This window comes from Pecten maximus, chromosome 8 (assembly GCF_902652985.1).
Source record: "Pecten maximus chromosome 8, xPecMax1.1, whole genome shotgun sequence".
NCBI lineage: Eukaryota > Metazoa > Mollusca > Bivalvia > Pectinida > Pectinidae > Pecten > Pecten maximus.
The window spans coordinates 825,570-886,517 of NC_047022.1; the positions used below are offsets into that span (position 1 = coordinate 825,570).

The 60,948-nt window shown below is 35.4% G+C and overlaps 1 protein-coding gene across 1 annotated transcript; it reads right to left on the minus strand.

Moving 5' to 3' along the window:
- Window positions 1-21,907: 21,907 nt before the first annotated feature.
- LOC117333151 (visual pigment-like receptor peropsin) lies at window positions 21,908-49,678 on the minus strand. The gene is made up of 3 exons (XM_033892295.1): window positions 48,948-49,678; window positions 23,106-23,211; window positions 21,908-22,753 (listed from the first exon to the last, which is right to left on the minus strand). Exons 1-3 carry the CDS (start codon window positions 49,602-49,604, stop codon window positions 22,353-22,355), a joined length of 1,164 nt encoding a protein of 387 aa, XP_033748186.1. The 5' UTR covers window positions 49,605-49,678; the 3' UTR covers window positions 21,908-22,352.
- Between the last annotated feature and the right edge of the window lie 11,270 nt (window positions 49,679-60,948).

Consider the following 60,948-nt stretch of genomic DNA (forward strand, 5'->3'; position numbering starts at 1 on the left):
TTTATTTTTGAATGTTCGCATGTAAGTATATGTATCATATTTTATACATGACATGGAATCACAATGTACTACCAATCATCTCACATACTCATTCATTCTATCATCACTCCTATTACAGTTGTTAAATATCATGTACAAGTCTCTTTGCGTTGTTATTGCTATGTAACCTTACAGATTTTGGTTGTAATCAAATCTTGTTAAGAAAAATATTGATGTTGAAATACATCTTCAAATTCAACTACAAAAGAAATAGACTGTATTATGTTTATATCAAGTTAATCAATGTTCAGTGCTGTGCTGATAACATCCCACTTGGCTATTACTCGATCAGCTTTTGCACGGGAATGTGACATGATACTTTGGTTTTCAATTAATTTATAGTATGATATTGCAGAGTGGGCCCCATCAACTGTTGACATTGTATGTTTGTTTCTACAAGAATAAATATATTTCTTTATGATAATGATACACAAATTTACACTTTCATTTTCTGGAGTATCATCAATTCCGCAAATAAATGAGACACTTGACATTGGAAAATCTATATTACAATTAGATATGAACTGTTCTCTTAAGAATGACCATAATACACGTGTATGTGGACAATCCCATAATAAATGAGTCAGTGTTTCCCTATTTACTGTACAAAAATTACAAAGTTCTGTTTCTGTAATGTTCATTCTCATTAGTCTGGAGTTTGTATAGAGTATTCTATATAACAACTTAAATTGAAAAGCTTGTAATGTTGTATCATCTGTTATATTGAAGGGTAGTTTAAAGTACATCTTCCAATTGTCAACTCTTATATCTGATCCCATTTTTTCTTGCCATTTTTGCATAGATTTTTTTGGAAGATCTTGATATATATTGACTAGAATTGTATAAAATTCTGTAGTTATCTTTTCCTTCCCGTTTAATATTGATATATATTTATTATCAGGTACATTTATGTTTTTCTTAAACGTCTTAATTACATTTTTCCATGACTTGGGTATAGAAGCTAGTATACCGTAGTATTCCACAAAGTTGGTTTGGATACCATATTGATTTTTAAATTGATTTATATCCAAAAATTCACCCATGTCATTCATCAAGTCTTTAATGTAGAACACATTTTTATCAATCCACTTATGATACAATACTGACTGTTTATTTATTTTAATGTTATTGTTAAGCCATAGTGGTTGTGATAGTATTTCTGACGGGGCTGTGGGGGGAGCACGTTCTATCAAAGCCCATATCTTAATTATATTACACCAGAAATGATTGAAGTGATCTGCTATATTGTTTAGACCCTCACTATTCATGTACCAAATTGCTTCACCCCCATATTTTTGAAGTTTATCAGAGATTAAATTTTTCCATGGTGAGTTATTATTTGGGTCAAGTATTTTCTTTATCCATGACATTTTTAAAGCTTGGCAGTATGATTTCACATGAGTAAGTCCTCCATTCTCGTAAGAGTTTATTATTACATTTCTTTTAATTTTATCAATTTTCCCTGACCATAAAAAGTTTTAAAAAAAAATAGATTTTGTAAGTTGTTAAAGAACATTTCAGACGGGTCTGGAAGTACTGTAAAAATATGGGTAAATATAGGCAGCGCTAGCGTTTTGATGACTGTAACTTTCCCTATGTAACTAAGATTTCTGAACGACCAGTCATTTAATAGTTTTCTTACCGATTCAATTTTTTCTTCAAAGTTTTGTATAGTGACATCTGCTTTGCTCAGATCATATGAGATACCAAGTAACTTAAATTTTCCACTGTGGTTCCAAAATAAATTCCTTTCTTGCAAGTATTCTTCCCCACAACCCCGTTTTGCCCCTAGCCAAATAGCATGGGTGTTTTTTCTAAATTTATGCTTAAACCTGAACATTCAGCAAACATATCTAAAGTTATAAAAGTTTGTTCTAGAGATTGTTCATCATCCTTTAGACAAAGTGTCGAATCATCTGCATATTGACTTAATAGATACTCCGAGTGATCAATGTTTAGCCCTTTAATATCAGGGTTAAATTTTAAAGAACTGCTAAGTAATTCCACAGATAAGATAAATAGATATGGGGAAAGAGGGTCCCCTTGTCGAACTCCTCTTTTGATATCAAAAAAAGATGAAATGTTACCGTTATTATAGATACAACTTGAAATATTCTTATAAAAAGTTTGGATCCACTTTCTAATGTTTGGGCCAAATCCTTGAAAAGTTAAAGCTTTTTGTATAAATTCCCATTCTAAAGAGTCGAAAGCTTTTTCGAAATCTAATAAAATAAGCAGACCCGGAATATCTTTTTCATTAGTTTTTTCGATAAGATCAAGAATAATTCTTGTACATTCACCTATATATCTACCTTTAATAAATCCTTTTTGAGTGTCAGTGATTAAATCTTGTAAAACTGGTTTTATTCTATTTGCAATACTTGCTGCTGCAATTTTATAGTCCACATTTAAAAGAGATATTGGTCGCCAATTTTTTAAATATAGTTTTGACTTTCCTTCTTTTGGAATACAGTTAATTATACCTTGTCGCTGAGAAACAGAAAGTTGACCTACGTCTAAAGCTTTATTTAAAGAATTTATAAGTGGTTCCTGTATATCATTAAAGAAAAATTTATAAAATTCAACTGTAAAACCATCTAGACCTGGTGATTTAGAATTTCCCATCTTTTTTAACGAATCTAAACATTCCAATCTACTTAATAGCCCTTCCATCTTGTTAACCTGGTCTATAGTTAGTTTTTTATTGTATGGATTTTCTTCATTAAAAAATAAGTCTGTGTGAGAATCTTCAATATTTACTTCTCGACTGCTGTATAACTTTCCATAAAAATTAGTCTGTTCAGTTAAAATATCTTTAATAGCTGTAATCATCTTATTGTCATCTGTTACTAGTCTAGGTATAAGCTTATCTGTGTAATGACGTTTTTCTAAGTTACAGAAATATTTTGAACTCTTTTCCCCTTCTACTTTCCATTTTGCCTTTGACCTTAAAATCATCCCTTTGATTTTTTCCTCCCTAATATTCTTAAGTTCCAGTTCTGCGTTTTCTATCTCTGAGCTAAAGTCACTTTGCCCTTCATTTAAATATAACCTATTTAACTTTTCTTCCAATTTTTTCTCTGTCTGGTTTTTCATTCTCTTAAGATGTGAGCAATATTTTATAGTTATACCTCTTACCATTAACTTAATTGTTTCCCATAAAAGTTGATCGTCAATAGAATATACAGGAGTATTTTGTTCATCTTCAGGTAATCTATACTGGTTTAATGTTTCTGCAATACAGTCTTTTACTTGTTGTACATAATTAGCATCCCGAAGTAAAGTATTGTTAAATTTCCAGGTACCATGTCCTCTTTGCTGTTCAATAAATTTAAGTGTAATAGAAACAGGTGCATGATCAGATCTATAACTAACTCCGATATCTGTGTTTGAAACATATGGAACTAAATCCGATGAAATTAGAAAATAATTCAGACGTGCCTGTTTTTTATGTGGACCCCGCCATGTATATCGTCTTGTATCGGGATAAGTTTCTCTCCATATATCTAAAATGCCTAATGTTGTCATCATATTAGAAATCATTACTTGACTTTTTGTATTATTTTTATTTTTATAGTTTTTAGTGTCTAGATTATAGTTTTGAGGAACGTTCCAATCCCCACATATAATAATAGAGTTATTATCAAAAGTTTCAAGTTTTTGTTGTATATTTTCAAAAAAAGATGGATTGTCTTCATTTGGGCCATATATAGCTGCTAAAATTATATTCTGGCTTGCTAATTTAATTTCAAGCATTAGAAAGTTACCACAAGAGCCCTTAACTTCCTTAAGTATGTTAAATTGGAATGTGTTTTTGAAGAGGATTGCTATGCCCCTACTGCTACTGGAAAAGGAACAGAATTTTGCTGTATAGCCCCACTCATTTAGCCATTTTTGTTCAACACTTTCAGTTGAGTGTGTGTCAATTAGGACAGATATATCATAATTGTTTCTATACCTATCAAAATAGTCAAATCTTTTGATACTATTTGATGCTAATCCCCGGCAATTAAAGCAGCCAATTTTTATACTACCCATGATCGTTAGAGCCGAAAAATAGCTTGGTAATTTTTTTAAAGATGTTATCAGACAGCACTAAACTTATAGAATAAAATTGAAACGCAGAAATGAACATTTTTCCCAAAACAATCCCCCAAAAACCCACCCGCTTTTCCCCTATACAAACCATTCTTCCATTCATAATATTTTCAAACGAGGTCTGTCTAACCTCCATGCTATTTTTTTCTTTTTAAAGTAACTTTCATTTACAAAAAAATCAAGTTGCATTTTTTCACTATGAAACAACAAACCTACAGTGTTCATATAGTATATACAATGTATAAATCTATATCAACGAGACCAATCAAACTTCCGGGAAGCCAAAAAAGAAAACAAATTGCCTAGATGGAATGATCAGTAATAAAGTTGAAAATCAACAATGTGTTTTCATTTACTATATTTTATATACATTGTTTAGTAACAAATTTATCATTAAAAATGTTTATACACTTTCATAATGTTGCTGTGGAGATGTGAAGTCAGAATGAAATCCACCACCAGGCTTCCGACAAAAAGTCTCTGTGTTTTCACACGAAGTCATTCACCTGAGGTCGATTTGAACACTGTCCCACAACACTGTCCCACAACTCCACAGCCACATATGCCGCAAAAGTTCTTGTTTTCATGGCCTCCGGAAGTGAATTTGTAGCGACAAATAACAATCACTAATCAGATCTACACATGTATACAAATGACTATTTCACCGTGGCATTGACGTTAACGCTTTGTCTTACTGATTTTTCACATCCACACACCTTACTTTACTGTTTCCGACACTTTATACTCACATCGTACACTCCATGGCCACTTTGCTGTCCGATCTCTCCACATTACATCACATGTACACTTGCATCACACTTGTGGTACCGGTCTCGGCCTCGTGTCGACCTCACAATGGAATATTCTATTTTATTTTACCTGTCTACATCAACCCATATCCCGTGTTAATATTACGTATACTCTATGACCTCTTTTTTTAACTGGCATAACATAATATTGTCTCAAAATACCCCTAATATCTCCCTTGGGTGAATTTAGTAAATCCTTGTGTGAAAAATGCATGAGGAGTACTACGTACTGTAACCTTCGCTACCCTCATAATTATATAAAATGGAACCTTCCCCGAACGACCTTCACCGCGTACATATACACATGTGACCCGAAACACTCGCACTACCCATTTCTGAATATAAACAGAACCATCTGAACCTCGGTATGTTTTTTAATAACTCTACCGACATTATAATTATATAAATGGATACGATCATGATTTGACAAATTATTGAGAGGTGATGGTCAGTGGCCCCCCTGCCTGTTTGTTATACTAGATCTTTTGACAGCTGTCTCCACACACATCCCTATTAGGGTGCATATGTGTGCCTACAGGTACATGACACCAGAGACATATATTACATCTGACTAAACATAGATCAATCGTTATTTTATATTAATTTATCGTGTAGTTTAATAATCTATTATTACATACCGTCTCCCTGACAATACATAATGCAATGTTAGCTTTTATTTGTTTTTTTTATATATATAGTAAAAATAACAATATAATTTTTCACTTGTTTTTTAAAGGCATTGCTATACATGTATCTTAAAATCGTTCAGGGAGTATAATAGACTATCTTTTACATTGTACTTGATTTTTGAAACACAAACAAGTATGTCATGTATATGCAATACAGGTCTCTGTATAAACTTATAACTTCTACAACTTAGTTTAAAAAAAACATGTGTTTGTTATTTTAGTCATAGAGAGAATGAGTACTAGTCCTCATATTTTAAACACCACCATAACATCTGCTCTCATGCTCATTCAAGGATTTTGTATCATCCTATGCTGTACGCCTTGTACAGGCGTCATGTACGTACTGTTATATGTTGGAGTGCGCGACTGACCTCCTCTGACCTTGTACTGGTGAAATGAAGAAACTGCACCTGCACATGTGTATATGCCTGCTGTAGATGAGGATTAATTATTTCTACTGTGCAGACGTTGAAATCATTTTTACTATCACCTGAACAGGCGAAGTACGACTTAAACATTGTACATAATTGTGAATTAGCCTCAAATTGCAAAATTAGTACGCTACATATTGTACATATATACATATTATTGCACATGTTTTACAGGTCAAGATTAGTCAGCCACTCTTCCCAAACATAAAGATGGTAATGAATTTTACTTATTTTAATATGAGTACACTTTGCAATTTACGCTCTTTTAGATATTTTGTGAGAAATGAAATAATCTAAATTTGAACACATTAAAAGTCACAGATTAATCATATCTATAGCAGCAGATCAGCATATAATGTAAAATATTTCGATAAAAAGCTATCCTATAAAGACTGTCAAATTTGACAATAAGAAATCACCAACTTACAAACATGTATCATACATACATATACTTAAATTGTGTTGTTTTTGAAAACATATTAAATTAAGATAGAACTTTACGGAGTATTGTACTATATGTAAACACACATGATATGCATGTATATCCTGTACTTGTATTTGTACAACATCAAGAGTCAATATAGTAATATGCAAAAGAATATCATCGGGGGTATGAATGTTCACTCGTCATCACTCTTCATGAAGGTAAGGCAAGAGTCTGGTTTTTGATATATGTATACATCTGTACGCGCGCGGTTTCTATTTGGTTACCAGTTCCAGGAATGGGGCCTCTTTCAGATATACCAGTTTAGTCTTTGCTTTTAAGGAGGGGACCATTTCCCTACGTTTTTTTTAAGAGAGTTCCACGCAGTTTTGATAATTCGGGAGTAAGGTCGGTCATGACTGCCTTACCACATCCAGCCTTTAGGTTCTCCATAACTTTCTTCATAACGGTGTCCCTATCCATCAGAGACAAAAAACGAACAATAAAGTTCCTGGTGTGGGTATCTCCTGACGGGAGCCTGTGTATCGCCTGGAGAAGAATGGAATCAACATACTCTCCGGGAAGTTTTAGGTCCGACTTAAGAAACAAACGGAACTTTTCCTCGGTGTCCTTGGGGGTCTCCGAGGATGAGCCCGGCACTCCCTTTACGACTAGGTTCCATTTCCTACCCCAAAGTTCCAGCTTCACCCTTTCATTACTTTCTTCTTTCATTTTGGTGACAAATTCAGGGAGGTGTTGGTTGTGGAGGGTCTTCATTTCGTCAGTTGTCCACTGGGCCGCTGCTTCCAGTGTTTCCACTCGTTTAGTTACTTGGGTCACCTGTTCGTTAACTTTCGCAATTTCCAGTTGAAATGAGTAGTGTAAATTTTTGAAACACTGAGCAATGTTTTAATGGCGCCAGGAGCAAGTCACGTGATCACCAAAAACCGATCGATAATTGTACCGTGAATAAATTCGAGTTGTCTCCCTTTAGACGCTTAATGCTGCACATAACCAAAAAATATAGGGGTACACCAGAAATAATTATTAACATAATTTCTGACTATAACACCCCCCCCCCCCCCCCCCCCCCCCCCCCCCCCCCCCTAAATTGTTACATCAATGTTCGACAATAGTGCATTACATGATGACAGCGATTACAATGATCACTGGTTTTTCTTTTAGATGGCCACTCTACAGAAGAAGTATCAAAATACTTGTAAATCCATCAACACTAAATATCGTTACACAAAGCTTAATAACAATTGACAGTTGAAACTATCAACAAACCTCACATCAAATGTTTCAAATGTACATTTTTGTTCTCTAACAACATAAAATTATTTTAAACAGGAATTAATACTAATTAAACTTCAGTTCTCAACATTTTAAAGCTATGGAGCGGATATCACGTCAATTACTGGTTTGTAAATGGGTTTACCCATTTCGTTGTATGTCAATGTACGTGGTGCGCGACGTTCACGTTGCGGTCGACGCTGAATGTCCTCATCATCAGAGTCTCCCTCACTATTGTCTTCGTCGCCAGTTATAAATTCTTCGCTAGTGATATTCCCGTCTCCCACAATTGTCTCTTCATCGCTGTGAATAGACTCATCACTCAACTCCTGGTTAATAGAAGTGTCTGAATTCCTCTCCTCCAGTTTCTCATCTGTATGATCGGGGCTATCCTCAGATTCCTCACATTCTGTTGTTGCGGTATCCTCCTCAACATCTGCTCCAATACCTTCAATGTCCTTGACCAAGGTTTCCTCATCGTTGATAGCGCTGCTGTGCTCTTCTGACCTATCCAGTAAAGAATTATCCAAATGACTATCATCTGGGTTAGAATTGGTAGGTATGAACTCATTGGCTTTGGGATTAAGTTGGGAGACTCCCTGTTTTAAAAGAGTTTCCTCATCTGAAGAATCCTCAGAAGTTAGATCTTTAGGTCTGGATTTCCTCTGCTTCTTGAGACGAGCACTGTGTGGTCTGTGTTCCTGGCGAATACCCTCAAGTGGTAGACTATTACACTGTAATTGAAGATTGCGGTGCAGGCGGCGAATGCGGCCTTTTCCATCCTCGCGACACACATCATATACACTCGAATCATTAACACGTTTCCTAACAACATGAATGTGATCCTCCCAGAAGGATCGCAGCTTACCAGGTCCACCACGTTCACCTAAATTCTTCACCAAAACTCGATCTCCTGGTTCTAATGAAGCGCTGGTGATTCTCGAATCGTGGTTCATTTTCCCTCTAGCAGCTGATCGATGTGCGTTCTTGGTCGCAATGCTGTATGCTTCCTTCATACGATCTTTCCACTTACTGGCATAACCAGAGTATGATTCTTTACTCTCACCTTCAGGGTGTGCATGTTGGAACAGTAGATCAACTGGCAACCGAGGGTGCCTACCGAACAACAAGTAGAATGGTGAAAAGTTCGTAGCGTCTGATCTTGTACAATTGTATGCGTGCACGACCCCATTCAAATGCTGTTTCCAGTCCGCTTTACCTTCTTTAGTCAGCGTCCTCAACATCCCGAGTAAGGTCCTATTAAAACGCTCCACCTGTCCGTTTCCTTGTGGGTGGTAAGGTGTGGTGCGCGAGTGACCCACTCCCGACAGCTTCTCGAGATTTTTGAACAGTCTGTTTTCAAATTCGCGCCCCTGGTCATGATGTAAACGACAGGGATATCCAAACCGCGGGAAGAAGTCATTGAATAACTTTTCAGCGGCTGTTTTACTACTCTTATTAGTCGTTGCATAGGCCTGCGCGAATCTTGTATAGTGGTCCATTACCACAAGGATATATTCGTATCCTCCTTTACAACGTTCAAGATGAAGGAAGTCAATAGATACCAATTCAAAGGGAAATGAAGTCTCTATCGGTGTCAACGGAGCATCACGGCGTTGGTGTGGCCGCTTGTCTTTCATGCACAAACAAGATGCCCTCACAAACTGGTCGACATCAGCCCCCATGTGTGGCCAATAAAATCTGGCCCTTGCCAAGTCTAGTACCCGGTCAGCACCTAAATGTCCCATTTTAACATGTAACTCTTCCAACACTCTTGACCGGAATCTGTGAGGCAAAACTAACTGAATTCGTTGGCCATCGGTGCCTGCTGAGCGTCTTTTCAGGAGGTTGTTCTCGTCCACATATAACTTAGGCCATTCCCTCAAAAGTGCCTTAGTGTCACGCCTCAATTGACGAATTGTGTTCTGTGTGGGCTTTTTCTCCTCCTTCAGAAAACTAAACACAGGTCCAATGTCAGCGTCCTCCCTCTGAGCGGATTGGAGTTGATCAAGGGAAAATGGAATAATTGCTGAGCTTCCAAGTTTGCCGTTCTCAATGTCTAATGATTTCTCACTAAGGGAGGCAACCCAAACATTTTCTCCCTCTGACCGTGCTGTTGCTGAACATAGAGTGGTTTTCAGAGAATCTGGATCCACGACCTCAGTACAATACGACATTACACGAGAAATATCCAATGACATGCGGCTAAGACCATCAGCTGCCTGATTCTGGTGTCCTGGTTTGTAATAGATTTTAAATCTAAAGTCGGCTAGTTCAGAAACCCATCTTAACCGTGTGGCGTCTAGTTTTCTCGATGTGAAAATATACTGTAACGGGTTGTTATCGGAGTATACCGAGAACTCGCGTGCATAGTATAGATAGTCTCTGAAACGCTCCGCGACCGCCCACTTTAAGGCCAAAAACTCCAGCTTCCCTGAGTGGAGGTGGTAATTCTTTTCAGCTGGTGTCAATGTGCGCGAGGCATAGGCGACAGGAGAAAGACGACGTTTTGAATTCTCTTGATATAAGATCGCTCCCAATCCTTCCTGTGAGGCATCGACATGAACGATAAACGGTTTTTCAAAGTCTGGATAAATCATGACTTGACCCTCGGGTTTAATCAAGAGATCAATGAGTTCACTCAATAGTTTATGATGTCTGGGTGTCCATGTTACCTTCACACTCGACGCAAGTTGTCCACCTTTACCAACCTTTTTCCGCTTAGTATGACTATGACCTTTTGGATTGTTTCCCTCAGCCTCGCCAGAGTTGTCTTGTAGTAGATCGTATAGAGGTTTTGCTTTGCGCGAGAAATCTGGTATATAGCGACGATAGTACCCTATAAACCCTAACACTTGCCTCACTTCACCAACAGTACCTGGGTTTTTCTCTTTTAGGCTACGCACCGCCTCAGTGTCAGCCGGATCCATCTTATACCCATTCGGGGTAACAAGGTGACCTAAATACCGTACTTCACGCTTAAACAACTCACATTTGCGCGGTTTGAGCTTAATACCATTCTTCTTGAGTCTCTGTAGTACTGCACGTATGTGTTCTATATGTTCCTCAAACGATTTACTGTAGACCAAAATATCGTCAAGGTAGGGTAGACAGCATTGGTCTCTCAACCCATCTAGGCACTCATTCATAAACCGCTGGAATGTCCCTGGTGCTCCAGCCAATCCAAATGGAATACGGTTCCACTCATACAATCCCCAGGGGGTAATAAATGCTGTATAGGGTCTGCATTCTTCACGAATATATCCCTGATGATAAGCTTTACCCTGGTCTAATAATGTAAACCACTGACTACCACCGAGACTGTCGAGTGCATCCTGAATCCTAGGAAGGGGGTGACGATCATCAATGGTCTTCAGATTTAAACGACAATAGTCGCAGCACAGTCTCAAACTTTGATCTTTCTTCCTAACACAGACAACAGGACTCGAGTAGGATGACCTCGACTTTCTTATCCAACCCTTAGCTAATAAATCATGCAAGTAGTCCTTGACCTCCTGGTATAAGGGTTTGGGAATAGATGTATATGACTTCTGTACAGGGATATTGTCAACAAGTTTTATGTCCATTTCTAATCCTGGTGCATTGCCAATATCATCACCGGATCTCGAGAAAGCCTCCTTCTCCTCATGTAGTAGTTGCCTCACCGCTTTTCTTTGTTCTTCAGAAAGTTCTGAACTAGACAAATCTACTGGTTCCCACATATCATCTTCATGAGGTTTTGACTGATTGCTTAGCGACATGTCAGTAGTGTCCTCGACCCTGTCAGTAATGTCAACTGGTAAGTGAACAACTGATGCCACGGTCTGTAAAAGACCAATCTCCGTATGCCTGGGAATCATTATGTTATTTTGTGTATGATTTGCGACCACAACCTTCACCGTACTTGTTTTACCAGTTTTAACCTTAACCAATGTCTCTGTTAATGATAGGCCATATGTTTCGTTCACAGTGGGTACAAATAGTGCATTCAAGGGAAGCTCCTGGTTATCACCTCTCACAACTGCTCTTACTGTTTTTGAACTGTTTCCTTGAACAACAATGTTACTCCTACCAGTTCTTGCCACTCCTACATCTTCATTCTGACCTCGGTGAATCAAGGTACACAGGGAGACTAGATCGTCAGCCTTTAAGTCTGGAAATGCCGCTTGTGGCAACTGCGTGTCGGTAGTTTTTATCAACTGTTCAATCACATTATAACCCAGGATTGGGTGTTCCATTGAAGTGTCTGTGACAATAAAAGGCACTACTAGTGGCGTCTCTGATGTGTACAGTAGAACCTCAACCTGGACCCATCCACGGAATGGTACTGTGGTGCCATTAGCAGAAAATATGGACAAGTCTGGTACCAGTTCACTGACTGGCTGAACAGGAATGCTCGGTAAGTTCTTGCGCAGCCATTTGTAGTTTAGAAGTGACACTTGGGCACCTGTGTCCCAAAAAATACCAGTTTTTACCTTGTTTAGATCTGCTTGAACAATACACTTTGTCCCAACTATTTTGGTCATCTTAGTCTTTAACTTAGGTGGTAGACTCAACACACTGCCTTTTAATTCATGAACGGTCACTTTCCTTGACACTCCTGTCTCTAACTGTTGAACTTTCTGACATAACGCTTTGTGTGTAGGCCATGCTTTCGCACGACATGCTTGACAACAGTACATAGCTGAATTACAGCCTTTACATCGTAATGTTGGATTCGTCTTCCCACATTCTCCACAACAAATACCTGGCTGGGACGTTTGCTCCTTGGGTTCTTCTTGTCCCTCTAGAGGAACCCTCATTCGTTTCCCTGCTTTTTATCGACTTTTGCGCGACAACCCCGTCTGAAGTGCTCCAAACTACCGCAACGGAAGCAATGCTTACAATCAGTGTTCCCCGACTGTTGACAGGCGGTACAACCCCGGCGTTGTGGACGCGACTGTGGACGTGACTGTGAACTTGCCTGTAGAGCTTCGCGAAGGACAGCGACCTCGGCTTTGAGTTCCTTTAATTCAACGGAGAAAGTACCCTCCTTGGGCTCACGTTTTTGTTTACTCGAGCTCTGACTCACTTCTTAGGCCTGTGAGAACGGAACGTTCGAATAATGCCTGGACCAGGGCTGTATCATAACGGGGTGACGTAGGGTCACAGTCTTTTGATGCGAAGATGATGTTCTGTTTTAAATTTAGTGTTCTCATTAAGAATTCAGAGCAATCCTCTGAGGCATCTGTGCTGCTCTATTGAGTTCGTTGTATAATTCTGTTGCTGATTTTTCCCGATAATGGGCTCTGAGTAGACTTCTTAATGTAGACAAAGAAAGTTCATCTCTACCTTCAAGATAGCTACGTAAACCGGAATTAGCTGGTACCGCTTTCAGCACTGCGTCGACTATCTCATAGTCTGGGTAACCTTTCTTTTCCCCCATCTGCATCTGTCTCACTAATCCGACATAGGGTATTCCATTTTTCGCATCTACTTGCCCGGTGATCTTAAATTCACGACGATTGAGAGTTATTGGACCTTCCTATTGTGAAAAGAAAATGCTCTTCAAACTCCATGATCCCGGACGAGCCCCCAAAATGTTACACCAGGTATGGAGGGGAGGGGAGATACCAGGACCTGAAAAACAGGAGACACAAGATGTACTCTTCGAGATGTTTTAATGGCGCCAGGAGCAAGTCACGTGATCACCAAAAACCGATCGATAATTGTACCGTGAATAAATTCGAGTTGTCTCCCTTTAGACGCTTAATGCTGCACATAACCAAAAAATATAGGGGTACACCAGAAATAATTATTAACATAATTTCTGACTATAACATCAGCAAAATTTTCACACTTATATTCAGGGACCGCAGAGTTAGCAGAGTTCGTATCCATCATATACAGTCGTCACTGAGTACCAAAATATAAAAGTTCAGCACCAAAGATTATACGTCACATGTAGCAAAAGTATAAATTGACGTCTTCACGATGTTTCAAAGTTGAAAAAGTGTGATATAGGTTATAATATCAGTTCATGTATCGGAGGCGACACTCACCACGTCCGCACGCCTAGCTTGCCATACCGGAAGTTTTCATAAGTTTTATAAGTTATCAATTTTCATATATTAAACTGTTATTCGTCCTTTCCATAATTTGCGGTTATCTGCTAATATCTACCACTCTATGACAATGCCACTCTATGACCTTGAAGGTGGGCTTTATCAACTCATAACTGATAACTGGCGTATGAATACAACAGTAAAGAAATGGAGGTTATAATGATTGGAAAATAAATCCTCTGCCGTAAAAAAATAAATTTAACGAGTGTAATATGTATTATCCCCGTGTTTATACTATATTAAATATTAGTATCACATTGATTATTCTTGTCGTGTATTCTGTTGTTCCAAGTACTATTTTTAAGCGGAAGAACATAGGTAGGCAGTTGCAGGAGTCTTGAACGATAAAAGGCGGGATAATTTGAATTCTCTGATAAATAGAGAAATGGGATTTAAAATTACAAGTGATAAATAAAAGAATTGAACTGCTCTCAGTTGGCATTCATGAACTTATGAATGCCAACTGGACAAAGACAAATTCAACATGAAGAGATTTGTCCAGTTGGCATTCATAAGTCCATGAATGCCAGTTGAAAAAAGTTCAATGCTTTATTTGAAGCAGGTATTGATTGTTATGACATTAGTTTTTGAAAGTAACGTCATTATGTTTTGTGAGAAAACGACGTAATTTTATCATTCAAACTAATGGCGTAACTCACAATACTAGGTAACTCTGCATTACCAAAAGACAGTATTATAATACTTTGATAAAGCATGGCCTTTACATTTCCTAGTAGTTAATATCAACTAAGTTGAGTAATAATAGAAAAGACATGTATTTACACTATCAGAGTGTAGCTATGTGGTTATATACTCTCATCAGGTACTACTTTATAATATAGATATATTCCAATACCGATATGAATCTGACTAATAACATACATAAATCCAGTTATCAAAAACACTGATTCTATAGCTCAATATGTGAACATATACTATGCAATTATTTTACTAATTAGTATTATTATATTACTTACATGGTTGTACATTGAATGAGATACAGTGACTTACTTGTTATGTTAAGCTTGATTCATCTCTTTGCTAAGAACAGTCTTAATGGGTAATCTTATCTTTTCTTAACAAACATTTGAATAATTGTAAATATCTATCTTAAATCCTTATATTTTACCAATTTATATGCAGTCAGAAGATGCGTATTTGATCAACACATAAGTAGAAGACTACTAGTAGTTACCAGATGGACATTCCAGTCGGAAACTTTGTTGTTGATCGAACTCTTGTCTCTCCTGCGTAGTAGCTACTGAGTACTAATATGTATCTAATAATGAATTGTAAAAAATAAAATTAGACATCGTGAAAAAAGAAAACACATAGGATTATCATTAATATTTACAAATATTTTATAAACTCCCTATATATATTCTGAAGTTTCCATTCTTGACTTATAACCAGACATTCAGTATTTACTTTGTATGATAAATGTACTGGTAAGTAAATTACATTGATAAAGGATTAATACAATTGTTCAATACAATTGTTTCCAAATAAAATATGATGAAATGAGAAAATATGGCCTTTCCGACTATTAATATAATTTGATTTCACGCTTTTGCAGCAAATATTGATGTTTTACATGTATATGAGAATATTCTAGTGAAAAAAAATGTTATCTAAGGAATCATGATATTACAATCATACAGCTTACTGCTCAATAACCATCGTGTCTTCAGCCGTACAATTCGCTTGCTGTTTTGCCAGCTAACTTCAAAAGCACGTGGTTGTTTCGTGTATTGTGTTAATAGTCTAAGTATATGGTGTTATATACCGACATCGCAGAATACGACATACATTGTATTGGATTCCTTTTCGTCCTCGGTCAATATAATATTTTATTCTTCCAAGTCAGTATAACACAATTTGACCTTATCAAAAGTCTATAATAGATAATTATCTTATAGATTAAATAAAACAAGCTTTCATTAACGATGTGTCTGTAAAATGTCTTTTAAATAAGTGATTTTTTATAATCTATAACTATGATATACATAAATCAATTACGAGCTAAAGTGACCTTGAATTCTGACCTTCAAACCAGACAAGCATTTAAGTAATTGCAGTATAAAGGCACCTTATTATCTGTATTCAAAAAACTAACTGAACTTCTATTAGAATTAACAAACTGCAGCCTTTTTCTGACCTTCAAACTTGAAAGGTAAGAATACAAGCCAAAGCAAACACTTTGATGAATCACTGTATGAGAATCTAGTTTCATTTGCTCACAGAATCTACTGCTATTGTACATAAAATCATTGTTTTTAACAATGTACTAAACAATGCAATAGAATTGTCCCTGTCAATTTTTCAGGAAACTCAATAAGAGAATAAACAGTAAGTGATATCTATATTCTAGATGTAAAGATTGTTAACTTTCGTGATTGATGTTCTACATATTGTGATCAGTGTGGTTGTGGATTCAAGATGTAAGGCCAAACCAGACAAAATGTATGGTTACAAGGAATCGTCTATGCATGTCGGTTACAGCATCATGGAGATACCTAAATCGAAACAAGAGGTAATTTTACATAAATTAAGCTTATTTCTAAATGCTAAGCCTTCAATTTGGTTGATAGAGGTTCCCAAACGAGTGGAGATTGTTTATCATTTTTACTAATAGGTAGCTTATTTAAATGACTCCTCTCAAATATATTCGAAGACGTCACCGCTGAATAGTAGACTAATCATTGTCAGATTCAATTATCGGTCCTTTCCTGGATTTCGTAGGTATGATATTACTTGTTATTGTGATGTTAAATGTTCATTCTGAGATTTATTCATTCAAGATACCGTGCATTTCAACAAACATTTCGGAAGCAGAGCTGGAGTGCTGAGCAATATGTATTTCATGTTTGTCATTGTGTTTACACGAAATATCATCAGTTTATTGACACGAGACAAATGTTCCAAAATGATTTTTACATTTTCATGTTTGAGATATATATTCGTAATAAAGGTAAGTGGAATGATAAGAAAGTGTTTATTCGTTGATTTTTTTTCTGTCGGTACAATGTCCGTACCGAATGACACCGAACTATATAATGCTATTACTGTACCAGGAAAGGGGAAGCTCTAGGTTTGGGAATACGTTATATGCTGCTAACATTTCATTCAAATGACTACGATTAGGGACAGCGATTTAACCATTTGGTATTACATTTGTTCAATGTTTTGAAAATTCACTATCGGGGTCCACTGCATATCAAGAATCAATGGGGAGTCGGGGTGTCAGTTTTGGTTCGCTATAATCGATGCAATATCTCTATTTTACCATCATGAAATTATATTTCGTACGACTTATAGTTCACCTCACGACGGCAATAGGATTATAATTATAATTAATTACTTGATGTGCCTGTACAAACACCATGAAACTTGGATTCATTTGGAGTGATGTCCCCTATAGATTATAATAAACAAAACCAACAGAACAAGAAAACACAATATTCCGGTATGGTGGTCTGTGTAGTGGTGGTAAAGGGGAGGGGTAATTGGTACTTATTATTCCTTAAATTTTAGTGGGAATGAGTCGAAGTATACAGTACATTATTTAAAGTGTTGAATATATGATAAACAGCTTTAGAGAATGAGGAGGAATGCCGGGGTTGGGGAAACGTAAAGTTGTGATATAATCTGAACATGTCGGCATTCAATGGCAATAAGTTTAGTAAGATGTAGTCAAGTCGACATTACTTTTGTCGAGAAAGTGACGTTGATCACAACAAGTAGAGGTCCATATACGTTTCCGTACATTTCCGTAAAATTTGATACATAGAAACCATTTCATCGTCTTATTTAACAAGTTACGAGATATAACGCGACAGTTTTGCGAAACAAACATTCTATTACTCAGTAACAAAATATTATTTTCTCCTACAAAAATTATCCTAGTCGTATATCGTGATTACATGTTAAAGTTAAAAATAGTTACATGAGCTAAATAATATCTATGTAAAGTGTAGTATATAAAACAATCACAATTGCAATGAAAGTTTATGCATCGATTAAAATACGTTAACACGTAAGACAAAAAAAATACTAGTACTGTGAATTATTATCTCTGTGGACGCACAAATATCCGGACTCGTTTACCAGATAATTATAGAATTTTTACAAAACGGTATTGCGCGAAATGTGATAACCGCGAATCTGTTTTCATAACGACAACCACCCCGCGGGGTAATTTGACACCAATAAAATAAATAATGATGGTCCCCTACATTTGTTTACAATTCCTAACATCAGGATTAATATGTTGGTTTGCTGGTGGCTGTTGTTGTTGCTCTTCGTATAAGAAGGTGAACATGACTCCTCATCACTTGCAGGAGATTTATGTACGGAGATGGCCAATTAATCTGAACCTCGCCTGAAGTGGTGAAAGAGTGTGTGTGGGGGGGGGGGGGGGGGGGGGGGGGGGAGGAGGGGGGCTGTTGATATCATGACTTGCGAATTGGTTGGATGAACGTAAATGGTCATAAGTCTCACGCTCTCGCCTTTGTCTAGTAGAAAGACGAAATATCGAGATGTCCGGAAATGAGCCAGGATGCAATCGCTCATTGTCTTTCCCGTCTCACTGAGACCTAGCTAGTCCTGATCACTTTTTAAGATAAGTTAAACCTTTGTTTTACAACAATTGCGAAACAGGTTATATCAACTTATGTAAACTCAAGTAATATAAACAACTTATATACCAAGTTACATCAGCTTATATACAAAGTTACATCAGCTTATATACCAAGTTACATCAGCATATATACCAAGTTACATCAGCTTATATACCAAGTTACATCAGCTTATATACCAAGTTACATCAGCATATATACCAAGTTACATCAGCTTATATACAAACTTACATCAGCGTATATACAAACTTACATCATCCTATACAGATTATACGTCACAACGACCTTGACACCAAGTTGTTATATATCCTGCTGACAGAGGAAGTAGTTAGTGGTTTTCTATGGAATACGACAGACTTTCGGTAATAGGTGTATAAAAACACACAAGATGTTGAATTTTCAAAAACAAATTGACAGTTTGATACAGTAGGGCCGGAATAAATTAATATGCACCATGCAGCTGCTTAATCCTTCTAGATCTCGTCAGTGATGTTAGGGAAACCATCCTTTCGCTTCGTCCTTCTAGATCTCGTCAGTGATGTTAGGGACATCATACAGCTGCTTCGTCCTTCTAGATCACGTCAGTGATGTTAGGGAAACCATCCTCTCGCTTCGTCCTTCTAGATCATGTCAGCGATGTTAGGGGACCCATCCTCTCGCTTCGTCCTTCTAGATCTCGTCAGTGATGTTATGGAAACCATACTCTCGCTTCGTCTTTCTAGATCACGTCAGTGATGTTAGGGAAACCATACTCTCGCTTCGTCCTTCTAGATATCGTCAGTGACGTTAAGGAAACCATACTGTCGCTTCGTCCTTCTAGATCTTGTCAATGATCTTAGAGACATCATTAGCAGCTTAATTAGTTCTCATCAGTGTTGTTAGGGACACCATACAGCCGTATCGTCCTTCTAGGGGTCGTCAGTGATGTAAGGTGTGCGCATTTTGAGATGAAATTCTTTTCGATTCTTCATAGAAGTGTCGCAGATAATCAATATGTTTCATTTAAGTTTCCATAAAAGCACAAGAATGTTTTCGTGCCGAAGAATTATTGCAGATTCACTCTTGTAAAACTATAATTGAAATCTTCAGCTGACATGGCAATTTGTAATTCGTTATGTGCGTGTGTTCTTTTGTCCATCGAAAATCCAACTGATTGGATAAAAGGAACAAGAAATTGAAACAATTATTATCGTGTTTATGACATCCCAAGTTTCATGTCTAATGCCGACCACAGTTAAGTTGTAATATTTTTACCTCCCTGTGAATAGCATCCTTATTTCGTGTTACTATTTTAATCCAACGCTATAGAGCCCCAATCTTACTTTTCCTGCATGTTCCACTAACGACCATCTAACATTTTGGATACATTACATCATACTGTATCAACATACTATTTAATGATCCAGTATACAAATTATCCTAATTATCTTAATTATCGGCATTCCCTCCTGTGTTTTAATAAATGTTCCCGCATACAGTTATTTTCCTATCATATACATTTATTAAGTCCCTGTTTTTATTTGAGAGAACATCAACTTTAAGACATCCCTCGCTTGACAATAAAGTCTCGATTTATGAAATACTGTAAACTTGACCATTTTCGCGGTGGATTTAATTCCGCAAGTCAATATGTTACAATGAATTATAATATCTGGATATAATATCATATACCTTTAAACCTGTTTGTTAGAGAATATTGACAAGGTGTTCTGACAGGGACAAAGGCAAAATATAAGCATAGTCTAACAACTACACATTTTTAAAAACAATTAGTTTCCGATGTTTTTTACAGGCATCAAAATATAAATAAAACATCAGATATTAATATTTATTCAAATCTTTACTTTGAAGCACACACAAGCTGATGACATGGGAGAATATTCTCTTTCACCAGACTCTGAAATATCAATTCTCGCTTCAGAGAATTTCGTTGGTTAATGACACCAGTTTTCAACAATCGCTTGTCAATCAACACAAATCTTATAGAATTACAATATCACAAACTACACGAAATGTTGTCACTATCGGTGAATTGATGTTACAATATCAGTTTATGAATTTAAAAACAATCACAGAAAGAACGACCATGAAACCACGTGATCAGCTATGTAGAATGGTAACCATGACGATAGTAAACCACATGACGAGTAACGGAATGGTCGCCATTACGATATTAAACCACGTGATCAGTTATGTAGTATGGTCACCATGACGATATTAAACCAAGTGATCAGTTATGTAGTATTGTCACCATGACGATATTAAACCACGTGATCAGTTATGTAGTATGGTAACCATGACGATATTAAACCACGTGATCAGTTATGTAGTATTGTCACCATGACGATATTAAACCACGTGATCAGTTATGTAGTATTGTCACCATGACGATATTAAACCACGTGATCAGTTATGTAGTATGGTAACCATGACGATATTAAACCACGTGATCAGTTATGTAGTATTGTCACCATGACGATATTAAACCACGTGATCAGTTATGTAGTATTGTCACCATGACGATATTAAACCACGTGATCAGTTGTGTAGTATGGTCACCATGACGATATTAAACCACGTGATCAGTTATGAAGTATGGTCACCATGACGATATTAAACCACATGATCAGTTACGTAGCATGGTCAAACTAATTATCAGTAAAAAATGTAAAGTTTAAGTTTGTGATACATTTATAATCATTCAACAATTGTTAGATGAATATCTGCCGGAAACCATTTCTCGAAGAACTTTCTTCAAAAAAATAAAGAGATGTTTATTCAGTAATTTGAATCACTGGTTTGAATGTCCTGTAGGCTACGTACTGTTCTACAAAAGGTCATCCTGTGTTTACATATCTCACATGGTTGAACTATTTACATGATCCTCGTTGTTTGTAGGTTAAACTGAAACTATACAGTCCTGCTAGATCGTTATCAGTTTCCTATCATATTTTATTGTACATGTATAGAAACCATGGTAGATACGACACCAAGTCTACCATATTCACTCAGGAACTTAAAGTCGATTTAGTTTTAGTTATGAATTATTTCTTTCTCCAAACTCCACAGGGTTATCCGGCGGTTGCTAGGGAAAAGATAAGTTTATCGATCTTACACGGGGTGGGTAAAGACAGCCGGCACGCGCTATATGACGCTGCTCAAAATAACGTAACGTCATCATTTTACGTCGAGTAACCAAGTCGTAAATGATGACGTCATCAATTTTGACGCACATTCCAAGGAGCATTGAAGACGGCGCGATGACAAACTTTCATAAAAACTTACGTTTGTTTGCAAGTATGTGAGAAAAATAATCAATCACGGGTCTGTTCCGCGAACAAGGATATATCTCAACCCTCGTGTAAGAGTTTGGCTGGCCAAACTCTTACACTCGGGTTGAGGTATCCCTGTCCACGGAACAGACCCATGATAAATTATATTACTCTTTTGTCCTTAATTGTCACTTGACACGTGTCTGGATAGTCTCATTGATAAGCTTGCTATGTCTTTCACTCCAATATCTCGAATTTCAACATCATCAACTAGAATTTCCTTTATGCGTACTTGTCCTGTTTTCTGTCCGTTGCTAGGTAAAAGATCTATTTCGGTATTTTGTTTTGCTCCTACATGTATCTTATCAGGAATGCATTGTCATATCAAAGAAAATTCACCTGTTCAATGACAGTCATGTAAATGTCAAAGGTGATGAAACAGTTGTCTGTGATAGCCTTACCGTCCAAATTGGTAAAATATTGAACCATGTCGAAACAGTTATATTCCATATTTGAGAAACACCTATTTCGAGTAAAGAAAATCAATATTGATCTATTCAACTAAAATTTCTTCGATGCCATCATCGGTGCATTTTTTGCCATCACCAGAATACATGTTTGATTCTCTTGTCGGATTAGACACATCCGGGCACTCACTCTGCTTACATAATGTTACTTCCGGATTCACAATGGCGCCCACTCTAGCTGATGCGACATTAACCATTTCCGTAGATTGTACTGAATTTCTCCAACCGATGTCGCAAGGCAGAATGTCGAAAAAGGCCTTCCGGAACTGCTTGTTTGTACATATATATATTATGGGGTTCCAAACGGAAGCTGTCTTTGCAACGTATGGGGGTATTCCCGCTACAACAAGAGGGATGTCGCTGGCATTCCCAAAAGCAGCCCAGAAGGAGACCACAGCGTATGGCATCCAGGAACCAAAATACACCCCTGAAAAAGTAAAGACGTTATTTATGGATTAGTGATAGTTATACAGGGGTAAAGAAAGCCGAAATAGTCCTCAAAAGCATACCAGATATACATTCGTCACGTGTAAATATAAACACGGGTAAAGAGAGGTGGTCGCATTATAGAGGGTAAAGAGAGGTGGTCGTATTATAGAGGTAAACGCAGAGGTAAACGCAGAGGTCAACCACTATTTAGGAAATGGATCTGAAAACCTTTCTTTTATTATGATTTTTTTAAAGCTTACAACAACGAAGTAATTGTTTTTTTCTCTTTTCTAGTCGGTAAATGTTGCTCACAATGATTCTGATAAAATAATAAATTGGAGGAAACTCACCGATCATCATTAGGATCGTTATAGATATTTTACGCTCCGCTTTCATTTTTCTTTTGGCCATACGACTGCTCGAGTCCCATTTGTTGTTCCGTGATATCACTCGAACCTGCAGATAAAACCAACATTAAAACACAAACGTCAAGGATCGTATGGTTATTGCATTATGCTTGAAGACATCTTGTCAAATGGGATATTCTTTGGAATGTTTGGTGTTACAAAAAAAGCCCGTTTACAGGAAGGAATGGTAGTAGAAAGATAGTATTTAAAGTTTATACTTAAATATCAGTATTGCTTTTACGGGACTTAACGTCCTCCCAACAACCAAGGCCACGTGCGGACTGTTGTCAAGGAGAAAACAATAAATCAAACCACTGAAGTAACGAAAAGAAATGCATGCTCATAAAGAATCACATACGTAGTGATCATTATCGATAAGGTGAAGATATCGAAAAGTTTATATAGTGGTTCAATGATTATGTGACCAGATTCTAAATCGTGTTCATTTGAGATGTATAACACATCATAATACTAGAAATTGAAAGACAAAACTCAGCATGTGATTGGACAATTGAGAAAAAAAAACACGGCATGTGATTGGACAATCGAAATATAAAACTCAGCATGTGATTAGACAATTGAAAAAAAAACACGGCATGTGATTGGACAATCGAAATATAAAACTCAGCATGTGATTAGACAATTGAAAAAAAAAACGGCATGTGATTGGACAATCGAAAAACAAAACTCAGCATTTCATTGAACAATCGAAAACAGGACTTAGCAGGTGATTTACCTTTTTATTACCAAAATTAAACTAATTTCATAATCAATTATTAGATGATGCCGATGTTCTTTCATCCAAAAGAAGTGCGGCTATGAAATCCCATATAACAGTAAACATTTTGAAAATATAATGAGGCGTAATATCTGTAACAAATATCTTCTAAAACTTAGACATTCCCGTAATTACGGAAATTAAAAATCTGCTTAACCGTTAATAGCCAAAACAATAACTTTATAATTCGGTAGGTCCTACAAGGATGAATATGTTACCGTTCACAAGGAGAACGCTGTGATCTTAAGAAAGTGTCACATTTGATGGGCATATAAATAAAGTATTTGTTAAAGATGTGAAACAGTACGACCTTTTCAACAACATTGCTTGTGTGTCCATCAAAAATAGCTTTGTCCTAATCCGTCTCGGCAACGTGATATTTCTAAGGGCGTTTCTCAGATTAGTGTATGGATGATACGGATGATATGATATCCGAGCCCAGATTTATCTGTATACACGTGTTTTTATTTTGTGTTGCAATCTACCACAACTCCAATTAAATCAAGAAAGGTGTTTAACATTTTGGTCACATGTTATAGCGTGTTGGCGATATTTTATCCGCTCTGCATATCGCCGTATCTAACAAATCTAACTTCGTGTCAAGCATGTTGGTGATCATGATTTTCAACTTGACGCCATGTTTATAAGCAAAGCCAAAGCTTTGGTGTCGCCTCAGAGCATATGTTTTGCTTTGCGTCAATCATTAAAATGATTGTGATTTTAAGAAAATCTTCCATTTAATAAATGATAAGGTGTATCTTTAGCACACGTGCTTTAGAATATAGATATAGTAGATGTATACTCTACCCACAAACAAGGTAGGGCTTTACCTACACATGTGTAGCTTGCGTTTCCTGTCTTATATCTACTAGTACTGCAAAATGATGTCCTTTTGTTTGAGTAAATATAATGATATACTTTCCTGGTGAAAAAAAAAAAACATCGTTTATATGTGTATAGATATGTAGATACTGTATTTAAGGATTAAACTGTCTTTTTTGGTGTCTATGGTCGATATAGATGCCAGAGCTTTGCAAACAAATGTCATATTTTGCGATGACACGTTTGTTTGCAAAGCTCTGGTATCTATATCGACCATAGACACCACAAAAGACAGTTCAATGCTTATATTTACATTCTCGACATATGTTTTGTTACTTTTGAAAATTAAAATTGAGTTAGCATAAAAAATGCCAATATTCAGCGACTACGTCAATGGGGTTCGACAAATGGAACAGCCTATTTATTCACAATTCATTTGTCACGTCCAGATTGGCAAACAAAAAAGTGCATTGAAATAATACGAAAAAAGCACAGTCTGTTCAATTCTTTTTATTATTTGCGTAAGAATATTGTATAAAATGTCTTTTTGATACTTTTTAATTAACATAAAAAAACGACGTAGTCCTAGGCTTTTTTCCATAGAGCCATTATTGTTTACGTTATTTACAAGTAGTTCCGGTGGGTGAATATATTCATGCGCGGCATGGATTTATGTCACGTTTTGGGTGTCAATTATGCTCACATAGAATGCAAATCATTTTACTTAGTTTATATCGTGGTGTTGCCACCAAAATGTAAATATATATATATAATACTCGTATACGTGTATAAATATGTAGATACGGTATATATATAATACTCGTGTTTTACTTTTACTTTCATGCAAACATATCAAAATCCCTTTTTTATTTGTAGCCCCAATTCAATTACACAGTGACCGCTTCGACGGTACACCTTTCTGCTGAAGTTCAATATGAACCGCAGTACACCTGATTTATAATCGCTTGGTAATAGTTGCTTTACGATGGTCATCTGTGCTAAGCATTACATATCATATTTACCAGTTTTACAGATTACAGGTGTACGTGAGAGTGTTTATTCTATGTACTGTATTACACAGGCATTAACATATGGAGGTTCACACCCACGCGCACACCCACGCGCACACACCACGCGCACAACCACGTGCACACTCCCACTCGACAATGCTCAAATCATTTTCATTTCTCGCATTCAGACTTTTATCCGTTGTGAATACATTTTGATTATATTCATTAAAGTTGTTGGTGATACCACTCCGACAAAACCAACTTCTGATGTTCAAGTTATTAAAGTTGTTAGTGGTACCACTCCGACAAAATCAACTTCTGATGTTCAAGTTATTACAGTTGTTAGTGATACCACTCCGACAAAACAAACTTCTGACGTTCAATTTATTAAAGTTGTTAGTGGTACCACTCCGACAAAACCAACTTCTGATGTTCAAGTTATAAAAGTTGTTGGTGATACCACTCCGACAAAACCAACTTCTGATGTTCAATTTAATAAAGATGTTAGTGGTACCACTCCGACAAAATCAACTTCTGACGTTCAATTTAATAAAGTTGTTGGTGGTACCAATCCGACAAAATCAACTTCTGTTGTTCAATTTATTAAAGTTGTTAGTGGTACCACTCCGACAAAACCAACTTCTGATGTTCAAGTTATTAAAGTTGTTAGTGGTAACACTCCGACAAAACCAACTTCTGATGTTCAAGTTATTAAAGTTGTTAGTGGTAACACTCCGACAAAACCAACTTCTGATGTTCAAGTTATTAAAGTTGTTAGTGGTACCACTCCGACAAAACCAACTTCTGACGTTCAATTTAATAAGGTTGTTGGTGATACCAATCCGACAAAATCAACTTCTGATGTTCAATTTAATAAAGTTGTTAGTGGTACCACTCCGACAAAACCAACTTCTGACGTTCAATTTAATAAAGTTGTTGGTGGTACCAATCCGACAAAATCAACTTCTGTTGTTCAATTTATTAAAGTTGTTAGTGGTACCACTCCGACAAAACCAACTTCTGATGTTCAAGTTATTAAAGTTGTTAGTGGTAACACTCCGACAAAACCAACTTCTGATGTTCAAGTTATAAAAGTTGTTAGTGGTACCACTCCGACAAAACCAACTTCTGATGTTCAAGTTATAAAAGTTGTTGGTGATACCACTCCGACAAAACCAACTTCTGATGTTCAATTTATTAAAGTTGTTAGTGGTACCAATCCGACAAAATCAACTTCTGACGTTCAATTTATTAAAGTTGTTAGTGGTACCACTCCGACAAAATCAACTTCTGATGTTCAAGTTATTAAAGTTGTTGGTGATACCAATCCGACAAAATCAACTTCTGACGTTCAAGTTATTAAAGTTGTTGGTGATACCAATCCGACAAAATCAACTTCTGACGTTCAATTTAATAAGGTTGTTGGTGATATCTCTCCTATAGAAAAAAAACGTCCACGGCAGTTCTATAATATTCACCATTAATTCCGTGACATAAGACAGACACTCTCCGTATTGTTATCAATGCTTTTCAGTACAGAAATGATTGATGTCTGCACGTGTTCCTAAATGTGTCCTTTTGGTTGTTAGGTGACATTGGTCAATTGGCGGCCAATTATATCAGGTTAATTTAGGTTGTTAAGGTCATTGTATGAGAGGTTTGTCTGCAAGAGATGATAATAAAAATATCAATTACGTATTGTACAAGGCCAATCGGTCGATCAGTGTCACGTGGGGACAACATAAGGAGCAAGCGTTGGTAAGCTGGAATTCATATTCAAGGCTGATACAACAAAGGCGAAATAGGAACTGAAATAGATCTACGTGGAGTGCGGGAGAATAAGACCAGGCGTTCGGGAAAGACAAGCGCATTCTGCTTCATCGAAGACATCCACCACGTGCATTCAGAAGTCTTATAGATCATGTTTGGAGTCGGGATACTTTGGAATTAGTGACCATGATCTGATGTATAATCGGAGAAAAATCAGAGGATCTTCTCCCAAATACAGAAATTCAAGGAATTCAACCAAGAAAACTTAACTGCTGAAATTAAGAAGGTTCGACGGAGCTCGGTTTGAAGTTTTTGACGATTTTGATGATGTTTCGGCTTCCTTTAAGGACCTTTTTATGAATGTCATTGACAAGCACGCACCGTTTAATGTAAAACGGGTCCAGGTACATCCAGAAAAATGGATCACTGACGACACATTAAATGAGATGGACACTCGTGACTATTTACATAATAAAGGTAGAAAGATAGCGGTTGGTTAGGCGCTCTTCAGATCATGTAGATATCAAGTACTTTTAAAAAGTACACATGCAAACAGATATTATTTAGAAGAGTATCGTTCTTGCAATGCTCTCAAAATTCGGGAGCAGTTTGGGGGGGGGGGGGGGGGGGGGGGGAGACCAATCTCTGTACTGGTAGTTCTAAGTAAGATGTTAGATATACATAATACATTTTACAATTTACAAATATATTTTATTCTGGGAAAAATTGTTAATGGAAGAACAACTAGAGCTTCTTTATTAAACAAACTTTATGTTCCAAAACCAAATATTTCAGACGGCCATCTTATCTACATTTGTACATGCTCAGTCCTTTGGTAATGGTTCAGTTAGAGGTTCATGTAGTGTTGGGTTTTGTAAAGCAGATACTTACAACATTACTTCACAAAAGCTTAGCTATGTCCAGCCGTATTTTACATTTGTGCTACAATTAGTTCCAAATTTTAGTTCCATACATTTCTTTTATGATATCAATACATTTTTTAAATTTAAAATAGACCGACCCTCCTGTGACGTCACAGACATGAGTCCGGAGATCCGGCGTCCGGCGATCCGGGCCCTTGATTATATTCACGATAATTACATCAGGTTTAATGTTTAGGCCTACAACAGGATACGGTCAAGAGGTAAAGGGAGTTTTAACTCACACTATATAAGTGTATACCCTGTTAAATCTTACACGCGTTATATCAACAGTGTTTGTATATTCGACTATAATAGTGTTTTACCCATGCCATTTAGTAACACGTGTGTGTTATGCCAGTGTTTTACTGTTTAATCATATTTTTAGGATTGTGACTTTTACATGTAGTTGTTGTTATTATAATTTAAGGATTGAATAAAATTATGTTACTATGTAAAAGTAACCTCAATAGGTCTTGAGACAAATTTATTATGAACTGTTTCGCAATTCATAAAATTTGTCTCAAGACCTATTGAGGTTGATACCCCCATACATCTCAACATAACTTTATTCAATTCTTATATTTATATGTTTTTGATATTTTTGTATAATATTTTGTCCTTGGCAAATAGGGACTTGTGCAAGTCTACCATGGAACTTACCGAAATGTACGTCATCACTCTTCGTCTACATATGATTATTACTTCCAGGATTTCTTTTGTGAACAAAATTAATAAAGAATGAAAACAACTAGTATTTTAATGGAATTTATTTCATATAAGTATGATCACTTTTGAAAAGGAATTTAAAAATATAGTCCCCTACTTTTAGAATGACAAATGTATTCCTACGCCGAACTTGATATAGTTCATTGAAAAAATGACTTGAGTTAAATGTGGTAGATTCATTGAGTCTGAATTAAGTGGAAATATAAATATTTAAGTGTAAACTATGGTTGGTGACAGGGGTCATCAACGAGACACGTCTGACGTCATATCGCTAAAAATAAACATATACTTTATTCAAATCGCTCTATCATTTATTTTTCTACGATACACGAAATAACAACAATTATTTTGCTGATTTTAGACTACTTGTATTTCTTATGTTATAAATATATCAATTAAAACTCATTTGATTATCTGAGTAATTTAATTCTGATAATTATAAACCATCTAAACATATAGATAAGGGCCACCCGAACCAAATAACGACACTAAAGTTCGTCTTCGGTCTTGGTTAATGAAATAAAATTGTCCATCTGACTCATTGCTGTATATTATTTTACTGATGTTGGTAATTTTAGAAACGTAAAGTCAATATTATATATTTATAATTCTACCATGTTTGCTATGCAACGCCAGTTTTGATTGGTTTAAAACCATGTATTATTTTCCAATAATACACGCTCGTGCCAATAATACACGCTCGTGAGTTACGGCTGTTACAATTTTATATATCTAAAATTCACCCGTTTCTTAAAAGGTTACTATAGCTGAGTGGACTAATGGGTTAGTCTTTCAATACATTTTTATCACGACGTGAGTTCGAATCCTACGGAGGCCCCCCTTTTTCTTTTTCTTTTTTTATTCTTTTTTTTTTTTTATTCTTTTTTTTTTATTTTCAAAATCAATGCCATATGATAGATGATTTTGATCGTAGTACTGTATTGCCTGTATATTTCATCAACAAATAATGCAATACTCAAGAAATAAATTACAAGGTTTTCTCGGGGTTTCTTTGCTGTTTTTCTATTAGAAAGAGGTCGATCTCAGAAATAAACAGTACATGGTAGAATAGAAATAATCAACTTTGACTCGTGTATTGTTGAAGGATATACAACTCGGACTCGGATATTTTGCAATTTTAATTAATAACTCAGGCCTGCGACCTTTGTTATTAATTTAATTGCAAAATATCCTCGTCCTCGTTGTATATCCTGCAACAATACACGAATCATCGTTAATTATTTCTTAATTAATTTTTCTTTGTTTTCATGGTAAATACTCAAATGAGATTGGTCGAAAAATTCTTCTCATTCTTCTATAATTAATTTGTCTTTGTTTTCATGGTAAATACTCAAATGTGATTGATCGAAAAATTCTTTTCATTCTTCTATAAAAGAAATTCCGAGAATGGCGCGAAAAATGTGACGTCACAATACGACAATTGACGTTGCGTATGGATTTGAGAAAAAGAATCCCAAATAAAACCCATAAAATTGTACATAAAACATGTTTTGAATTAGATAAAAACAATTAACTGAAAATAATTATAAGCATTGAGGTTGATTTTTTTTTTTTTTTTTTCATCGGGGTATGAAAAGAATTTTTTTGCAAACTGTATGAATCCGCGTAGCGGATTCTTACAAAGTTTTGTTTGCAAATTTTGTTTGCAAACTTCTGTAAGAATCCGCTACGCGGATTCATACAGTTTGCAAACAAAATTTGTTTCATACTCCGATGAAACTAAAAAAAATGACATCAATGCTTAAATGAAATAAATTCCATTAAAAATCATATTTGTTTTAATTAGGGGATAGTACGTTGTTTTTCGTGGCTATACTGGCGATTAGAACATGAAATTTGGTTTAATTATCGGTCTCGAGTTCAAACCAAATTTCATGTTCTAATCGCCAGTATAGCCACGAAAAACAACGTACTATCCCCATTCTAACACGTTTACTGTCAAATATATACGTGCATGTACAAACATTGTTTTACATCGCTACAAGTAAGCTGTTAGTACTCTGTGACCTCCGCTAGTAACCTGTCAACCTGTAGCGGACTGACCAATCAAAAAGAAGCTTTCAAAGTCGGTCACGTGGCCACGCCCATACTGGCGAAACTTCGATCTGTATGTTGACGAAGCGGTATGTTTGGATTGTTGTGAAAGTCCTGTTACCGAACATTTAACGACATATTTGGATTTACTCTGCAGTATGCATAGCGATATGTATGTTTTGATAAAATCAGTGTAGATGTGTTTCTATAGGCCCAACCGTTATGTGAAATTTGTGCACATGTTCATTTCATTTCGGATTTTACTTGGCTACTGTAGAATCTATATATCTCGTTGCCTACACACGGACAGAATGACGTTTTAACCAATAAATGACGGCAAGAGCAATATTTTCAGTACTATGTTTGTTTAATATATTCAACTAATTCATCATTTTCGATTTCTTCACTTTCATCCAAATCCCATGAGTCATCAATCATAAATGTTGCGGAGACGAACTTGATGCCATATTGTTTTGACTAGAAACGGGGCGTGGCTAAACACGATTGATCATGTTTCTATCGCAGATTAGAACACGGTCCGTAACCAATCAAAACACGCGTTGCAAACGAATCTTGTTAGAATTCGTTATTAAGTATGTTCATGAAAGAAATCCTGAAAGTAATAACCATACGTAGACGAAGAGTGATGACGTACATTTCGGTAAGTTCCGTGGTAGACTTGCGCAAGTCCCTATTTGTCAAGCACAAAATATTATACAAAAATATCAAAAAATATAAATATAAGGATTGAATAAAGTGATGTTGAGGTGTATGGAGGTTTATACCCCCATACACCTCAACATCACTTTATTCAACCTTAAATGGATAACACGTTCTATGCCATGTAACATACAGAATTGTCCGTTGGTTTGTTCCGTTGGAATGGAGAAGTAAGAATTTATTCAGTTAAACTTTGAAATTTAATTACGATAACTTTATGACTTGTACGGCGGGTTATTATGGAATGTCTACAATAAGTCTGATGTATTCCGTACAAATCCCAGGACCTAATTAACTAATTTTACGTCCGCTATTACGGCCTTGCGGCCTTTCAGCTGACGACATCACAAAGCACCTGTATCTATATGTTAATATACAGGTAAATACTGAGATATTTTAGTGACAGGTGTCACCTAACTATACATGTCAAATTAGCCGGTCAATATCAAACTGACCAGGCGGCCGAGTATGATAATCCTCTCACGTAACACAATGGACAATTAACTGAGTTGTGATACGACAGAAGGTATTAATTAAATAATTGATCAAACCACATGTATCGAAAAAGTGATGAAAGCTGGACATCTGGAACTTATCTTAATCACATGTCAAAAAGGTGAAACGATATAAAATACTAATAATTGTAGCGTCTAAGAAATCTACTGTATTTTACGAATTCTCTCTTGAATTACCAAATTACAAATATAACATTGTTACAAATAAATCAAATGGAAAGTAGTCAGAGTTAGTTTAACATTTTTATCACAAAATGTCCTCGTGTTATATACATGTACGTCCGACTATCACAAATTAATGTCACCTGTATTTGACCAAGATCAGCATTGAGGTTGACATCGGTAAAACAAAGACTTTCACGTTTGGTTCACACTCTAAGAGTGACCCATGCCCTTTGTGGCACAGTGTTATCACTTGTAAATATGTAAAAACAACGGCTACCCGTGTTAATTGCGTCAATTTGAATGTATTCACGGATAAAAAGCGAAGACATGTTTGAGAGGACGGTAAAAAGGACCCATGTTCAAAACCCTAATGTTTTCTTCGGAATTAGTCGTTTGTATTGTATAATCAATCAGATGGGCCACTTACAGGCCGAAGTAAACACTACCATCACTATATTTGTGAGGTTTCGCTAGGCATTGTTGTGTATTGTTTACTACATGTGTTCATCCGGGTCATCAGTAATTCTCGTGCATTCACCAGCACGCTTGATTGTGATGTAACGCCGGTCCAGAGGATAGGATTCTTTTAGGCCAATATTTGATATTTTGATTTATTTATTAGCGTCAAAAACCTTGATCAACCAAATTGACAGGGAAGGGTTTCTTCTCCCTCCATCTATGCTAGGGTAGGCGTAACTGTAACTAAACAGTGCTAGGTCACATGGTCAGTGATACATTGTATCTGGGGGTCACAGGTCACACGACTTAAACACGAGGATATCAATCTACGTGGTCCGTGACATCTGGGGGGTCACAAGTCACGCGACTTAAACACGAGGATACCAATCCACGTGGTCGGTGACATCTGGGGGTCACAAGTCACGCGACTTAAACACGAGGATACCAATCCACGTGGTCAGTGACATCTGGGGGTCACAAGTCACGCGACTTAAACACGAGGATATCAATCCACGTGGTCCGTGACATCTGGGGGTCACAAGTCACGCGACTTAAACACGAGGATACCAATCCACGTGGTCAGTGACATCTGGGGGTCACAAGTCACGCGACTTAAACACGAGGATACCAATCCACGTGGTCAGCGACATCTGGGGGTCACAAGTCACGCGACTTAAACACGAGGATACCAATCTACGTGGTCAGTGACATCTGGGGGTCACAAGTCACGCGACTTAAACACGAGGATACCAATCCACGTGGTCCGTGACATCTAGGGGTCACAAGTCACGCGACTTAAACACGAGGATATCAATCCACTACACAGCGGTCTGGGATGTTTAAACCACTTGACAGTTTGACCCCATCGTGGAGGAAACTGTGGCAATGAGATTTCGTGAGATTTAACGAGATTTGATATCTATCCACAATATATAAAAACTTATTACAGATATGTGTTTTGTAGCGATAAAGCACGGGCTACATAGTTCTGAAGGTCTGAAGCAAGCGAAAACAGATATTTTTAAACGGCAACTCCTTCTGGAAGTAGTACAGGCCTTTTCTCCCAAATGTCTGTCGGTCTGGTCACACGAATAGTTATCCGAGCTCGCTGTATGATATGCTGCCAGTAACTAGTTCACAATCATAAACTATATTCCACCTGTAACATCTGTAGCTACTTTCCACACAAGTTATGGATGTTTAATAGTCTTCTCTGATGTGAAACATACAGTGATCACCACACATTTAGTTTAACCTGATGTAATTCATAGAGGAAACATCACACATTTAGTTTGACTTGATGTGGATCTTTGAGGAAACATCACATATTTAGTTTGACCTGATATGGATCAAACAGGAAACATCACACATTTAGTTTGACCTGATGTGGATCAGACAGGAAACATTACACATTTAGTTTGACCTGATGTGGATCATACAGGAAACATCACACATTTAGTTTGACCTGATGTGGATTAGACAGAAAACATTACACATTTAGTTTGACCTGATGTGGATTATACAGGAAACATCACACATTTAGTTTGACCTGATGTGGATCAGACAGGAAACATTACACATTTAGTTTGACCTGATGTGGATTATACAGGAAACATCACACATTTAGTTTGACCTGATGTGGATTAGACAGAAAACATCACACATTTAGTTTGACCTGATGTGGATCATAGAGGATACATCACACATTTAGTTTGACCTGATATGGATCATACAGGAAACGTCACACATTTAGTTTGACCTGATGTGGATTATACAGGAAACATCACACATTTAGTTTGACCTGATGTAGATCAGACAGGAAACATAACACATTTAGTTTGACCTGATGTGGATTATAGAGGATGCATCACACATTTAGTTTGACCCGATGTGGATTATAGAGGAAACATCACACATTTAGTTGACCTGATGTGGATCAGACAGGAAACATTACAAATTTAGTTTGACCTGATGTGGATTAGACAAAAAACATCACACATTTAGTTTGACCTGATGTGGATCATAGAGGAAACATCACACATTTAGTTTGACTTGATGTGGATCAGACAGGATACATCACACATTTAGTTTGACTTGATGAGGATCAGACAGGAAACACCACACATTTAGTTTGACCCGATGTGGATTATAGAGGAAACATCACACATTTAGTTGACCTGATGTGGATCAGACAGGAAACATCACACATTTAGTTTGACTTGATGTGGATCAGACAGGAAACATCACACATTTAGTTTGACTTGATGTGGATCAGACAGGAAACATCACACATTTAGTTTGACCTGATGTGGATCAGAGTGGAAACATTACACATTTAGTTTGACCTGATGTGGATTATAGAGGAAACATTACACATTTAGTTTGACCTGATGTGGATCAGAGTGGAAACATCACACATTTAGTTTGACCTGATGTGGATCAGAGTGGAAACATCACACATTTAGTTTGACCTGATGTGGATTATAGAGGAAACATTACACATTTAGTTTGACCTGATGTGGATCAGAGTGGAAACATCACACATTTAGTTTGACCTGATGTGGATCAGAGTGGAAACATCACACATTTAGTTTGACCTGATGTGGATCATAGAGGAACATCACACATTTAGTTTGACCTGATGTGGATCATAGAGGAACATCACACATTTAGTTTGACCTGATGTGGATCAGAGTGGAAACATCACACATTTAGTTTGACCTGATGTAGATCATAGAGGAAACATCACACATTTAGTTTGACCTGATGTGGATCATAGAGGAACATCACACATTTAGTTTGACCTGATGTGGATCATAGAGGAACATCACACATTTAGTTTGACCTGATGTGGATCATAGAGGAACATCACACATTTAGTTTGACCTGATATGGATCATACAGGAAACATCACACATTTAGTTTGACCTGATGTGGATTATACAGGAAACATCACACATTTAGTTTGACCTGATGTGGATTATACAGGAAACATCACACATTTAGTTTGACCTGATGTAGATCAGACAGGAAACATCACACATTTAGTTTGACCTGATGCGGATTACAGAGGAAACATCACACATTTAGTTTGACCTGATGTGGATCATAGAGGATACATCACACATTTAGTTTGACCTGATATGGATCATACAGGAAACATCACACATTTAGTTTGACCTGATGTGGATCATAGAGGATACATCACACATTTAGTTTGACCTGATATGGATCATACAGGAAACATCACACATTTAGTTTGACCTGATGTGGATTATACAGGAAACATCACACATTTAGTTTGACCTGATGTGGATCATAGAGGATACATCACACATTGAGTTTGACCTGATATGGATCATACAGGAAACATCACACATTTAGTTTGACCTGATGTGGATTATACAGGAAACATCACACATTTAGTTTGACCTGATGTGGATTATACAGGAAACATCACACATTTAGTTTGACCTGATGTAGATCAGACAGGAAACATCACACATTTAGTTTGACATGATGCGGATTACAGAGGAAACATCACACATTTAGTTTGACCTGATGTGGATTACAGAGGAAACATAACATTTACAATTTGGTAACATTCGATTAGTACATAAAATGTGTTCACTAATTTCCAGTCTTTCTGATTACTTTTATCGATTAGTCTAAGTAGGTCATCGATTTCTTTAGAATGATTAAATAAACATGACTGGACCTTCTGTCGTAATATGAACATCCAAATCGTCAAGGAAAATCTTATAAACAGTCAATAATACATTCTGGTGGTTTAATATACATTATTGTCGACTACAGATATTGTAGGTGAAATCAATTTCGATGGATAAAAACTATTAATCAAGTAAGGAATTAAAACAGCAGTTGTGGTTTAAACATTAAGAATGGAAATGTATCGAAGAGCAGCAGTAAAGTGTCGCCATTGGGGAATTCTAGAAAAAAACTATGAAGTAGATCATTGTAATTGTATCCCGTAGGTTACCATGCCAATACATCTAAAAAAAACACAACTGAAAATGTTTGTTGACAAAGCCATCTAATATAATTATGGATCCGTCTTGCTCTGTATGCATGAAACAGCCAGGCATTCCAATAAACAGCCAGGCATTCCAATAAACAACCAGGCATTCCAATAAACAACCAAGCATTCCAATAAACAACCAGGCATTCCAATAAACAGCCAGGCATTCCAATACTTGCAAACCTCTAGATTATCTTCTGTTTCTTTACACAACTACACAAAAGGTAGGATATTATCTTCCAACCTGATGGCTACAGTTGTGATATTATGACGTCATAAAATACTGTCATTTCAAAGATGTCGCCGTCCTTATGGCTACAGTTGTGATATTATTACGTCATAAACTCCTGTCATTTTAAAGATGTACCCGTCCTTATGGCAATAGTTTTGATAGTATGACGTCATAAAATACTGTCATTTTAAAGATGTGTCCATCCTTATGGCTACAGTTGTGATATTATGACGTCATAAAATACTGTCATTTTAAAGATGTATCCGTCCTAATAGCTACAGTTGTGATATTATGACGTCATAAAATACTGTCATTTTAAAGATGTGTCCATCCTTATGGCTACAGTTGTGATATTATGACGTCATAAAATACTGTCATTTTAAAGAGGTATCCGTCCTTATGGCACCAGCTGTGATATTATGACGTCATAAAATACTGTCATTTTAAAGATGTAGCCGTTCTTATGGTTACAGTTGTGATATTATGACGTCATGAGATGCTGTCATTCTAATAATGTCGCCGTCCTTATGGCTACAATTTTGATATTATGACGTCATAAAATACTGACATTTTAAAAATGTCGCCGTCCTTTAGCTACACTTGTGATATTATGACGTCATAAAATACTGTCATTTTAAAGATATCGCAGTCCTTATGGCTACAGTTGTGATATTATGACGTCATAAAATACTGTCATTTTCCTATATATCGGATGTGTGATATACTAAGTAGTTGTGCTGCCATTGGACAACATCAGATCTCCGATCTGTCATCATCTTTTATAAGTCGAATCAGCAAACGAATATCGCATTAGAGTTCGTTGTGTCAAAATACTCTTACATATCAAATATATATATATTTATCCCCATCAGATCCCACTCAACAGCGGCCATTTTGTCCAATTGGCAACCGGAAATGACATCAGTGTGCGTAGAGTTACCAAACACCTGTACAATAATTGTTAGCACAATCGAACAATACTTAAATCCGACCCTTCAGAACCATCGGTGGTATTTCAGTTCGATCAGCATTCGGAAGTGGTGTTAGTGTTCGTAGTTTGGAGATAATCTACATGCCAACATCGCACATCATCGGACAACACCTAACTTATTTTTTAGATCGTTCCATTTGGGGTCATACACCCTGACCTCTAGTTTACAGGTAGTTTAATCCTGCAAAATCGGAAGAAACAAAAAGGAAGAACAGCAATGGTGGAAGGTTAAACATCCAGTCCTGTAACTCAATCATTACTTCCGCTTTGATTACGTTCGATGAATCAAAGCTAGATTCGGAAAATGCTGTTTTGCATATTTAGCATCGTATATCAAGTCAGCATGAGAAGTTTCTTGGAAATACACACACACGATATTAGCACATTGTAATATAAGTATAACTGAGAGCGAGATACAGTTGTGCAAATTAATGAAACTGTACCCTATGTTCGCCCCCTGGCACTTGTTGATGATGCTATTGATCTTTATCGTTAATCGTGACCCGTTTTTCACACTTTGATTCGTTTGAATAGTGGCGCGCTTCAGGATGTACACATATACTTATTCTATTGAAATCCAACGTTCAAAATTATAAAAGGTATTGAATTGTGAGTCCTTTGCACCTGCAATTATGATTAGGTATCTAGCATCTCTGTCACAGATGGACGAATATTTTGGCTCAACTATATCTAACTTTCTACTGTATCTAACTATCTACTGTATCTAACTCTACTGTATCTAACTCTCAATTGTATCTAACTCAATTGTATCTAACTCTCTACTGTATCTAACTCTCTATTGTATCTAACTCTATTGTATCTAACTCTCTACTGTATCTAACTCTCTATTGTATCTAACTCTCTACTGTATCTAACTCTCTATTGTATCTAACTCTCTATTGTATCTAACTCTATTGTATCTAACTCTCTACTGTATCTAACTCTCTACTGTATCTAACTCTCTACTATATCTAACTCTACTGTATCTAACTCTCTACTGTATCTAACTCTCTACTGTATCTAACTCTCTACTGTATCTAACTCTCTACTGTATCTAACTCTACTGTATCTAACTCTCTACTGTATCTAACTCTCTACTATATCTAACTATCTACTGTATCTAACTATCTACGGTATCTAACTCTCTACTGTATCTAACTCTCTACTGTATCTAACTCTCTACTGTATCTAACTATCTACTGTATCTAACTCTCTACTGTATCTTACTCTCTACTGTGTCTAACTCTCCACTGTACCTAACTCTACTGTATCTAACTCTCTACTATATATAACTCTATTGTATCTAACTCTCTACTATATATAACTCTACTGTATCTAACTCTCTACTGTATCTAACTCTCTATTGTATCTAACTCTCTATTGTATCTAACTCTCTATTGTATCTAACTCTCTACTGTATCTAACTCTACTGTATCTAACTCTACTGTATCTAACTCTACTGTATCTAACTCTATTGTATCTAACTCTCTACTGTATCTAACTATCTACTGTATCTAACTCTCAATTGTATCTAACTCTATTGTATCTAACTCTCTACTGTATCTAACTCTCTACTTTATCTAACTATCTACTGTATCTAACTCTCAATTGTATCTAACTCTCTACTGTATCTAACTCTCTACTGTATCTAACTCTCTACTGTATCTAATTCTACTGCATCTAACTGTCTATGGTATCTAACTCTCTATTGTATCTAACTCTACCGTACCTAACTCTCTATCGTATCTTACTCTCTACTGTATCTAACATTACTGTATCTATCTCTATTGTATCTAACTCTCTATTGTATCTAACTTTCTACTGTATCTAACTCTCTACTGTATCTAACTATCTACTGTATCTAACTCTCTACTGTATCTAACTCTCTACTGTATCTAACTCTCTACTGTATCTAACTCTCTATTGTATCTAACTCTCTACTGTATCTAACTCTCTATTGTATCTAACTCTCTACTGTATCTAACTCTCTACTGTGTCTAACTCTCTACTGTATCTAACTCTCTATTGTATCTAACTCTCTACTGTATCTAACTCTCTACTGTATCTAACTATCTACTGTATCTTACTCTCTATTGTATCTAACTCTCTACTGTGTTTAACTCTACTGTGTCTTACTCTATTGTATCTAACTCTCTACTGTATCTAACTCTCTACTGTATCTAACTCTCTATTGTATCTAACTCTCTACTGTATCTAACTCTCTACTGTATCTAACTATCTACTGTATCTTACTCTCTACTGTATCTAACTCTCTACTGTATCTAACTCTCTACTGTATCTAACTATCTACTGTATCTTACTCTCTATTGTATCTAACTCTCTACTGTATCTAACTATCTATTGTATCTAACTCTCTACTGTATCTAACTCTCTATTGTATCTAACTCTCTACTGTGTCTAACTCTACTGTGTCTTACTCTATTGTATCTAACTCTCTACTGTATCTAACTCTCTATTGTATCTAACTCTCTACTGTATCTAACTCTCTATTGTATCTAACTCTCTACTGTATCTAACTCTCTATTGTATCTAACTATCTACTGTATCTAACTCTCTACTGTATCTAACTCTCTACTGTATCTAACTCTCTACTGTATCTAACTCTCTACTGTATCTAACTCTCTACTGTATCTAACTCTACTGTATCTAACTCTCTATTGTATCTAACTCTCTACTGTATCTAACTCTCTACTGTATCTAACTTACTACTGTATCTAACTCTATTGTATCTAACTCTCTACTGTATCTAACTCTCTATTGTATCTAACTCTCTACTGTATCTAACTTACTACTGTATCTAACTCTACTGTATCTAACTCTCTACTGTATCTAACTCTCTATTGTATCTAACTCTATTGTATCTAACTCTCTACTGTATCTAACTCTCTATTGTATCTAACTCTCTATTGTATCTAACTTACTACTGTATCTAACTTACTACTGTATCTAACTCTCTACTGTATCTAACTATCTACTGTATCTAACTCTCTACTGTATCTAACTCTCTACTCTATCTAACTATCTACTGTATCTAGCTCTCGACTGTATCTAACTCTCTATTGTATCTAACTCTATTGTATCTAACTCTACTGTATCTAACTCTACTGTATCTAACTCTACTGTATCTAACTCTCTACTGTATCTAACTCTCTATTGTATCTAACTCTATTGTATCTAACTCTCTACTGTATCTAACTCTCTATTGTATCTAACTCTCTATTGTATCTAACTTACTACTGTATCTAACTTACTACTGTATCTAACTCTCTATTGTATCTAACTATCTACTGTATCTAACTCTCTACTGTATCTAACTATCTATTGTATCTAACTCTCTATTGTATCTAACTTACTACTGTATCTAACTTACTACTGTATCTAACTCTCTATTGTATCTAACTTACTACTGTATCTAACTTTCTACTGTATATAACTCTCTACTGTATCTTCCTCTCTACTGTATAAAATTCTCTACTGTATCTAACTCTCTACAGGATCTAACTCTCTGTTGTTTCTAAATCTACTGTATCTAACTCTACTGTATCTAACTCTCTACTGTATCTAACTCTACTGTATCTAACTCTCTACTGTATCTAACTATCTACTGTATCTAACTCTACTGTATCTAACTCTCTACTGTATCTAACTATCTACTGTATCTAACTCTACTGCATCTAACTCTACTGTACCTAACTCTCTACTGTATCTAACTCTCTACTGTATCTAACTATCCACTGTATCTAACTATGTACTGTATCTAACTCTCTACTGTATCTAACTCTCTACTGTGTCTAACTCTCTACTGTATCTAACTCTCAATTGTATCTAACTCTATTGTATCTAACTCTCTCCTGTATCTAACTCTCTACTGTATCTAACCCTCTACTCTATCTAACTATCTACTGTATCTAACTCTCAATTGTATCTAACTCTATTGTATCTAACTCTCTACTGTATCTAACTCTCTACTGTATCTAACTCTCTACTCTATCTAACTATCTACTGTATCTAACTCTCAATTGTATCTAACTCTATTGTATCTAACTCTCTACTGTATCTAACTCTCTACTGTATCTAACTCTCTATTGTATCTAACTCTCTACGGTATCTAACTCTCTATTGTATCTAACTCTATTGTATCTAACTCTCTACTGTATCTAACTCTCTATTGTATCTAACTCTCTATTGTATCTAACTATCTACTGTATATAACTCTATACTGAATCTAACTCTACTGTATCTAACTCTCTACTGTATCTAACTCTCTACTGTATCTAACTCTCTATTGTATCTAGTTCTCTATTGTATCTAACTCTCTATTGTATCTAACTCTCTATTGTATCTAACTCTCTATTGTATCTAACTCTCTATTGTATCTAACTCTCTACTGTATCTAACTCTCTATTGTATCTAACTCTACTGTACCTAACTCTCTATCGTATCTTACTCTCTGCTGTTTCTAACTATCTAGTGTATCTAACTCTCTACTGTATCTAACATTACTGTATCTATCTCTATTGTATCTAACTCTCTATTGTATCTAACTTTCTACTGTATCTAACTCTCTACTGTATCTAACTATCTACTGTATCTAACTCTCTACTGTATCTAACTCTCTACTGTATCTAACTCTCTATTGTATCTAACTCTCTACTGTATCTAACTCTCTACTGTATCTAACTCTCTATTGTATCTAACTCTCTACTGTATCTAACTCTCTACTGTATCTAACTCTCTATTGTATCTAACTCTCTACTGTATCTAACTCTCTATTGTATCTAACTCTCTACTGTATCTAACTCTCTATTGTATCTAACTCTCTACTGTATCTAACTCTCTATTGTATCTAACTCTCTATTGTATCTAACTCTCTACTGTGTCTAACTCTACTGTGTCTTACTCTATTGTATCTAACTCTCTACTGTATCTAACTCTCTATTGTATCTAACTCTCTACTGTATCTAACTCTCTATTGTATCTAACTCTCTACTGTATCTAACTCTCTATTGTATCTAACTATCTACTGTATCTAACTCTCTACTGTATCTAACTCTCTACTGTATCTAACTCTCTACTGTATCTAAACTCTCTACTGTATCTAACTCTCTACTGTATCTAACTCTACTGTATCTAACTCTCTATTGTATCTAACTCTCTACTGTATCTAACTCTCTACTGTATCTAACTCTCTACTGTATCTAACTCTCTATTGTATCTAACTTACTACTGTATCTAACTCTCTATTGTATCTAACTCTCTATTGTATCTAACTCTCTACTGCACCTAACTCTCTACTGTATCTAACTCTCTATTGTATCTAACTTACTACTGTATCTAACTCTCTATTGTATCTAACTCTCTATTGTATCTAACTTACTACTGTATCTAACTCTCTACTGTATCTAACTCTCTATTGTATCTAACTCTACTGTACCTAACTCTCTATCGTATCTTACTCTCTGCTGTTTCTAACTATCTATTGTATCTAACTCTCTACTGTATCTAACTCTCTATTGTATCTAACTCTCTACTGTGTCTAACTCTACTGTGTCTTACTCTATTGTATCTAACTCTCTACTGTATCTAACTCTCTATTGTATCTAACTCTCTACTGTATCTAACTCTCTATTGTATCTAACTCTCTACTGTATCTAACTCTCTATTGTATCTAACTATCTACTGTATCTAACTCTCTACTGTATCTAACTCTCTACTGTATCTAACTCTCTATTGTATCTAACTCTCTACTGTATCTAACTCTCTACTGTATCTAACTCTCTACTGTATCTAACTCTCTACTGTATCTAACTCTCTATTGTATCTAACTTACTACTGTATCTAACTCTCTACTGTATCTAACTCTCTACTGTATCTAACTCTCTACTGTATCTAACTCTCTACTGTATCTAACTTACTACTGTATCTAACTCTACTGTATCTAACTCTCTACTGTATCTAACTCTCTATTGTATCTAACTCTATTGTATCTAACTCTCTACTGTATCTAACTCTCTATTGTATCTAACTCTCTACTGTATCTAACTCTCTATTGTATCTAACTCTCTATTGTATCTAACTCTCTACTGTGTCTAACTCTACTGTGTCTTACTCTATTGTATCTAACTCTCTACTGTATCTAACTCTCTATTGTATCTAACTCTCTACTGTATCTAACTCTCTATTGTATCTAACTCTTTACTGTATCTAACTCTCTACTGTGTCTAACTCTCTATTGTATCTAACTCTCTACTGTATCTAACTCTCTATTGTATCTAACTATCTACTGTATCTAACTCTTTACTGTATCTAACTCTCTACTGTGTCTAACTCTCTATTGTATCTAACTCTCTACTGTATCTAACTCTCTACTGTATCTAACTCTCTATTGTATCTAACTCTCTACTGTATCTAACTCTCTATTGTATCTAACTATCTACTGTATCTAACTCTCTACTGTATCTAACTCTCTACTGTATCTAACTCTCTACTGTATCTAAACTCTCTACTGTATCTAACTCTCTTCTGTATCTAACTCTACTGTATCTAACTCTCTATTGTATCTAACTCTCTACTGTATCTAACTCTCTACTGTATCTAACTCTCTACTGTATCTAACTCTCTATTGTATCTAACTTACTACTGTATCTAACTCTCTATTGTATCTAACTCTACTGTACCTAACTCTCTATCGTATCTTACTCTCTGCTGTTTCTAACTATCTATTGTATCTAACTCTCTACTGTATCTAACTCTCTATTGTATCTAACTCTCTACTGTGTCTAACTCTACTGTGTCTTACTCTATTGTATCTAACTCTCTACTGTATCTAACTCTCTATTGTATCTAACTCTCTACTGTATCTAACTCTCTATTGTATCTAACTCTCTACTGTATCTAACTCTCTATTGTATCTAACTATCTACTGTATCTAACTCTCTACTGTATCTAACTCTCTATTGTATCTAACTCTCTACTGTATCTAACTCTCTATTGTATCTAACTCTCTATTGTATCTAACTCTCTACTGTGTCTAACTCTACTGTGTCTTACTCTATTGTATCTAACTCTCTACTGTATCTAACTCTCTATTGTATCTAACTCTCTACTGTATCTAACTCTCTATTGTATCTAACTCTTTACTGTATCTAACTCTCTATTGTATCTAACTATCTACTGTATCTAACTCTCTACTGTATCTAACTCTCTACTGTATCTAACTCTCTACTGTATCTAAACTCTCTACTGTATCTAACTCTCTACTGTATCTAACTCTACTGTATCTAACTCTCTATTGTATCTAACTCTCTACTGTATCTAACTCTCTACTGTATCTAACTCTCTACTGTATCTAACTCTCTATTGTATCTAACTTACTACTGTATCTAACTCTCTATTGTATCTAACTCTACTGTACCTAACTCTCTATCGTATCTTACTCTCTGGTGTTTCTAACTATCTATTGTATCTAACTCTCTACTGTATCTAACTCTCTATTGTATCTAACTCTCTACTGTGTCTAACTCTACTGTGTCTTACTCTATTGTATCTAACTCTCTACTGTATCTAACTCTCTATTGTATCTAACTCTCTACTGTATCTAACTCTCTATTGTATCTAACTCTCTACTGTATCTAACTCTCTATTGTATCTAACTATCTACTGTATCTAACTCTCTACTGTATCTAACTCTCTACTGTATCTAACTCTCTATTGTATCTAACTCTCTACTGTATCTAACTCTCTACTGTATCTAACTCTCTACTGTATCTAACTCTCTACTGTATCTAACTCTCTATTGTATCTAACTTACTACTGTATCTAACTCTCTACTGTATCTAACTCTCTACTGTATCTAACTCTCTACTGTATCTAACTTACTACTGTATCTAACTCTACTGTATCTAACTCTCTACTGTATCTAACTCTCTATTGTATCTAACTCTATTGTATCTAACTCTCTACTGTATCTAACTCTCTATTGTATCTAACTTACTACTGTATCTAACTTACTACTGTATCTAACTCTCTACTGTATCTAACTATCTACTGTATCTAACTCTCTACTGTATCTAACTCTCTACTCTATCTAACTATCTACTGTATCTAGCTCTCGACTGTATCTAACTCTCTATTGTATCTAACTCTATTGTATCTAACTCTACTGTATCTAACTCTACTGTATCTAACTCTCTACTGTATCTAACTCTCTATTGTATCTAACTCTATTGTATCTAACTCTCTACTGTATCTAACTCTCTATTGTATCTAACTTACTACTGTATCTAACTTACTACTGTATCTAACTCTCTATTGTATCTAACTATCTACTGTATCTAACTCTCTATTGTATCTTACTCTCTACTGTATCTAACTCTCTACTGTATCTAACTCTCTACTGTATCTAACTCTCTACTGTATCTAACTATCTATTGTATCTAACTCTCTACTGTATCTTACTCTCTACTGTATCTAACTCTCTACTGTATCTAACTCTCTACTGTATCTAACTCTCTATTGTATCTAACTATCTATTGTATCTAACTCTCTACTGTATCTAACTCTACTGTATCTAACTCTACTGTATCTAACTCTCTACTGTATCTAACTCTCTATTGTATCTAACTCTATTGTATCTAACTCTCTACTGTATCTAACTCTCTATTGTATCTAACTCTCTATTGTATCTAACTTACTACTGTATCTAACTCTCTACTGTATCTAACTCTCTACTGTATCTAACTCTCTACTGTATCTAACTATCTACTGTATCTAACTCTCTACTGTATCTAACTCTCTACTGTATCTAACTCTCTATTGTATCTAACTCGCTATTGTATCTAACTTTCTACTGTATCTAACTTTCTACTGTATATAACTCTCTACTGTATCTTCCTCTCTACTGTATAAAATTCTCTACTGTATCTAACTCTCTACAGTATCTAACTCTCTGTTGTTTCTAAATCTACTGTATCTAACTCTACTGTATCTAACTCTCTACTGTATCTAACTCTACTGTATCTAACTCTCTACTGTATCTAACTATCTACTGTATCTAACTCTACTGCATCTAACTCTACTGTATCTAACTCTCTACTTTATCTAACTATCCACTGTATCTAACTATGTACTGTATCTAACTCTCTACTGTATTTGACTCCCAATTTATTCCGAACGGTGCCATTGTCTTGTGTTTCTTTTGTACAAAGGAAAATCAAACTATGTCAAAACCGATTAGCTTCTGACATAAATATGGCGAAAGAAAAATACCAGCCAATGACCAAAGCAAATCCATTATGTCCGTGGACGTGAAACAACAACTGAACAAATTATCAGAAGGTCATCCCCATTATCACGTAGATAGAGTCGAGTGTAAAACCAGTCAGGACTAACGACATTGTCTACCGCCATTAGAGCTAGTTCAGCTCCTCATTAGCCAGTATCTCGTCCCTAGGTAATCCTCTCTAAACGTAAAACTCCTTGCGCGGTATGATATATCTGTTATTGGATTTACAGTTCATTTCAGTGTCAATAAGTATGTTTTGATAAGTAGTAAAAGAATGTGTTTAAATGTACTTGTTAAAATCACGGATTTGATCTAAAGCCTTAGATTGCTTTATTTCTCTTTTGATATAAAAAAAATCCCCATATTGTCAAAGGGGAACAGCGGGGTTCCCTCCCCCAACCAAGGGTTCCCTCCCCCAACCAAGGGTTCCCTCCCCCAACCAAGGGTTCCCTCCCCCAACCAAAGTATTGATGTAGTTAATGGACCTTTATAATTGTTGACGAGTTGTAAAAAATCAAAACATGTTTTAGTTCCTTTTTCAGAGACATGGAGTTGGTTTAGTGGTGTAAGCTGCTGTATTTCTGTCTTGGCGATTATGTGTTGCATATCGTGAGTTTGAGGCCCGGTCAGGGCACGTGTCATAACATTGTCTTTCGTCGTCATTTGGATTTCTATAGATTTGCACGCAATACTTTTTCGGCATAGCCGTATAATTTTCTTTTGACCCCGGATATGACGCGAAAGGTGGCGTTACTGGTCAAGATGAAGTATGTGATTGGTCAATGTAGCGGTAAATGCAAAATACAGATATGCAGTTAAAGACGAAACAAAATTAAGATTGAATGCAAGCTGAATAAGTGGATGTATCTATTCAAATGACACATTAATAAAATCATATTCCTGATTCAAATCCAGTCTTATTATCTCCAAAAATGATTCAAACTGATAACTGCGTATTTATTAATTAGTTCGTCAACCTGATTCACCAGCAGTTCAACATTATAACCACCAGCATTAAAACTATGCCGTTTATCTTTTTTAAAGATATTTCTTGTTTGTGTAAAAAATGTTTAGCTACTGTCATGGATGGATGGATGGATGGATGGATGGACATTTAACTTGAATACATCACACAATTAGTTTGCTATCACGACCGTATGAATACAACATGTAGTTATTGTGTAATAATGATACCCAACGTGTATAGTTTGGGTCCGACATCTTGTTGAGGTTCTTCACCTGAACTTTATAACTTTAATTAATTAAACCTACTCACCGTTCTGTAAACCTGGTAGTAACAATAACACATGACGATGACAGGAAAGACGAAACAGGTGAAAAAGATGACAACATTGTAACTGTAATCCTTGGGGTTGGAAGTGTCCCAGAGGACGCTACATGACGTCATCAGTCCCTCCAGCTGATAAGAGTTCCACCCTAGAAGAGGCAGCATTGCCCAGAAAAAACCTAATACGTAACATCCCATAATGGAGAACTTGGCGACACGCTGGTTCACCATGGCATTCTTTAGTGGCAGAGCAATGACGATGTAGCGGTCAACAGATATGGCACACAGGAGGTATAGACTGGTCAGTCCAAGAAAGTATACAAGAAATCCCTCGAATACACAGCCGGCGTACCCCCAAACCCAGCGGTGGGCGAAACTGGACGCCATCGGGAGGGGGGTGGCCGTCACTAGCATCAACAGGTCACACAGTGCCAGGCTTGCTATGAAGAGGTTCGTCGGAGATCGTAAATGCTTATGTTTGACAAATATCAAAATACCAAAAGAGTTCGTACAAATTCCGACCAACATCGTAATAACGAGAAGACCTCCAATTATATCATGTCCAACAGCAGGGAACTTCTCAAAGTCTAAGGAGACTGTCGTGTCTGACGTATTGTCAAACACACTAATGTTGCTTGTCTCCATCTAGAGAAGCCCTCTGTTATTTTGAAAACAATTTTCGATTGCTTTTCATCGGTCCGACACAGAACGTGATGTGGTCGGCGATAAGTAGGAAATGAAAAAGTGTAAATTGCTGACATCGTTTATCAGATCGATATATCACCGACTGTATCATTTACCTACCTAGATATATATATATATATCAGAGACTTGTATGATATACAAGTCTCTGTATATATATACATTAGAGACTGACTCCAGCGGCTATTGGTTGATTGACAGCTGATCTGTGGTATGAACAACTAGCGCTGAAACGTGTTGTAAACGTGATATGCGATGTCTCGGCTCACACCTCCACCACGATCTGACAGGGCATCAACAGTCGGCCCAGCTCTCATCAATATTCCATAACTAAAATAATTAACATTAAATTTCCTTGTGAAATCATTGGTTGGATTTTAGGGAAAGCATTCTGTAAGAACAAATATTATTCAGATAAAAAAAAAAACATAAATCTATTGCAAATATATGTCCACTCGCAGGAGGGCTTTCACTCGATATTCATTTATGGGCAAATCTTAGTTAATTAACTTTCCTTTAATCATTCAATGCTTTCCTATGGAAAATTATGAGGAATTTTCTTTAAGTGGTGAAACTGGAGCCCAGTGGATTATATATCACAACGATTTTTCCGGTCGTTGTAATATTTTTGTAGAATATATATAAAATTCAAAGATGTTGAAATACGGTCTAAGATATCGTATTTATTAAACTAAACTTTCTAGGAGTCGGCAAGCGATTTACGGAATATCCGAAAATCGACCCGTGCAGTCCGAACGTATTTCACACCTGCTCAAAATTGTGGCATCTTAAAGTTAACATTGACAAGACTAAGATAATGTTTTTGGGAGAGGAACGGTGTCACGAAATATACAGTTCACCTATAATGGCAATAATTTAGAAATTGTGAAAATGTTTAAATATCTCGGGGTTTGTTTCACTAGAAATGGTTTTACACATCTGAATATCAAACAATTATAGGAAAAAGGCCTTAGGGCCATGTATGGTGCTATTTCAAAATGCAGAAATCATAATCTGTCCATCGATTGTAAAATGGATATTTTTGATAAAGCAATCAAACCGATTATACTATATGGCTGTGAGGTTTGGGGGTTTTGTGACACCAAACTCTTAGAACGTCTACATATGAAATTCTGTAAACATATCCTCAAATTGAAAACATCCACACCAAACTTTATGATATATGGAGAATTGGGAAGGTTTCCATTAAGTATAAATATAAAAGTTCGTATGATTGGATTTTGGGCAAAAATGATGGTTTCAATTCATAATAAATTGAGAAACAAATTTTTTCAAATTTTAAGACATTATAATGCTCAATGGTCTAACCATATTAAAGAAAATTTGAAGAATGTAATTTATTAGATGTTTTTAAAAACCATGAATTTACTAGTATATGATGCTGAAAAAAATAATGTTTTTCATACCCTAAAAAAATTGTTCATATGTAATTGGAAAAATGTTGTTTTCAATTCTCCGAAAGGGACCAATTACAGAATTTATAAACATGATTTAAGCTTAGAAAAATATCTACTTGACCTCCCTCCTAAGCTAGCTAATTCCTATTGTAAATTTCGAACTTGTAACATTAAATTACCAATTAAATACGGAAGATGGAATAACATCCCAAGAGAAAATCGAATCTTTAGTCTGTGTAACCTGAACGAAATAGGAGACGAATTCCATTATCTATTTAATTGTGGCGATCATCAAATAGCATAAACAGAAAAAATATATATCTAGATACTATTATGAAAGACCAAGTACATTCAAATTTAATACACTTTTTAATTTTGTAGTAGACGATGAATTGAAATCACTTGTGAAATTAATTAAAGAAATAAGTATACGACTCAACAATATTCAAGATAATCTCTTGCTTAACAAATGTATCGATGTATTATATCATATGTCCTGTACAATTTTGTATGTATATAATTCTCTACACTTGATATGTTTATGAGAATAAAATATTGTCATTGTCATTGAACTCTATAGGTTCTAATTGATTTTACAAAACGTTACACATAGTATTTAAGCTAGAGTTAATACAAATGATTGACAGTTGGCATTTTAGTACTCAAATTCAGATTTTCAAATTTCTTTATTGCATTTAGCTTTACAGCTCATTTGCATTGTACAGATGTAATAGTACAAAATTCAGTTGGCGTACATGTACATACGGGACACTGCACATATAATTATATCAATTAATTAGAGAATGGACAACATCATTACATCAGAGATGTTCTCAAATTATTTGCGTCGTACACAAATTTACTTAAAAGATTTAGCTCTTTTACATTTGTTGTGCTTAATAGTTGGACAAGCTTAAATACACATGGCTTTTTCCAATAATATATTTTTTATAAATTTCTGCCTTAGATATTGATAAACTGGACATACAAGGAAAAAATGGAATTCATCCTCAAGATCACGATTAGGATCACAAAATTTACAGATACGTTCACTCCTGACTATATTAGAATAACGTCCTGACTCAATACACAAGTTATGTGCTGATAACCTCATTTTTGTCAATACAATACGATTTTTCTTTGGTATGTATTTAGTCAAATAACTTTGTAATACAACATCACTTACCAAGTGTCGATATAAATGGCACTTAGGCGAATTTTCTAAAATAACAGATAATTCTTGACGTGCTATGTCATTAATCCTTTGCTTGATCAAAGGTAAGATATTTGAATTTATTGAATATTGGTTTATCCATACTCCACCATAACCAAGACTGAACAACATATCTTTGACACATTCAACCCAGTTAAATACAGTATTTGATTTTGGTAAATTCAATAAAACATCATATGCGGTTTTCAAAATACAGTTATTAGAATTTATAATTTTGAACCAGTATTTTATCATACGATATTTTCTGGTACATTGTATATACAAGTGGAAAACGACCCAATTCAAAATGCTTTCTGTAATAATAATTTTTAATATATTTTTGACGAAGATCAGAGTAAAATGGACATTGTAGTAAAAAATGATACTCGTCTTCAATTTCCTCTAAATTACAACAATCGCATAATCTGTTAGCCCTAGGAACATTATGTTTTCTGACATACTCTATATTTAAATTATGTGACGAAAGTCTTAATTTAGCTAGACACTTTTTATAAATACTATCAATGGGCTTACTTAGATAAAATTGTAAACAAAAATTATCGACTAAATGTTTATATACTACACCTCGTGATGTAGCATTAATTCTATTAATGATTTCTTGCTGATACACATCCTTAATTCTATTTTCTATAACACTATACGTATAACAATCAGTTGCAGTATCATGCCAGAGATAAGAAAGTCCTACTTTATCAAGTTCATTTACAATGTTAATTATCCATTCATCATTTCGACTCAATTCTCTGTTCCAATCATGCTTTTAATATACAATTTGAAGTTCTTTCCAGTTTAAGCCAATACTTAAAATTGTTTAGTTTCCTGATAATATATAATGGGAATCTGCCCAACTCCAAATACAGAAAATCATTACATGTAGATTTATTAACTCCAAGTAAACTTTTACAAAAGATGGTGTGTACTTTTTCTACGTCTGGTGCTTTATGATGCCCCCATATTTCACTTGCATATCCTATTTATATGTATCAAACACAGAACATGGTACTGGTAGGTCTAAGTAAAATATTAGAAAGGCATGTACATAATACTTTTTACAATTTCTTAACTACAAATAAACTTCTAAGTGACAGCCAATTTGGTTTTCGACCAAACCATTCTACAGAGACCGCTCTGGTTAGTGTGGTAGATAAATGGTTGAGAAATATTGACGAAGGGTATATTACTGGTGTAGTTTTTATCGACCTTCGCAAGGCCTTTGATACAGTTAATCATAGTGTTCTTTTACATAAACTCAAGGCATATGGTGTATCACCTTCAGCCTTAAATTTCTTTAGGTCGTACCTCACTGGAAGGACACAAGCTGTGAGTTTCTCCGGTGTACTTTCAGATTTTCTCCCTATTGATATTGGTGTGCCCCAGGGCTCAATTTTAGGGCCATTACTGTTTATTTTAAACATTAATGATTACCCAAAGTGTTTAAAACATTCTGTAGCAATGATGTACGCAGATGATACATCGCAGAGTGTGAGGGGGGACACAGTAGAAAGTCTAGAAGCTAAAATGTCAGAAGATCTTTTAAACATGATCAAGTGGATGAAGGATAATAAATTAAGTCTCAATTTAACAAAAACCCAATGTATGATGATAGGATCCTCTCAAAAACTCGCAAGATGTCGGCAGCTGATTTTGAAAGTTGGGGATCTCACGATTGAAACTGTCCAATGTGCAAAGTTACTTGGTGTTTTTATTGATAGTTGTCTCTCATGGAAAGAGCATATTGAATTTATTACAAAGAAAATATCCAAGAAAATAGGTGTGTTGAGAAGACTAAGGTCATTTATGTCAGATGATGTCATTACCAACGTATACAATAGTATTGTTTACCCCCATTTTATGTACTGTTCAACTGTCTGGAGTAAACCTAGCAACAAAATGTATATAGATATGGTCTTAAAATTACAGAAAAGAGCAGCCAGGATATTATTACATGTTAGAGATATTCTTACTCCCTCCAAATCCCTCTTTGAAAAATTAAAATGGATGCCAATTGCAGACTTTTACGATTTTAGAAAAATGGTTTTGTGTTACAAAATTTTACATTGTGAATCACCAGGTATTTTAACAAACATGTTTTCTTATGTAAAAAATGTGAATGGCAGAACAACTAGATCTATATCAAACAAATTGTATGTTCCAACAGCCAGAACAAACTATTTCAAACGTTCATTTGTATATACATGTTCAATTTTATGGAACGAAGCTAATGATACTATTAGAGACTCAGTTAGTATTGGGATTTTTAAAACTAGATACCTGCAGCTTTACTTCTCAAAATCTTAGCTATATATATATATATATATATATATACCGCAATATTTTATAAATTACTTCAACTAGTCTAGTTTTAATTTCTAAATATTTCTTTTGTGATTATTAATAGAATATACAGTTATATCTGTGATTAATTCCCTTACACTGATATTTTAGTATAGTAATATTCAATCTCATTCCATAATCTTCCTTTCTAAATTTAATTTTAGATCACCTACTTCATTGTACCATTTTAATTCACACTATATTAGTGTATATTCTGTCAATTTTTACCTTTTGCTATATTAGCATTGTATGTATATTCGACTCCTTGTGTTTTAATCATGTCCTTCAGCAACACTTGTGTGATATACAAGCGTTCATTTTTAAACCATATTTAAGCTGTGATGATAATTATATATTTAAAACATTGTTATATTCTATCGTTATTTTAAATTATGTCATGCTTGTGTAAATATATTTGATGCAGGGCCAATTTGTAAACTAGACATTGTCTAAATATGTTACCCTGGTTAAATAAAAATAAAAGATATTATTATAACATTGTGTCTTAATATTAAATGAGTGACTTTTCAACTTACTATTTATGGCAAAGTAAGCTTTCCTACCTTGGTTAGCAACATGAATTTGAGGGTTTTTTTTTTAACTTTCCATTATAATTAAACAACATTCCAAGATAATTAAATTCATTAAGTACTTCTATATCTACCTAAGTATAAAACCATTTTTCATTGTCACGCAGATAAATGTACATACATATTGCGTGGTGATTTCCGATAACAACGAGAAAAAAAGGAATTATACATATCACTTTCAAAAGTTTAGATGTGATCAAATTATTTGTAAATATAACATATTTATCAAAAGAAATTAGACGGAGAAGAAATAAAAAAAATTATGGAAAAATATCAAATGTCCAAAAAATGTTTCTATTACCAATAATTTCATAAAATTCACTATGAAATATATCTCCATCACATCAGCCTAATACAATCTGTTAAAATCCATATTCTAGAATTCGTTAATTTTAAAAGTACTGTATATAAATATCATTGTTTGGTAATGAGGTGACCGTTATTGTCATACTATAGGTAAATATCATTGTTTGGTAGTGAGGTGACCGTTATTGTCATACTGTAGGTAAATATCATTGTTTGGTAGTGAGGTGACCGTTATTGTCATACTATAGGTAAATATCATTGTTTGGTAGTGAGGTGACCGTTATTGTCATACTGTAGGTAAATATCATTGTTTGGTAGTGAGGTGACCGTTATTGTCATACTATAGGTAAATATCATTGTTTGTTAATGAGGTGACCGTTATTGTCATACTGTTGGTAAATATCATTGTTTGGTAGTGAGGTAACCGTTATTGTCATACTATAGGTAAATATCATTGTTTGGTAATGAGGTGACCGTTATTGTCATACTGAAGGTAAATATTTTTTGTTAGTGAGGTGACCGTTATTGTCATACTGTAGGTAAATATCATTGTTTGGTAGTGAGGTGACAGTTATTGTCATACTATAGATAAATATCATTGTTTGGTAGTGAGGTGACCGTTATTGTCATACTATAGGTAAATATCATTGTTTAGTAGTGAGGTGACCGTTATTGTCATACTGTAGGTAAATATCATTGCTTGGTAGTGAGGTGACCATTATTGTCATACTGTAGGTAAATATCATTGTTTGGTAGTAAGGTGACCGTTATTGTCATACTGAAGGTAAATATTTTTTGGTAGTGAGGTGACCGTTATTGTCATACTATAGGTAAATATCATTGTTTGGTAGTGAGGTGACCATTATTGTCATACTGAAGGTAAATATTGTTTGGTAGTGAGGTGACCGTTATTGTCATACTGTAGGTAAATATCATTGTTTGGTAATGAGGTGACCATTATTGTCATACTGAAGGTAAATATTTTTTGGTAGTGTGGTGACCGTTATTGTCATACTGTAGGTAAATATCATTGTTTGGTAGTGAGGTGACCGTTATTGTCATACTGTAGGTAAATATCATTGTTTGGTAGTGAGGTGACCGTTATTGTCATACTGTAGGTAAATATCATTGTTTGGTAGTGAGGTGACCGTTATTGTCATACTATAGGTAAATATCATTGTTTGGTAGTGAGGTGACCGTTATTGTCATACTGTAGGTAAATATCATTGTTTGGTAGTGAGGTGACCGTTATTGTCATACTATAGGTAAATATCATTGTTTGGTAATGAGGTGACCATTATTGTCATACTGAAGGTAAATATTTTTTGGTAGTGAGGTGACCGTTATTGTCATACTGTAGGTAAATATCATTGTTTGGTAGTGAGGTGACCGTTATTGTCATACTATAGGTAAATATCATTGTTTGGTAGTGAAGTGACCGTTATTGTCATACTGTAGGTAAATATCATTGTTTGGTAGTGAGGTGACCGTTATTGTCATACTATAGGTAAATATCATTGTTTGGTAGTGAAGTGACCGTTATTGTCATACTGTAGGTAAATATCATTGTTTGGTAGTGAAGTGACCGTTATTGTCATACTATAGGTAAATATCATTGTTTGGTAATGAGGTGACCATTATTGTCATACTGAAGGTAAATATTTTTTGGTAGTGAGGTGACCGTTATTGTCATACTGTAGGTAAATATCATTGTTTGGTAGTGAGGTGACCGTTATTGTCATACTGTAGGTAAATATCATTGTTTGGTAGTGAGGTGACCGTTATTGTCATACTATAGGTAAATATCATTGTTTGGTAATGAGGTGACCGTTATTGTCATACTGCAGGTAAATATCATTGTTTGGTAGTGAGGTGACCGTTATTGTCATACTATAGGTAAATATCAGTGTTTGGTAGTGAGGTGACCGTTATTGTCATACTGTAGGTAAATATCATTGTTTGGTAGTGAGTTGACCGTTATTGTCATACTGTAGGTAAATATCATTGTTTGGTAGTGAAGTGACCGTTATTGTCATACTATAGGTAAATATCATTGTTTGGTAATGAGGTGACCGTTATTGTCATACTATAGGTAAATATCATTATTTGGTAGTGAGGTGACCGTTATTGTCATACTGTAGGTAAATATCATTGTTTGGTAATGAGGTGACCATTATTGTCATACTATAGGTAAATATCATTGTTTGGTAGTGAAGTGACCGTTATTGTCATACTATAGGTAAATATCATTGTTTGGTAATGAGATGACCGTTATTGTCATACTGAAGGTAAATATTTTTTGGTAGTGAGGTGACCGTTATTGTCATACTGTAGGTAAATATCATTGTTTGGTAGTGAGGTGACCGTTATTGTCATACTATAGGTAAATATCATTGTTTGGTAGTGAAGTGACCGTTATTGTCATACTGTAGGTAAATATCATTGTTTGGTAGTGAGGTGACCGTTATTGTCATACTATAGGTAAATATCATTGTTTGGTAGTGAAGTGACCGTTATTGTCATACTGTAGGTAAATATCATTGTTTGGTAGTGAGGTGACCGTTATTGTCATACTATAGGTAAATATCATTGTTTGGTAATGAGGTGACCATTATTGTCATACTGAAGGTAAATATTTTTTGGTAGTGAGGTGACCGTTATTGTCATACTGTAGGTAAATATCATTGTTTGGTAGTGAGGTGACCGTTATTGTCATACTATAGGTAAATATCATTGTTTGGTAGTGAAGTGACCGTTATTGTCATACTGTAGGTAAATATCATTGTTTGGTAGTGAGGTGACCGTTATTGTCATACTATAGGTAAATATCATTGTTTGGTAGTGAAGTGACCGTTATTGTCATACTGTAGGTAAATATCATTGTTTGGTAGTGAAGTGACCGTTATTGTCATACTATAGGTAAATATCATTGTTTGGTAATGAGGTGACCATTATTGTCATACTGAAGGTAAATATTTTTTGGTAGTGAGGTGACCGTTATTGTCATACTGTAGGTAAATATCATTGTTTGGTAGTGAGGTGACCGTTATTGTCATACTGTAGGTAAATATCATTGTTTGGTAGTGAAGTGACCGTTATTGTCATACTATAGGTAAATATCATTGTTTGGTAATGAGGTGACCGTTATTGTCATACTGCAGGTAAATATCATTGTTTGGTAGTGAGGTGACCGTTATTGTCATACTATAGGTAAATATCAGTGTTTGGTAGTGAGGTGACCGTTATTGTCATACTGTAGGTAAATATCATTGTTTGGTAGTGAGTTGACCGTTATTGTCATACTGTAGGTAAATATCATTGTTTGGTAGTGAAGTGACCGTTATTGTCATACTATAGGTAAATATCATTGTTTGGTAATGAGGTGACCGTTATTGTCATACTATAGGTAAATATCATTGTTTGCTAGTGAGGTGACCGTTATTGTCATACTGTAGGTAAATATCATTGTTTGGTAATGAGGTGACCGTTATTGTCATACTATAGGTAAATATCATTGTTTGGTAGTGAAGTGACCGTTATTGTCATACTATAGGTAAATATCATTGTTTGGTAATGAGATGACCGTTATTGTCATACTGAAGGTAAATATTTTTTGGTAGTGAGGTGATCGTTATTGTCATACTGTAGGTAAATATCATTGTTTGGTAGTGAAGTGACCGTTATTGTCATACTATAGGTAAATATCATTGTTTGGTAGTGAGGTGACCGTTATTGTCATACTGTAGGTAAATATCATTGTTTGGTAGTGAAGTGACCGTTATTGTCATACTATAGGTAAATATCATTGTTTGGTAATGAGGTGACCGTTATTGTCATACTGAAGGTAAATATTTTTTGGTAGTGAGGTGACCGTTATTGTCATACTGTAGGTAAATATCATTGTTTGGTAGTGAAGTGACCGTTATTGTCATACTATAGGTAAATATCATTGTTTGGTAATGAGGTGACCGTTATTGTCATACTATAGGTAAATATCATTGTTTGGTAGTGAGGTGACCGTTATTGTCATACTGTAGGTAAATATCATTGTTTGGTAATGAGGTGACCGTTATTGTCATACTATAGGTAAATATCATTGTTTGGTAGTGAGGTGACCGTTATTGTCATACTATAGGTAAATATCATTGTTTGGTAGTGAGGTGACCGTTATTGTCATACTGTAGGTAAATATCATTGTTTGGTAGTGAGGTGACCGTTATTGTCATACTGTAGGTAAATATCATTGTTTGGTAGTGAGGTGACCGTTATTGTCATACTGTAGGTAAATATCATTGTTTGGTAGTGAGGTGACCGTTATTGTCATACTGTAGGTAAATATCATTGTTTGGTAGTGAGATGACCGTTATTGTCATACTATAGGTAAATATCATTGTTTGGTAATGAGGTGACCGTTATTGTCATACTGTAGGTAAATATCATTGTTTGGTAGTGAGGTAACCGTTATTGTCATACTATAGGTAAATATCATTGTTTGGTAATGAGGTGACCGTTATTGTCATACTGTAGGTAAATATCATTGTTTGGTAGTGAGGTGACCGTTATTGTCATACTGTAGGTAAATATTTTTTGGTAGTGAGGTGATCGTTATTGTCATACTGTAGGTAAATATCATTGTTTGGTAGTGAGGTGACCGTTATTGTCATACTGTAGGTAAATATCATTGTTTGGTAGTGAGGTGACCGTTATTGTCATACTGTAGGTAAATATCATTGTTTGGTAATGAGGTAACCGTTATTGTCATACTGTAGGTAAATATCATTGTTTGGTAATGAGGTGACCGTTATTGTCATACTGTAGGTAAATATCATTGTTTGGTAATGAGGTGACCGTTATTGTCATACTGTAGGTAAATATCATTGTTTAGTAGTGAGGTGACCGTTATTGTCATACTGTAGGTAAATATCATTGTTTGGTAGTGAGGTGACCGTTATTGTCATACTGTAGGTAAATATCATTGTTTGGTAGTGAGGTGACCGTTATTGTCATACTGTAGGTAAATATCATTGTTTGGTAGTGAGGTGACCGTTATTGTCATACTGTAGGTAAATAGCATTGTTTGGTAGTGAGGTGACCGTTATTGTCATACTGTAGGTAAATATCAGTGTTTGGTAATGAGGTGACCGTTATTGTCATACTGTAGGTAAATATCATTGTTTGGTAGTGAGGTGACCGTTATTGGCATACTATAGGTAAATATCATTGTTTGGTAGTGAGGTGACCGTTATTGTCATACTGTAGGTAAATATCATTGTTTGGTAGTGAGGTGACCGTTATTGTCATACTGTAGGTAAATATCATTGTTTGGTAGTGAGGTGACCGTTATTGTCATACTATAGGTAAATATCATTGTTTGGTAGTGAGGTGACCGTTATTGTCATACTGTA

Bases quoted from the DNA above. Each gene is read 5' to 3' on its own strand.
- LOC117333151 (XM_033892295.1), bottom strand. From the start codon at position 49,604: ATGGAGACAAGCAACATTAGTGTGTTTGACAATACGTCAGACACGACA. The intron at 23,212-48,947 runs GTGAGTAGGTTT...TTTTATCTGCAG, and splicing joins ACTACCAGGTTTACAGAACG to GTTCGAGTGATATCACGGAA. The intron at 22,754-23,105 runs GTGAGTTTCCTC...TTACTTTTTCAG, and splicing joins AACGATCCTAATGATGATCG to GGGTGTATTTTGGTTCCTGG.